Source organism: Columba livia, chromosome 1, assembly GCF_036013475.1.
Source record: "Columba livia isolate bColLiv1 breed racing homer chromosome 1, bColLiv1.pat.W.v2, whole genome shotgun sequence".
In the NCBI taxonomy this organism is placed as follows: Eukaryota; Metazoa; Chordata; class Aves; order Columbiformes; family Columbidae; genus Columba; species Columba livia.
In genome coordinates this window covers 52,478,348-52,550,436 of record NC_088602.1, presented here as the reverse complement: position 1 = coordinate 52,550,436, position 72,089 = coordinate 52,478,348, and positions in this window count along the sequence as shown.

Here is a 72,089-nt window from a genome sequence, read left to right as displayed (position 1 = left end):
CTGGAAATTTATTTTGTTAATCTGCAATTACAGAACAGATAAAGTGCCCTGAGAAGAGGTAAAGAAGAACAAGACACTCAGTAAGAGCATCAGAAGTAAATGAGCCTGAAGAAATTGTCCTCTCAAGAGGAAAAGTTGTATTAGACATTGAAGACTCCCTCTTGTGGAGGATGCTGTCACTCATCTACTGATAAGACTTATTGCTTGCTAGAGTGTCAGATCCAGGATATTTTGGAGAGACTATTAAGGCTTATCTAATTCTCTGACTTACACAACATGTTGCTAATCCAGTGGGCATCAATGATATTGCCAAAGATGACGTTAAATATATCAGGAGTGACTGCAGAGTTCTGGGAACAAGGATAAGGTTGCAAAGGCAAAGGGGATATTCTTTTCAGTCCTACCAGAGAGGGAGGAAGGCTCAGCTAGGTAAGAGTGGATGCACCTTGCAGGACAACACCTGGTTGTACAGGTGGTGTCACAGGGCTTGTCTCTTCTAAGGAATGGAAACGGTTGCATGATGGCTGTATTGGGTTTACATGAGAAGGTTTTGGTAGTGGGGAGTTACAGGAGTGTCTTCTGTAAAAAGATGCTAGAAGCTTCTCCCATGTCCAATAGAGTCAATTCCAGATGGTTCTAAGATAGACACATCACTGGACAAGGCTAAGCCAGTCAGCAATGGTGGCAGGGCCTCTGTGATAGCATATAAGCATGGGAATGATGCTGGAGAAGGTAATGGAGAAGTTGATCTTGAGTAATGTCATATGGCACATACAAGAGAACAGTATGATCGGGCCCAGTCAACATGGGTTTGTGGAAGGCAGGTCCTGTCTGGCCAACCTGATCTCTTTCTATGACAAAGTGACCCACCTAGTAGATGAGGGAAAGGCTGTGGATGTTGTATACTTAAACTTCAGTAAGGCCTTTGACACCATATCCCACAGCATTCTCCTGGAGAATCTGGCACCTCATGGCCTGCATGGTTGTACTTTGTGATGGATAAAAAACTGGCTAGATGGATGCGCCCAAAGAGTTGTGGTGAATAATGCCAAATCCAGGCGGCAGCCGGTCACAAGTAGTGTTCCCCTGGGCTTAGTATTGTAGCCAGTTCTGTTTAATCTCTTTCTGAAGGATCTAGATGAAGAGATTGAGTGCATCCTTAGTAAGTTTGCAGATAACACCAAATTGGGTGGGAGTGTTGACCTGCTGGAGGGTAGGAAGGCCATACAGAGTGATCTGGACCAGCTGTATCATTGGGCTGAGGCCAATTTTATGAGGTTCAACAAGGCCAAGTGCTGGGTCCTGCACTTGGGTCATAACCCCAGGCAATGCTACAGGCTTGGGGAAGAGTGGTTGGAAAGTTACCTGGTTGAAAGGGATCTGGGGGGTGTTGATTGACAGCTGGCTGAATATGAACCAGCAGTGTGGCCAGGTGGCCAAAAAGGCCAACAGCATCCTGGCTTGTATCAGGAATAGTGTGGCCAGCAGGATTGTGCCACTGTAATTGGCACTGCTGAGGCTGCATTTTGAATCCAGTATTCAGTTTTGGGGCCCTCATCACAAGAAGGACATTGTGGTATTAAAAAGAGTGCAGAGGAGGGTGATGAAGCTGGTGAGGGGCCTGGAGCACAAGTCTTATGAGGAGTGGTGGAGGGAGCTGGGACTGTTTAGCCTGGAGAAAAGGAGGCTGAGAGGAGACCTTATTGCTGTCTACAGCTACCTAAAAGGAGGTTGTAGCATGGAGGGTGTTGTTCTCTTCTCCCAAGTATCAAGGTATAGGACAAGAGGAAATGGCCTCAAGTTGTGCCAGGGGAGGTTTAGATTGGATATTAGGAAAAATGCTTCACGGAAAGGGTTGTCAGGCATTGGAACAGGCTGCCCAGGGAAGTGGTGGAGTCACTGGAGTGACACTGGAGGTGTTTAAAAGGCATTTAGATGAGGTTCTTAGGAACATATTTAGTGCTGAAGTTTAGTTAGGTTACGGTTTAACTTGATTATCCTGAGGGTGTCTTCCAAATGAAATAATTCTATGATTCTATGATTCTATTCTATGATCCTCCTTCTGGCCCTTCTTGTAGATGGGCATCACATTTGCCAATTTCCAGTCAACTGGGCTCTCCTCAGTTAGCCAGAATTGCTGATAGATAATGGAAAGTGTCTTAGTGATCACCTCCACCAGCTTCCTCAGCACTCTTGGGTGTATCCCATCTGTCCCCATGGACTTGTAGGTGTCCGGGTGGTGTAGTAGGTCACTAACCATTTTCTCTTGGATTATTTGGGCTTCATTCTGTTCCCTATCCCTGTCTTCTGGCTCAGGAGGCTGGGTACCCCGAGCACAACTGGTCTGACTATTAAAAACTGAGGCGAAGAAGGTATTTAATACCTCAGCCTTTCCCTCATCTTCCATCACTGTGTTTCCCTCCGCATCCATCAGTGGATGGAGAGTCTCTTTAGGCCTCCTTTTGTTGCTGATATATTAATAGAAACATTTCTTGTTGCCTTTTACAGCAGTAGCTAGGCTCAGATCTAGTTGGGCTTAGGCCCTTCTAATTTTCTCCCAGATGAGTCAGGCTGTCCCATGCAGACCATGGAGGTTAACAGTGCAGCAGATATTCACTTGCAGCCCTTGGAGAACCCTACGCTAGAGCAGGTGGATATCCCAAACGAGGCTGTGACCCCATCAGAAGCCCATGGTGGAACAGGACCTGTGGCCCCATAGAATGAGGACCTCATGCTGAAGCAGGAGAAGAGTGTGAGGAGGAATGAGCAGCAGGTACAACATGGGATGAACTGACTGTAATCCCCATTTCGCCTCCCCTTGCACTACTCAAGGGGAGGAGATAGAGAATTCACAAATGAAGTTGAGCGCAAGAAGGGAGGGGTGGAGGGAATACATTTTAAGATTTTGTTTTATTTTTCATTACCCTACTCTGGTTTGATTGGTAACAAATTAAATTAATTTCCCCAAGTCAAGTCTCTTTTGCCCATGATAGTAATTTCTGAATGATCTTCCTGTCCTGATCCTGACTCACAAGCCATTCATTATATTTTCTCTCCCCTTCTCCTACTGATGATGAGGAGTGATAGAGCAGTTTGGTAGGCACCTGGCATACAGACAAGGTCAACTCACCATAGGAACAGAGTCTATATGAAAAAGTAGGAAAATATCATTTTTGCCAGCAGATGTGCTAATTCAGGGAGGAGGATTTTTAAATGACCTGAAGATATAGATACCAGTGGTAAAGAAGCTTAGTGAACAATGCGATGGGAAAGACTCTTGAAATTCTAACAGTTAACTGGAGCTGAAACTACTGAGAGGCATAAAAGGCAACCAGAACTGTATAGATATTGAGATAAAAAGGAAGCCTACACTGAAACTGTGGCCTGCTATTCAGTAGGTCAGGAAACCTAGTAACAAATAACAAGGAGTGGTCAACATACTTGATGACTTCTTTGCCTTTTTTATCAGTAAAATTTGTTCTCAGGACTCGTCTGACATTAATATCAGAGTCAAATAGAAGTGAAACATTTCCCACAGTGAAGGAAGATAGTGTTAGGGAGCACTTATAACTGGATGTACCTAAGTTGTACCAAGGATGTTACTCTCACTTTTCTTGAAAAAAAGTTATGTGATATTAACAAACTGCCAGTTGTTATCAGGTGATATTTTTTACGGAGTAGTTACAACTGATTAACATATCCAAATGATTCTGTTATGGTTTATTAGGGTTCATAGTATCTTTATTTTTTTTTCTCCCTGTTTGTTCTGCTTTGGTTTTGTGACCAGATACCATTTTTATTTCAAAGCACTCATTAAAAAGGAGGTCAAATGTTAACCTTTCCCAATTTTAGGGGTAGTCATTCGACATAAATATGTGCACTTCTGTTTGGTACCTTTACAAGGAATCTTTGGTAGGATCAAGGCCACTTAACCAGAGTTCTTAACTTTTACCCAAGGTTTCTTTAAAGTAATTTCTTTAACATGAGGGAGTTAGTACCGGTGTGATAACTTATAAAACAGTACCAGTGTAGTAACTTATAAAATCTGCCCAAGGAAGCAAATGTTAATGCCTTTTTAACTTTAAAAACCATGAAAATAAAATTTAGCAAATTTAACTGGATATGTAAAAGTAGTTATCACTTATCTACTCTCTAGTAGGATCATATCATACCAATCTCATATCTCATATCTCATATCTATCGTATCTATCATATCATAGTACATCATATAATATAATTTTCTATTATCAAAGGTTGAAGAAATCTTATTAATGCTATAATTTTAATCCTTTTTTTGAAGGAAAATGGTTGAAAACTTTTTTTCACACAGCTTTAAGATAAAATGCTGACAGATCAAATACCTTTTTACTTTCTGCTATGCAATATCACAGTTATACAAGGAGCTGATAGCAAATGTCACTCCAATTTTCTACTTCTTAGTGTGATGTAAAACATCAGACACATTCCTATATTTCAACAGTTTGAAGCATAAAAGGTTATGCAGAAATAAATGTCAAATAATCTTCTAATCTTCTCCTCCTCCTTATCCCTGTCCTCAGAAAAAGTTAAACATGGCTGGTCAATGGAAAACCAAACCAAAACAAAACCAAAAAACCAGTAACAACCACAGCAAATACCCTACCAGGATGCTTCACATGAACTACAGACAAAAATTAAAAAGAAATACTAATTGTAAATATTCTACCTATTTAACAGGATTATAGATGTCACTATGATTTTTTTTTTTTTTTTTTGTAGAAGGCTCTTTTTTTTTTTTTTTTAATATATCTTCACATTTCCTAATGTAAAAATAACGCTTTGCTTCATTCTTAGAAATAGGGCTATAAACACATTTACAATAGTCTTAGTCTCCTTTTTTCTGCAGTCTTTTATCTGACAATATGACATCAGTAACTGTGAAACTTCATCCACAGAAAATACAATAGATGTAACTGTAATTATTGATATCATTTTTGATGGACAGGGAATGCTTTCTTCACTTATTTAATGAAGTATTTTTTTCTTGGAAAGCATAACATATTACTTTATGTGGTTTGATTATATTATTATAATTATTATGCTCATGATAGTTATGGCTATAACTTGAACAATTTAATATGAATTAAGCTGTAGGCTACATGTGGTACAAACTACACTGTGTGCTGTTGGGGGAACTGTTGTTTGGGTTTTTTTTTTAATTTTAAAGTTCAACTTTAGATTGCCAAACCATGAATACACAGGATTTCTCTATTCATAGTTCTCTTAGAATTCAACATTCTTTTCTGCTTTCTTTCTGAAGTCATTTTGTAAAAGATTTTAAAAGAGTTTAAACATCTTCCAGTATTAAAAGTTCTAAAGAACTGTATGCTACTACTGCTTTAGATCAGAGTGTACTATTTGATCTCAAACAACTGGGGGCTTAGGAAAACGAGACAGCTTTTAGCAATGACAGCTTGCATTCTGTTTTGAAGAAGTGCCAGAGGAGTGATTACTCACATTATTCTCAAAGATTTCCAAGTATTTACCTGTGCCTCAGGTTCTTCATCGATCAAAACATGATCTTAGTAAAGGTTCTGTAAGAAATACCAACACAGGGTTGTTTTTTTTTAGGAGTCTTCCTCTTCAGTGCTGTACTGGAAGTCACGCTGTGCCTAAACTTAAAAAAAACCCACACTTCTCTTTTTCTCTTTTTTTTTTTTTTTTCAACACACAGCTCTGAAGCTAACCTTAATCTCTTCAGTAGCAAGCAGCTAATCTCTGTAAGAACCAGAGTCCTCCTCTATTCATAAGTTATTGAGACATTAAAGTACTTTCCTGAGAGCTATGGAGTAGCCTTCATAAAAGAATTCTAGACCATGACAAAAGAACCTACTTGATAATGGCCCACAAAGATGTATTCTGGCTTTGATACTTGCTCAACAATTCCAGTAAAGCACAGAAACCCACCCACATAGTGTTTTTTTCTAATTTTTATTTCTTTCATTCTCTTTCATTATTTTAAGGTTGCAAATGTGAAACACAGAAGTTTAGAATAATATAATATTTTAACTGGCAGAATATTAAAACTAAATCTTTTTCTTTAAGATGTACTATTAGGTGTTTTCCAAGACACCAAAAAGGAAGAATTTTGCCATGCATTTTTTTTAGAAAACTCTCTTTTTAGTTGAATTATATTTAAAAAAGCAAGATTAGTGTTGCTATGTGAAGGTCTGATTGATTGAAGTTTCTTCTTACTGTGACAAATGAATTAAATGAGTTTTGTGCCCTTAAAACTTAAGATGTACAATCACTCCAGGGGAGAGAACTTTTAAAAAAAAGATGCAGGGTCATTTTAGCTGGTACAATAGTGTCCTCATCAGTCAAGACTTATCTGAGTGCATAATAAGGTACAAGTCTTAACAGCTGGTGATTTGAAGTTTAATCATTTAGTGTAATCTGATTGCTGCTGCTGTCTCGCTGGAGTTCCACCAGCTTCTGTAGCACTCATGTGAAGAATAATGGACTCCAAGCCACGTCTTACTATCTTTTTATGGTGTCTGTCTTATACTGCTTTAAAATTCATGGTTGTATCGTGCTCTAGAAGGCTATAGCTGGGAAAAGGAAAAGGCCAAAGACATGCTCTGCTCAAACAGAACACATAACAGTCATGGAGCATCCATAACATGTAAAGGTAGTAGTTTTAGATGTAAACATTAAAATAAATGGTAGAGAATTGGTAAAATAACTGGGAAAGAAAAGAATAAGAGAGGAACTTGAAAAAAAGATGAAGGCAGTTCTTAAAAAATGAACTTCATAGTTCTGTCTCAGACTGTAATGAATTGTGTTCTAAGAGAAAAAAGGTAACGTTAAGATTTGGTTCATTTTCATAATAATGAAAAAAAAAAAAGTAAGCACATAAAAGAAGATAATCAAGTAAAGGAGAAACCCTGAGTCATCAGAGAATTTGAATTATAAAGCAGAAATCATGGAAAGGCCAGTGAAAACAGAGAGCTCTATCACATATGAGTAACTGAGCAGAGAATTGCTTTTTGCCCTTGGGGAATACTGGCATTACTTTGCTCTCACTGCCTACTTGACAAGTGGAAAATGAAAAGGAGAAAGATGCAGGGAGCTGGGATGCCAAGTGTTTCATGTCCTATTCTTGCTTGTATTATGGAAATAATGGTTTTTGCCTCCTGTCAAAATATGTGTGCTGCTGTCCCAGCTCTTGCAATAGATACTTGTATTTAAATGCTGTCCCTACTCCGACATAAAAATGATATCACATCTTCAACATCTGTGACTGGAACAAGGAGAAATGCAGGATCAGTTCCATGGTTTCAAACCAATCCTACCCATTCAATCTGCAAGCCAAATGAAAAAAAACTGATACTGTATTACAGTAGAAAAAAACCTGCTAAGTTTGTTTACAGGGTTTAACAGCATCCTTTTTTTTTTTTTTTTCTATTATAATACTTCTACATGAACAGCCTTTTTCAAGATACACTTTCCATGGTCAAAACTTAAATAAAAATTGGATACCACAGAGTAGTTTTCTTTGCATCTGTCCAACGGCTTTTATTTACAAAAGGTGACTTTTTAATTAATCTTTTAACTGAAAATATTTACCTCAATGTATTATGAATGATTGTGATGATTTCTGTGGCATTTTAATGCAGTTCTTCACGCTATGTCATTTTAATCCCTGAAGTATACCTTACCTATGACACAGTTGGCAGCTGATATTTTATTTGTAACACTATACCTGCTAGAAACATTGATGGCATTCTTATGGACTTTAAAGAAAATATACTGTTACCTGAGAATTCTACTTACCCCACGAATCCAAGGATTTTTTGATATGGTGAGGTGAGTTGTGAAAGACATACAAAGAATTCATTATCTAGCCATCGATATATTTTTTAGTGGAAAAAATATCTCTTCCTTTTAGCATTTTATAAGAGAGAAATCCCAGTATATCAGTAAATTGAGGACACAGCAGGAAAATCTCATACTCCAGGAGGCAGAGCAGTATTCAATCTTAAACTACAACTCTGTGAGACATTAATTATCTTACTGATGAGCAGTGAAATGTTTTCCTTTGGAAACTGACACACATAATACAATTTAATTCTAAGTAAGCTATAAAAAAAATATTGATATCTTAAATTTAAAAAGACTAAGCGGATGCTGAAGTTTTTGCTTGAAAGGCCAGTTACAAATTGCTAAATGTGAAGAAGAATGATAGTGTATCTCTTCTTCATTTTCCAACCAGTTTTTCAGCCTTGCTAGATGTTGCTGACCTACTGAAAGTACCCAGAGTAGGGGAGCACAAACAGAGGGATTTCAGGAAGAATGTTTCTGAAAGTTATAACTACTGCAAAAGGAAATTTTTTGTTCTGGATTCATAAGTGATGGTTGGACAACTGATGTCAAAGGCAATGGAAACATTCACCAGATGACTGGATCATGAATAACCAAAACTGTTCCCAGACTCACACCTAACATCTGTGAACCTTATTCTTATTAACTTAGTAAGTGCCTAAAATCTATGACCCTTATTGTTATTATTAATTTATTTTATTACCAATTTGTGATTTTAGGTATCACACTCAAGAGGGAAATGGTGTGTAAGATTAGTTCAGTAAAATTTGAAGGAAGAGGAGGAAGACATCTAATATGGTAGATATAAATATAGTTTCATAAAAATGCCTTATGATATACTTAATTTATTTTTTCTTGAAAAAAGAATATGTCTATAGTAGTCTGAAGTTAAACTAGAAAAATGTGCCTATACTGTCATGTGGAATGCTGATGTCATTAAGGATATTGTTATGAAACTACCATTCCTAAATTGTCATTTCATAAAGGTCGGAGTAGCTAAACAGAGTCTACAGACACAGAAGTGATTTTTTTAAAAAAAGCTATTTGAATTACCTCTTCAAGTGGTAGCTGAGCTTTCTGACCTTCTCTTATTACTTTTTTCCTAAATTTCCAGGGAATGAGAAAAGATGTAATGAGTTGTGACCACAGGCTGACATTATCCTAAAGATATCAAAATGTTAAAACACTGAGTACTCGCCTCCTGAATGCTTTTCTACTATTCTTGTTACATTACTCTTTTTAAAGAAGAAGACTGAGGCATACAGTTTCCTAAATTGTGCAGCATAGTATTCAAAACAAAGACATACTATTTTAAAACATAAAAATTTTCACTTCCCTGCCTTGCTTCTTATTCTATAATAAATACATATTTTTAATCCAGGTCATGGAACAGATATAAAAAGTACCATGTAGCATTCTGGGGTATTTCAGATTTCAATATTACCAAAGGACTCCTCAAACTGTTTTTGACCTCAGCCTTTCTGGGCTTATTCAAAACCATGTTGTTATTAATATCAGATTGTAGAGGAATTGCCTGAACTTGGTTTTAATGTGTTATGGAATAATAATAGAATAATTTGTTTTGTTTCATAAATGTAACAATCATCACATGGCTTTTGTAACAACATTTATCACACTGGTATATACCTTCTAAAAACTAATTGAAAGTTTGTATATACTCACAATTTTTTTCCGAGTCTCCCAAAGCATAGGGAAATAGTACCCTCACAGCTGTTTTTTCATGAATTATCTTCTAAGTCACTGATCACCTACTAAAAGCAAATCAATAAACAACTTAAGTCTGCACAGAAAGTAGATACCTAATACTCTTGTCTATGGGTGAATGCTCACCTGGAGCAGTATTGACTATGTAATTCATTTTGATGTTTCTGCATGAGGTATCACTAAAAGCACTGACTCAGTGACACATCTGTCATAATATCAGTAGCTGAAACAGAAGAATTAAGCCACTTTCCTGACACTGCTAAAATAAAGAAGCATAAAGGAATATCTATTAAGAAATAATATGATAGTAACCATCAATGTATTCTTCAGAACCAAACTTTTGCTCATTTGGCATTGTAGAATTCTGCATTACAAAGCTTGCATATGACACGTTTGGATTTAGGGTTCAGAAAACATACTCTTGATGTAATTTTTACTGTCCAACATCTTATAGGTTTCTAATCTCTCTTTTCTTTGAAGTTTCCTGATCTGAGACTTGACAGTCAAAGTATTACATCATGTGGTTTTATTTGACAGGTGGGCTTTTATAATTTAAGATATATTTTGACAGAAAGAACATAAGATTTAGGAGATTTTTTGTTTGCTAACCTAAAACAACAAAATAGCAGTGAGGATTGGAGAAGCACGCAGTTTTTGCCTTATGCAATAGTCCGTTTCTTTATTGTCTTGTTTGTGTTGAGCTTCTCTTCTGTACTATAAAGAACTGATTTTCTAATTTTTTCTTTGATTGCTAATCTTAACAATTCCCAGCTGGCTTTCCAGTGTTCCCTGGGTAAATTATCTATCATCTCCTGGACTAGCTGCCAGCACAGTCCAACTATTTCTGAACAGAACAACATTGTCTTCTGCAACTACAGACCCACAAACAAAACAATTTCCTGCACTCACTATAACTCATTTTAGAGACAGAAAACTACATTCTCACAACAACATAAATATGGTGAATTTCTGATACTTTCTGGTCATCCTTGATAATTAAATTCCTTTAATGGGCCCATTCAATCAAATATGATGTCCCCAAAGACAGAAAGAAAATCAGCAAAGGTCTCTGAAGATGGAGGTCAGACAGACTGGACTTCAAATTCCTAGACTTTGGTTTAGTTTAGCTTAATTTATATGCCCACAATTGTATACAGGGAGTTTTCATGACTCAAAATATTTACGTTGGAAGTTGAAAGTATTCCAGTGAAACAGAAAATTATTTCCCAATGTGTTTAAAACAGAAACAAACAAACAAAAAAACAAACAAAAAAAAAACACAAAACCAAAACAAACCAAAACAAAAACAAAAAGAAAAAGCAAACAAAACAAAACAAAACAAAAAAGTCAGGAAATATCAAGCATTGTCATAATTTTTCCAGTTAAGAAGTTCCCTTTTAAATTTTTAAAGGGAACTATGCTCAAAATTATTTATTGCTCCTTTTTATGTAAAATGATGGTATGGAATCTAGAACTGAAATAGAACATCTCATTTATGTGAAAGTCTAGGAGCAATTTAATGCAATAATTTTTAAAGCATTTAGGATGGTTAATTTGGAGTTTGAATCTAAAGAAAAATAATAAACACACTTTAAGGAAAAAAAATGTTTTTGACATTAGCAGTATTTAAATGGATACACAGAAAATCACAATTGCAACATTCAGGGGGTAGTACAGATCAACAATAATGTGAAATGCATACAAAATAATTTCTTCTTTTTCCATGTAGGGCATTAAATTAGTGTGGAAAAATAATCTATTATTCTCAGGAATGCAGAAATCACTTGCTTGTTGGTACCCCCATGATTTTAATACAATTTGTGACACCAGTATAATGCTTTTCACTAAAAATTAAACAGGAACTATTCATTTCAAGTATCCCAGTGGACAGAAAAAAACTTCATAAATGTTACATTCATTTCAGAATATAAAGATACATATCACTGAGGAAACAGAAACAGTTGCTGTGGCTGAGAGTATCAGAAGAGTACAAAAAAGCACAGCTCAAGGATGATACATCAGTGTCAGGAAAAGATAAGTGTGAGGCACTGAGATAATTAAAGCCGATAGGATGATTGTTAGACCCCATCACAGTCATTGTTTTATTTGAGGAGATAATAATTCTTACTCTTTAATTAAAAGTGCACTAAATGTGTAGAGAGAGTTTCTACAAGACACAGATAATTTTCTCCTTCATATACTTAAATTGTCTGTTACTCTTCTCCAGAGTTTGCATCAACAAGTTTTGAAATATTTCCTCAGCATGTAACTTACCATCAGAATATTGTAGGTTATGAGGATCTGAGAGTGACATATATTCATTGAATGGTTAAAGACGATGATATAAGGAAGAATGATTTGGTTTGATTTAATTTTATTTGATTTGATTCCTCAATATTTAACCATCCACCAGAAAAAAGCAAAACAAAACAAAACAAAACATGGCATCCAGAAGTATCCTATCTCAAATCACTCTACTTTGATAACAAATTAAGACTTTTGTGTGCCTAACAGTAGATGTACTTTATGCTTCCTCAAACAAACAATGGACCTGTTTTGATCTTATTTGCTCTTTAAGGAATTTTATGAACAAATGCATGCTTTTCTACACCATTAATTTTGCTTATCCACCATGGTAACTTACTTAATATGTTTGGATATTTAAGGTTGTTTATGACAAAAACTTGTTATTTGAAATGTTATGATATAAACAGCAGGTAAAAATTAATAAGGTTTATCCTAGAAACATGCATCCTGATGATCCAAAATTCACAGTGTGTTGCACTTATCTTGATCATACTTTTTGACTGCTCTTTAAATAACTTAAAGTGGGCAATAGCTGTACCTGAAGCAAGTTACATACACTATGAACATTCCTTGAGTTTTTCTGAGAGAAACAGGTTAACAGTTTTTCACCTTATACCTACCACATTCAGGGGTGTTTGAATGCTGTCATGCCTGGTCTGTCTAAAGCCAGAAAAAAAAAAAAAAAAACCCTCTGCGTATAACATCTGTTTAATATTTTTGCATATTTTAATGAACAGCCTGAAGTAAAAAGTGAAGTTCAGTGAATGGTGCATTCCTCACTGAAGAACATCCAATAAGCAGAGAGGAAAGAATTTCATAGCTCCCTGAAGCAAAACACAGTTAATCAGATATCAGCCGGGCAAATCTATAGCTGCTTTCAGCATAACAATTTAGACCTTTGCACAGGAATGGAAATATTATTTTTATTGAGAAGATATATTTTTTTTCCCTACTTGAAAAGGAAAAAGTAGGAGCATGGTAGCATGGGAAAAATTAAATGAGCTAAACCTTGATATTGTCTATAAAAGCTGAGAGTTCCAACCAAAGACAAGTAGAAAAAAGTTCTGCAGTTTCATATGGAAAATTAGTCAATTTTTTATTAGCCTTACTATAATCGATGTTGCATCTGTGTGGGATTAGTGAAATAATGGTCCATAGAGGTCAGCAGAGACAGATATTTTTGCCAATGACTGTCAGTTGGACTTCATACTCCCAAGCATGCAATAAAGTACAAGAGTATAGATTTAAACTTCAAGGGCCACAGAGATGTTTTGCTTCCAATCAGATCACAGTGGGCTTGACCTATGTAAAGGACTAAAAAAGCCCCAAGAAATGCTAAGATGTTATTCCTCACCTTGTGTAGCCCAATGGTTAGAGTAATTAGTTAGGCAGCTAATTGTCATCCTTACTTTGTTTTACTGTAGGGAAACACAGGAGTGTTCAAGAGTTTAGGTTTCAAAACATTCTGAGAAAGTTTTGTTTGGGCGGCATTTGTTGAATCTGGGACTAGAGAATTAAGATGAAGGAAGACTGTTGTGTTCAGCTTTTAAAATAAAAATAATAATTATTATGGATTAATAAGTAAGTTCTATTATACTAATTCTATGTTTAGGTAATCACTAATATGATGTAATATTTAACCAAGCATCTGCTGTTTTCTGAAATAAAGTCCTCTGAACTTCTCTGCTCTAGTTTCATACTGCTTCAGACATTAAAAAATTATTGAATCTTTTCTGTGGGTAGGATTTTTCAGAAAGATGTTAATACTAGAATTTAGATTTACTCAAAAATCTTCATTTTTAAAGGTAATGAATTCGTTTATTACTTTAATCAGGAAAGGAAGTAGTGAATACTTTCAACAAATGACAATATCAATACCATCTATTGTATATTTTTTTTAGTAAAGTTTACTTTACAAACTTGTTTTAAAATAATATTAAAAAGCCAAAAACTGGATACTGAATGTTTTTTTTTTTATTTTTTTTTTTTTTCTTTTTCTTGTAGTCAACTGAGAATAAAACTGTCCTGGTACACTACCAGTGACATCTGTCTTGTTAATGAAACAAACTATGGAAACCTTTCCAGTTTGAAAAACAAAGGAGAACAATGAATGCTCCAAAAAACATTGAGCTGCTGTAGTTGGGGTGGGGGGGGGAGGGTTGTGTGGGTTTTGTGTTTTGTTTTTTGTTTGGTTGTTTTTTTTTTGTTTTGTTTTTTTCTTTGTGTGTGTCTATTGGTTTTTGTTTGTTTTGTTTGTTTGTTTTCTGTTTAAAGCTTCCATCATATGAACATAATGTTATAGGATGAATTGTTATGACACTGCATTTCAAATTAATTCTGTTCTATGGAAAATGTAATTACATGTTTTTGCACTAAGAACATATTGAGAAACCCCATAGCATTAAGGCCTATGATACTTCATGCTTCCCAAGCAGTGAGGACTTAGTAAGGGGAAATCCTGATTCACAATTCATTCAAGACAATAAGAATGTTCCCTCTGAGTTAATTTTTCTTGGATCAGAATTTTTTAGATATCTACCACATTTCTTTACGTATAAATACTGAGCATTTAAATAAAGTTGCCATTACACTTGCTGCAAATTTAGTTAAATAGAAAGGCATTTGCTGTCTTTCAAAGTTAACTTCATATTTAGCATCACCCACATTTGGGACTCCAGTGTTCTATAAACTGGCAGATAAATTAAGTACTGGGTTGTCATTACTGCATCAGGTAACTGAGCATACAGCCTACTAAGTATGAGTAAAAAGCTCTGTATATGAGCTCAGCATTTAGTGGTCGTAGAGTAGACCTTTTTTTTCCAGGAAGAAGAGAAAATCATTTGTGTAAAGTGATTGTCATGAAAAAAATCATACTAATTTCTTGTTCTAAACTAAACTCTACATAGACTACATTTGCATTTTTGCTTTTTTGGGGGTGTTCTAGTACTAGATCCTTTATTGTGGCACAAATCACTCCAGAATACACACTTTGCAAATTTTTACATGAAGAGAACATAAAAAGAATCTTAAGTATTGGAAATCTGATATTGATACCATTAAAATTTTACAGAAAACATTTAAATATAAAGAACTGTACTGCCAAATAACTCAGTGCTATAAACCAAATTATGGTGAACTACATAAATTTCCTTTTGTTTTTCATTGTTCTAGCATCTGTAATGAAGGCATGCCTCATGAATTGAAAGGGTTAAAATAGATTGCCACTGTTTTACGCATTCTCTCTTTCTTTGCAGTTCTCAATATATTCTTGAAAACTATTTCTAGGGAACAATTCAGATAACAGAAGGTTGAGCAGATGGCTGTTTCCAACTTTATAGTTCCAGAAAAAGCGAGGGCTCTCATTGTTGCTGACATCTGAAGTTGATGCAGGAAGATGCCTACCACAACAAACAAAAAATGTAACAGTTAGTCAGTCCCATGATCAAGCAGCTTGACACTTGGTGACAGCTCTTCATCCATGCATTGACATCAGAAAAAAAATTAAACCGAAACCATATGACTGCTTAGAAATCTGTTCATTCACTTTCCTTTTTCTGTTATTATTGTTTTGCTTTCAGAAATTAATAAAACCACCACAAGTTTGTATCTGTTTGACAAAGAGAGAAATGTACTATCATCAAAATTTTTATATCATGACCCATATTAATAGATTTGAAATTGCAATAAAAGAGTTGTACAAAAAACATTTCCTTAATATTACAAGTAAAGTTCGGTAAATTGCTTACCTTCAAACACAACTGTGTGTAAAAGCATACTATATTATCAAGAATGTTTTAAATAATGCCTTAATTATTTAGTATTTAAGAGGCAGTACTGCACTTCTCCCTTTGAAAGGTGAGGATTGTGTTTTATTTTGGAACAAGGGATCCCACGATCCTAAGCAACTACATATTGACACAACAACACATGAACAATCCTGGAACAACATTATTTCCTCTCTTTCTCACCAAAACATAATCAAGGTTTTACTATTACCACAATGAATACATGATAAGCAGAATGTCACCTTATCTACATTCTCACTAACTACTTTATAATTTATGATCAGGAACTGTTACGGAGGTCATAGTTTCCCTCAAAGATTTAGTGTCAATTAGATCATCATGGACAAACCAGCAAAATACAGAGGACTACAGAGGTGGCAGCAGCTATTCACATTTGTATAGATTTCACACAGAATCACAGAATCACAAAATGTTAGGGATTAGAAGGGACCTCAAAAGATCATCTAGTCCCCCTGCTGGAGCCAGAACACCTAGATGAGTTTACATAGGAAGGTGTCCAGATTTCTAACCAAAGTTTTCTGGACTCTATCCAGCCTGACAGAAATTGACTCATACCTCCTAATTCTAAGAAACTGCCTTTATCAACAGACCACAGGTAACGACAAGAGAACACTTGTTCTGTTACTCTTGAAACAAACAGAACTAGAAAGATCATAATGGGAAAGGACGGAAGCTGCTCAGGGATTTGATTTAATAGATTATTTATGCCCCCAAAATGCATAGCTAGCCAAAGAAACTGAACCTGAAACATCCATTCTTTTCCCTCGGAAAACTTTAGGTACATCCGGAAGAAAAAAAACTAAACTATGAGTCTGTTCCTCTTCTCAGTTTGCTATATGAGTTATTCTGAAGGGGAAAAGTCAGGAGATAATCATATTCCAAGAACATACTCTAAACTATGTTTTATAAATTGTAACTGAAACACTGAGGGGTTCTAACATTATATTTATTTGTCCATTTCTCATCTTTGTGCTAGCTCAAGCTAACAAGCAAAAATGTTCATTTTTCTATTGACACACGGATAATTGTCCTTTTTTTTAATAGAAAACCCTGGACACATGATGGTTATACAATTCTCAAAGGTACTATAGGAAACATATTTGAAACCGGAGCATCACCCATATAAACACAGGACTCAGAGAGAGTCCCAGTCCTCCACTGTATCGTGTTAATTTAACTATCCCTTTCATAGGTTTACTGAAGTCCAGTATTCACCACCACCCCATTTAAAGGTTATGCTAGAATCACACTGCAGAAATTGCTAGAAACAGTTTTCTTGTTCCTATATGAGATTTATTCATCCAGTTTTCATCTTTGTACCTTAAAACATGCTACAGGGCTTTTATTATGACAATGGGAGTCCTCTTCCTCTTCAAAATGCAATGTAGCATTAAGTAATACAATAAAGCAGTTCATTAATTGTTCTGCTCTTTTATCTTGTCTGAACCATAGATAACAAAATGTTTATTAATTCCCTTGTGTAAATATTTTATATTGTTAAATTGATGTAAAACATGCACATATTATTTTTAAAGTTTTAGCATGCTAATACAAGAACCCTGAGTTGCATTTGCTTTCCTAAATGTTATATAATGCACAAATTGTATTGGTATTTGCTAATTAAAATGCACAAATTAATGTAATTTCAACTAAGACTTTAGTGTGAGTTTTAACTAATGTAATTGCCTGTTTTTTAGCGAGTCCTTAAGTAGAAGTAGATAAGAACAATAATCACTTTGAAGAGTTGTAACACTTATGAATTGCTGTTGTTATGATTATTTAATATGATTTTTAGTACAGTAAGGTAGGATAAGTTTTTCTAGAAGAAGTATTTTTGTTTTTACATGCAATGCCACTAAACACATGGACAAAATTTTAGCAAAGACGGATAAATCAGCATACACAGAATCTATGTGACACGGTTATAGACTCTGAAGAAATCAGTAGCATATGGGAATAAAGCTGACGAAAATACTTCTAGCCATATGCTTCAGTAAGCAAACTCAGTGGGCCAAATTCAAAATATCTGTTAATGGTGCAACTAACAGACTTTGTCTTATAAGTATATATTGCTGATATACTGAAGGGTAACTTACTGCTTTGCTACTGAGGGTGAGTAGACTGGGTTGTTTTTTTTGTTTGTTTGTTTTTGTTGTTTTTTTTGTTTGTTTGTTTGTTTTTTGTTTGTTTTGGCTTTTTTTCCTATACTTGCCTCCTGTGTAAAACTAAACAAGTTATTTTGAGGAGTTTTTCGGGAAATGTTGAAGTCCTAATGTTGCAAGTAGTTTTGAGGACCACATACTGAGCACTGATCACTTAATATATTTGTCTACCTAGCAGAATATTTTAGAACTTTTTTCTGACCTTTTGCTGGTCTAGATGACATAAAGAGAAAAACAAAACAAAACAAAACAAAAACAAAAACAAAAACAAAGACTTTGTTTGACTCTTTCCTTTTGGGGAATTATAGTTATTTTTTTATTAGAAGATAGTTTTCATCAACCTGAATTCTTAACTCAAAAAAGATGTAATCAATTCATGGTACTCCGTAATTCATTAATCAAATTATGCTATTTCATGAAATGCTGATAAATTTGTTCAGTTTACCCTCTACTTACGAGACAAATTAAGAAAATTAGGGAAGTTCCTTACAAATACGAGAGTTATGGTCACCATGTTTTCACCTTGGGAAGAAATAGGTTTCAGACTTGGGATTTTCTAAATTCACCTTGATACGCATCCTTTAATATCTCTCAAAAACTTGACTTCATTTTGATCAAGCTGGGAGCCAATGATTTTTTCTGTGTTAGTTCTACCTAGATGCATCTTGTTGTTCAAAGCCAGACAGCCTTAATGAGAAAGTAAAAAGGGTAACTTAACCAGAGAGAAGGTCAACAATTACCTAACAGTGGGAAACAAAAGATTACAAGTGAAATAATTATAAATGCTGTCCTAATATATGCTTAGCATTAGAAATCAGTCCTGGCATTTCAATGTCTTTCACTTTCAACTTTATAATGTTCTAATACAGCTTATAGACCTACCAGGAGCTTTTTTATTTAAAAGTGATTTCCCATTTCAGCATTGCACTGATTAATGTATGAACTCCTATGTTATTAATGCTAAGCTGTTTTGTTTTCTGTTTCTTAGATACTTGCAAATTTCATCTTGGACATGTACATTTTGTTTAAGGTCATTAGTGTTGACACAATAGCAGCTATGCAATAGAGATTATTCTTTAAAAGGTGATCAACTCAACCACTAACAGCATTGTCTACACTATGAGAGTTGTTTCTCAATGAGTAGCTTTTGCTGTGATTCCTGGATCACACAGAGTCCCTGTGACTATCAAGACATGAATGTAACCAGCAAAGTTCCTGAAGAGATGGAGATCTGTGGAAAAAATAATTAAAAAATGATGTGTTCCTGAAGAAAATAAGGAGTCATATAATTCAGTTTTGTTGTTAATTGTCTTATAAATCAGGAGATTCCTTTCAATGCCTGGAATGTATTTTACTTTTTTTTTTTTTTTTTTTTTTTTTTTTATCTTTATGGCATCTTTTGGGCATTATGCAATTTCTTAATCTAACACAAACATACTCTGAAGTGCAAGTTATCCAAATGCAGCGTGTCTGTTTTAATTTAAATGTTGGACTAAACTAGTATATAATTGGATTTATGAACAAAACAATGTTGATAGCACAACAGTAGTTTTGCTACTGCTGAACAGTGCTTGCACAGTATGGAGAAGTTCTCTTTTTTCCTGTGTGTCCCCCCCTGGAAAGTAGGCTAGGGGTGTACAAGAGGTTGGGAGGGGACACAGCCAGGACAGCTGACCCAAGCCGACCAAAGGGATATTCCACACCATATAATGGTAATAAAAACTCAGAGAAAGAGGGAGGGAGGGATATGTTTGTGGTTATGTCATTTGTCTTCCCAAGTAACCATTATGTGTGCTGAAACATTGCTTTCCTGTAATTAGCTAAACACCTACCTGTCAATGGGAAGCAGTGAATGAATTCCTCTTTTTGCTTTCCTTGCACATACACCTTTGCTTCACTCAATATACTCATTTTACGTCAACTGATAAGCTTTCAGCTTTTGTTTCACCTGTTTGCTCCATCATCCTGCAGAGGGGGGTGAGCAAGGAGCTGGATGGGAACTTGGCTTCTGGCTGGGGTCAAACCACCCCAGCCAGTTAGAAGAGATTAATCTGAATACAAAATGTTCATGTCTTTAGTAAAATTGATGAGTAATAACTAATGATTATGTAGATTCTGCAATTTTGGTTGGCAGACAACATCACTCAGTATTTCAAGATTTCAATATTCCAGGTTTTCTTAAGTAATCAAACTGAAAATATTATATATGCATACCAATTCTAAACAACATAATGTAAACCAACTATAAGATAAGTCTGAGTAATTTTATAGGGGTTAAAATAATATTTTAAAATAATCATAAAATCGAAGATGTGAGGCATTTTAGAATTGACTAAATAACAGCTCTTCTGTAATTTACTTAGGCATCTATAGATTTTTCTAACAGAAAGTTGTCCTCCTCTATATTCCAAAGAAGAGATGAAATATCTAGAGAAATAACATAATTTTCCATGATTGTCAGAGACTTCAGAAAATTGAGTAACTGAAATAGTACATAATTACAGGTCAAAACCTATATAATATCCAAGGATTCTAACTGGTTCAGACAATTCCATTTCATTTTCAGGTATGCTTCTGTGTGTGTGCTTTTACAAGAACATGGCTATCCAATATAGTTATATTTTTCTTGGGTGGTATTTAAAACATGTCATCATTCTATAACATGACAGAAGAAGTAGCATCAAAGATTATATGTCAACTTTCTCTCAATTGTTCCACAAAATATTTTTACAATCTTACTCCAGTTTCATCTAAATCAATCATTATTAGGCTGTGTATCAGCAGATTCAATCTTTGGCATAAAACCCAAAAATGTTGCTTTCTACTTTTCCATCTTTGTGTTAAGAAAGCTTTTACTCAGATTTTACTCATGTTACCACCCATGCCTTAAAATATTCTGAACTCTTGATTTAGAGAGTTGATTTGCAGCACCCTTTATGTCTGTTACTGAAAGTGAGTTACCATGGAACCAGAAATGGAGGATTCATATATCCAGATGCACAGACAAAGGTCTGGAGTCAGTTTAAATCACCACAAAAGAAATTGGCTGCTATATTCATATTGCTAAATCCAAGGCCATCAGTGGTCAGGACAACATATGTGTCTAAAGCCTCTTGAAAGAAGACAAGAGCTTTTTATCTTGAAAATGGTACATCTGGGAGTGCTTGGACTTCTGAAGTATAGTGCTTGTAAGACCTGGAGGTCAAACTGGAAGTACCTAGCAATGTAACTGACTTTAATTGTAGGCAAGGCTTGAATTGCTGTTTGAGATTCAGATTGATTTTGTTTTCATTAGTAACAATTTCAGCAGGCAAGATTTGTGTCATTTTTATCAATTCACTTTCTAATCCAAGACATTAGCACACTAATTTGGCCTACGAGGCCATCCGCTCAGCACTGGTGAGGTCACACCTGGAGTCACAAAGATGATTAAAGGAAGGCTGAGAGTGTTGGTACGGTTTAACCTAGAGAAGACTTGGAGGAGGGTTATCTCATCAATATATATAAATATCTGAATAATCTTTATTAAAGATCTGTATGATGAGTCTCAGCAAGTTTGAAGATGACCCTAAATGGAGACAAGTGGCTGAAAGTGACTTCTGAAAAAGTCATATGAATCAAAAAGTCATGGTATATTCACTTTCATATATCTTAGTGATCTAACTCAACTCTGTTCCAGGGCTACCATCATCACATAACTATTAGTTTTCTTCCAGACTCTCACGGGAAGAACCAGCAAAGTTCCTCCAGAACAAAACAGAACAATGTGGTTCTGGGGAACATTTCCAAAGAGAGAAAAACAGTGCAGGTGAGAGTGAATCAAACCTGGTTTCATCCACTCTGCATGGTTTTTCAATGCTATCTTAGCAGGGTTTATATCCTAAGATACTACACATTTCCTCACCATATAGCTTGAGCTGTACAACACATATCCTTATTTTCATGCACAAGATCTTCAGGCTAGTGCAGTCTGGACTGGGTGGGTCATGATTCACTTTGTGCACTGTACTTGTCCCACCAAAGATGACTGGTGAGCCTTTGCAAAATCCTCCTCCTTTCAGACCTTGGGGCCCAACATTAGATGGTTGAGCATAATGTCAAAAACATTGTTAAAGTCAGGAGCAACAGCACCTGCTGCTCACTGTGTCATCCACTGAGCTAGTAATTTCATCAAAGCTATCAAGTTGACCAAGCATGGGCTTGTGCATGTCCACTATTTTTTAAACATTGATGAACTTGATGCTCATTGCTCCAGAGTGGAGGTGATAATTGTTGAGAGATATGAATGATTCATGTTGTCTGAAAGCCTGAAGTTTTAAGATTACACTGGGAGTATAAGAAGTCCCTGGGTTCTGGTTTCCTTTTGAAATGTCTGTGGTGCTGAAAATGTGAATAACAGATTGACTAGCCTACAGAGAAAAAGGCAAGGAACAACACAGAGAATAGAAAGAGGCATCACTAGGTATATAATCCGTTCGCTTAATGTCCTATTTCTACTATCAAGTTCTTTATATCAAATTTATATCAAATATTATGTCTTTACTTATATCAAATAAGAGTTATTGTACACTTTTTAGTTAAATTATGAACACAAATATAATATTTCTAATTTCTGTAATCTTAAATGTAATTTATTTTTTTGGGAAATGAAATTTCTTTAAGCATGCAAATACTAAACACAATATTTCATTGAAGGCTGCTGAAAGAAAAGGCAAGCCAAAATAGCATAAAAAATCTAACAAAATAATTTGATATAACAAATTAAAGCTAAATAAGCCCAAGGGGAAAAATACACAAACACTAACTAATATTATGTGATACACCAAATAAAGAACAACTAAATGAATATCCAAGACAGCTTAAAAAGGTGATTAAACAAAAACCCAGCAAGTTTATAAAATTACTTGAAAAAGCCTGAAAGAGAGATTGAAAAGATAGGAAGTATTTCTAAAATGGGAAAAATAAAATATTCTCAGTTTGGGGGTTTGTTTTGTTTTGTTTTGACTTGGTTTGGTTTGTTTTAATAATGGTATGCATAATTATAATTCATATGAGCCCTTCTCTATCTCTTTTCTAATTCAGTTGTTGAATTTAGAACCAAACATCAGAACTCAGGAAAAAAAAAAAATATGGGACCACCATATCATCCCAGATCACCTGATTCTCAGAGTCCTTCAGTGAGACTTGAAATGTTCAGGTGACAGGAAAAAAATGAAAAAAATAAAAATAAAAAGAAAAAGAAAATCAGCTTATTTAAAAAAAAAAAATCTATGATTTTATTTTTCTCAGATTTGTTACTGACCTAGCATCCTTTGCAGAAACCTGAAATTGTTTGAAATTTAGGAGGCAGTTTTGGTTCCCACCAGACATCTATAAGAATCTATTTATTTTTTTTCCTTCCTCCAACCATTGTTTCATTTAAAAATGTGCTGAGTATTTTCATAAATACTTTCATAAATTCTGAAATCTTCACAATCAGAAGGTTACTGCAGTAAGGGTTTTCTGATGGATGAGTAATTTATAATGATTCTGATTAGTTCATCTCACAAAGGAAGATTATCAGTTTTTAAATGCTGTTTTCTAAATGGAGAGAGGTGAGCTACTCTTAAAAGTAAATATATGAGCTTTACTTAGGTAAGACATCTTTCCCAAGGAAATTCCTTATCTACCCTTGTGAAAGTTCAAAAGGACAAGCACAGAGAAAAAATAATTTAAAAAATCTTAGTCATAAAAATTTGTAACTGGATTTTTACTTGCATGTCTATTGAAAATGTATGGGATTGGAAGGATGAGACTAAGATTGATTGATGTTGTCTCATTGCAGTGTTTACATAAAATGACATTCTCAATATATTATTATGTGCAGTTTTAAAAGTGAAAAACTTCAGGCTGCAGAATAGAGAGTATTCCTTCTTGATGTGTCACCAAGTAGATCTTCAATTATTTGTCTAAGCAATTTGTCAGCAAGAGGCAGAGATCCCAAGGATCAGTTTCACAGTCTTAAAATACTAAAATATTACAATTGTCTCAGTTCTTACAGATTATGTGGTTGTAATGCCACACAATGTGTTTATGAATATTGTTATGTATCCATTTGCACCCATGTACCAATGTATAACATACAGACAGTCATCATTCACTGAACAAATGAATAGATTTACTAAGTTTCTAGTTTGCAATGACACTTTCACAGATATGAGAAAATGTGTTAGCTATTTACAATGAGAAATTTGACAAACACACATTTCTTGAAACTATCATGAAATAGGATATATCTATATGGGGAGGATGTAAGTTAATTTTCCATTTTAAGTGTTTGGGTCATTACAGGTTCCCCAATATTTTTCCATAGCTGTAGGAAACTAGTAGACTATTCTCATCAGGAAAACAAACAAACAAACAAAAAAAAAACCAACTAGGAACTGGACATTTGTCTTTGCCTCTCAGATCTTTGCAAAGTAACTGAAAACTAAACTTCGTTTCGAAAAAGCAAGAAGTTACAAAGAAGAGTTTTTCAATTTTTTATGATGACTAAAACCTACCTTTTTCAAAATGAATATAATGATAACCTAATTTCTGAGAGTAGAAAACCACAAGAGGTTCAATTTTTTTCTTTTTTGAAGTTCTTCTACTTTCATAACCAGGTAGGATTCCTGAACTGAAAAGTATTCCAACCACTACTTCTTGTAACAGGATACCATGTTTTCTTCATCACAAAAATCTTAGTCAGATTAATGGATGAAATAGTATGGGTATAATCCAAAATATTCCTTTACTTGTTGGAAAGTTACAAAGTCCATCAAACTATTAATGAAAGTACTTTATTTTATTTTTTTTTATATTATTATTTTTTTATTTTTTTTCTCTGAACAAATGACATAGTATGCATTTTTCTCATGGAAGCACTCAAAAAATCAATTTAGAATAGACTTTGTCCTAACCAGAACTATTTAATGGAGAAACAACTAGAAATGTGGTTTAACTAAAATTATTAAACACTCTAACATTTTAAAACACAGATTTGGATACCGTTTAGGAGTTCAGGAGTTCATGTACAACACAGACAATTCAGACTCAAGAAATCCCAAAACTATGGAATGATGATTCCAAATGCACACCTTCCAAAGTAAGGATTTTCAAGAGTATCTAGAAGATTGTTTACCAATAAAACAAATTGTCTCAGTCCTTGAGGTGTCCCAGTCTAAGGAGGAGAATCTTCGACATCAGACTTATTGCTCCAACTCAAAAGAGTTGTCGGTCAGGCTCCATTTATACCTCAGTTGAATCTGAGCTGTGGCTATCTATGGCAGTGCTCCAGAAACTTTTCACAAAGGAGTTGTCTCATTGGTCAACAGACAGGGCTCATGTGATGTACGTGACCATAGGTCTAGCTATTACTGGTGCTATTGAGGTGGAGGGGAATGGAATAGGGAGGGTGGAAGTACAGCTGGCACAATGATATTTACTTTTTCTTTTTTTTTTTTTATCTTACATATTTGTTTTTTTGTGATCCTACTGTCAATAATGAGAGAAGAAGGGAAATATAATGTTTATAAGCTGAGCAAGTTTTCTTAATGAAAACTTACACCACACCATAAATAACCAAAGCATTAATAGTAATTATTAATGAGTCAGACTTTGTCTTCATCTAGGTGTCTAAGTCTGAGAAAGTAGTACACAGAGAAATATATGCAATATGTTTGTTTAAAATCACCACTCTCTGCAATAAATATTGTAGAGATTTTGTTCTAGATAATTTAAACATCCCACCTGAACAGAAGTTTGTCTCTAGTTTTCTTGAAGACAGGGAAACAAAACAAAACAAAGCAATAGACATGTCACAAGTCCCCATTTTATCACTTTCCTTTTATTGCTTATTCTTATATGTCATACATCTGTCACTGCACTTCCCAGCTTTTCTCACAGCTGAAAGAAATGGACTGGCTGAAAATGCAATTATCTTCAGAAAAATTATTGGACTGCCGTAGCTACACTATGGGTATGCTCTTCATATGTGTTTAGTTTGCAGTGAGAATCACTATACACTGATGTCTTGTACTCCAAGAGGTTGCTTAATTTTTTCCCAGAAGAATTACATTATCAGTTTGTTCATGCATAAATGTAGTACATTCATCACTTTATAACATTGCTAAGCCCTTGACATGGAGAAATCAAAAGATTCCATTTTACATTCTTATCTAATGATGAAGAACAGAAACTGAGTGAATTAGAATTTGCAGTCATATTCAATATCTAGGTAAAAGAGAAGTTAATCAGTGCATAAAGGCTATGATTTTCATCCATCTTCAAAAAATTCAATTCAGCTACAGCAGAGTTTATCATTTCCAGAAAATCCAATGTTGTACACCTTCATAAGAGAAAACTCAACAAAAGCCACATTTCCCTTGCAAAAGATTATCTTTAAAACTTCAGTAGAAATGAAAATTGAAGAACAAAAGTGGCAAACACGCCTTTGAAGATGATTTCTTGTAGCCACTTGACCCAGTCTTTGTGTTAATGGGTTTTTTGTGATTTGGAGTTTCTGCATCGGCACCAAAAAAGACATGCATGATTAACATCTACAACATTAAGAAAGTCATCCCACAACATAAAGACATAAGAAAACAAGCATTATAGTCTACAAAGTGCAGAGAGAAAAGGAAATACTGTAATCTATTTTAAATTTTATTTCTTATTTAAGTCTAATGTATGTCTACTTGATATTAAAAATACTGTTTCTCCTTTAAGATTCTATAATAAATCTGTGTTTGTGAGGTGAAGTTATTTATTAACATAACTGGGGCATGCTTTTAATGCTTTTAGAAATAAGTGATTGATGTTACCATGATTTTTTTTAACTCAATAAGAAATTAATTTTCAGCATGGCAATTAAACACTAATATTTGGCTAATTGTAAGAAAAGAGGAAAAATAAAGAGAGAATAACCTCACAGTCCACTGTAACACTTCATTAGGCATTACTATCACCCCTTTTTTTCTCTAATTTCTTGTATTTCAGCCCAGATAATATGCCAGTATCACTAACAGAAAACCATTTCCAAAGAATCCAACAGGGCATATCAAAGTATGTGATACTGCATTAAGTTTCCATGGCAAGGTTTTTTTAACAGGAGGGTTGCATAGGTGGCTCCTGTAATAAAACACCAGAGAGCTGCTGTGATGTCAGACACAGTCAGTTCCTGAAGACTCCCAGACAGACCCACTGCTGGCCGAGGCTGAGACAGTCAGTGATGGTGGCAGCAACTCTCTGATAACTTATATAAGAAGAGGGAAATCTGGTGCACAACAACTGGGAGAGAGGAATGAGAATATGTCAGAGAAACAGCTCTGCAGACACCAAGGTCAGTGAAGAAGAAGGGGGAAGAGGTGGTCCAGATACCAGAGCAGAGATTCCCCTGCAGCCTATGGTGAAGACCAGGATGACACAAGTTGTTCTCCTGCATTCCATGAAAGTCCACAGTGGAGCAGATATCCAACCTGCAATCCATGCAAAGCCTGAGCTGGAGTAGACTCCTCACAGGACTGTCGACCCCATGAAGAGGAGTTCATGCTGGAGAAGGTTTTCTGGCAGGGTCTGTAACACCATGGGTGACACATGCTGGAGCAGTCTGTTTCTGAATGACTGGACCCTGTGGAAAGGATCTATGTTGGAGCAGTTTGTGAAGAACTACGGCCTGTGGGAAGGACCCATGATAGAGAAGTTCACGAAGGACTGTCTTCCACGGCAGGGACTCTACTTTGAAGCAGGAAACAGCATAAGGAGAAAGGAGCAGCAGGAATGAAGATTTATGTACTGGCTGTATCCCCCATTCCCCATCCCTCTGAGATGTGTTGGGGGAGGAAGAAGAAGAGCTTTAAGGGAGGGGCACGGGAGGAAGGAGATTTTAGCTTCTCAGTTCTCATTTCTCATTATCCTACTCTGTTTGATTGATGATATATTAATTTCTCCAAGCTGAGTCTGTTTTTTCTGTGATGGTAATAAGTAATGTCCCTGTCTTTATTGCAATTCATAAGCTTTTTGTTGAATTTTTCCCTTGTGCTATTGATGAAGAGGGACTTACACTGCTGCTGGGTGGACACCTGGCATCCAGCCAAGTTTAACCCACTGTAGATACTTAGCCATGTGATACCAAGCTTCAAGAGCAAAAGCAGCTAAATCCCTGATTTAAAGACAATGAAAGACCTCATAATATCTTGATACCAAAAAATGAGGTCAACTTTGATTAATATCACAATCTACTTCAATCTTATGATGTAAAGTTTTCAACATTTTATTTTCTGAAAGTTTTTGTCTGCTAGACAATTACAAAAAAAAAAAAAAAGAGAGAAGCTGCAGTGTCACACCTATTGTAATCTCGTATTCAGGTAAATTAATTAGCTCAGCTCTCAAGAAACAAGAAATTGTTTTCTAGAAGTGTTAAGACTAGCTGTTGGATAATAGTGTAGAATGTTTGCAATAACACAGAATATCTTCTTATGTTGAAAAACAAACAACTGTGAAACTGTAAATTTAACTAAAAAGTAGCTCTTGTCAAGAACGTGCTTCTTACTGTTGTTCTACTTTTCCATTGTTATTGAGAAAAAATAATTCTGAAATCTGCAGCTGCATTGAAGTTCAACACCTGACTCAAAAGATGCCTGACAAACACTGACTTGAAATATTATAATAATTTTCCTGTTAATTTTTGCCTGTAAATTAGATCGAGTTCTCTTAAACTTGCAACTGTTCTCCTACTCACCATATAATGATTTTGAATATTTTATAATGCACAAGTGAGTGTTACCATTTCTTGTGCTTGTATTCCTGGTCTAGAACATTGAAAAAGATTTACTGTTGCAGCAGGAAGGTATCTTTGCCTTTGTTATCTTGAAGGAATTATTTTAAACAGACACAATTTCCTGCATGCTAGTGTTGGTCAGAACTTTGCTAATTTTCTCTACATGGATAGTGGGAACTGAACAATATCTGGCCTATTCTTTGAAAGCCATTTAATTTCAAGAAAGCCAGGATGCAAGTTTAAGCTGCTTACTTTAACAAAGAGTATTTTTCATAGTACAATGACCTTCATGTGGATCATTGTTTTCTTTAAATGACTCCAGCAGATAATAGTAAGAATGAATGCCACCACCAATACCTTCATGTGGAAAAAGTTGCTAAGCGTTTTTTGTTTCTAACTGTGCTGTTTCAGTTTCACGGCACACATCCTACTCTTTTATCTCAGTTAAATGCCTAATTCACGATTAATAAGACCAGGAAAAGACTGCTTTTTAAGTAAATTCCCACTGCAAATGAGTATTGAACATTGAAATATTCTCTTGCTCTTAAGTAATTTAACCATTCTGTTCACATGCAACAGTGACTTTACTATTTGTGACAAAAAGGCCATTTTAAAATAAAGTTATTTAGAATATTTTCAGAAAAAAACTGTGAGCCACAGAGCTTAACATTATCAAGGGATACCAGTTTCAGTTACTGTCTTCATCCCAGGCTCAAATGTTTGTTGATTTTGTTTTTTTAACCAACAAATGAAATATAATTATGAGTAATTTTCAAAATTAATAAAACCTGTCTTTCAGATATTACAAGGTTGTCAGAATACACAAGAGAATGGGAAAATATTAATTCCTAAGTTAATGTCGCAGGTATAAAAAGAAAAATAAATTATTGCAGGGAATCTTTACTCAGTCTTGTTTTAGCCAAAACTCAAAGCTCTATAGTGGTCAGATGGCAAGGTTATTTTATGAGAAGTTATTGATCCACATGATGGCTAATCCATGTGTAAGTCTTGATATCATGGGAACTGTGTGACCACTATTTCATAGAGGTGAATCTGATCATTAGCGTAATTAATCAATGTATAGTCACTGCTTATGTAGTAAATTGTATTTGTTCTTAAATACATATACAGTGTATTTTCTTGCTCAGTTGAAATATCATATGTATCTGTTTAGCAACTGTAGCTTTATTAATTAGATAAAAATATTAGATTGCATTGTACAAGGGAGTCCTCAAAGCTGTGTCCTCATTCCAGGCTTGTTTGCTGTCAGTGGATCATAAATCTGAGCTGTGTGCAAGAATCTATAAGAACAACAGTGAACTTAGAAGTGGTGAACGGATACCATTCTGTTTGAAAAGGTACTGAAATTGCTGCATATAAAGTCAAGAGAAAAAGGAAATATTTGTTAACTAGTATATTTGCTTTAGTAGCTTAGAGCAGACAATGTGTAGAAAGCAAAATAAAAAGTGGGGCAGAATGATTCTCATAGTAAGATGTGAAAAGTTGGAGATTTAGTTGAGCATTGAGGCAGAAAATATGAGGGGAGATATTCTACGTGTTAATTGTTCAGACTGCCTGAGACTGAATGCCAATAAGGCACAAGTTAATATTGAAATCTCCTAACAGTAACTAGCCTGACGAATAATTTCTTAATGAAACAGTGAAAAATGCTACACAGCTTGCAAAATTTGAAAGATTTGATTTGCAAGTTAGACAAAAGATTGAACAATGTGGTTGATACTTCAGGATTTTAGGCAATATTTTCCATAGATTTTGGTTAACTATGACTCCAACTATTACTCTAAGAAGGACAAGGGAAGTGTTATGGGAAAAAAAATACTTGGAGTTTGCAACTAGGTTAGCAAATTTTATCTACTTTTAAAGGTGACCCGGTTAATGGACATGGGAAAGGCTGTGGATGTGATTTTTCTGGACTTTAGTAAAGCCTTTCACACTGTTCCCCACAGCATTCTCCTCAAGAAACAGGCAGCTCATGGCCTGGATGGGCATAGTCTTCACTGGATAAAAAACTAGCTGGATGGCCAGGCCCAAAGACTTGTGGTGAATGCAGTTAAATTCAGTTGAGATCATGGCATAATAGGAATGTACACATTAACGGAAACTAAAATCTCTAAGAGAACCTGAAAGGCTGAGTTGTGAGGTATGAATAAGAGCTGGATACCAACCTACCCAAACAGAAAACAGATGAAGTAGGAAAACAGGTTATAAATTTGTTAAGTTGGAGCACTCAGTATTTAAACCTATATAAAAGTGAATTTGTAACCTGACTATTTGTTTTAGGACATGTCACTTTTTGGATACCCAAAGCAGAACATCAAGTCTTAAGTTTTACAAAATGAGTATTGTTGGCAGTCTGGGAAATAGGCCTTGTGGTGGTGTCTCAATAGTAACAGTAATAAAAGGCAATAAGTAATTCGACAATCGAGGTCATAAGGTCACAGAACATTCTTAAGTGTTTTTAAAGTAACACATAGCTTGTTATTCTGATTATGATGTTTACAATGTAGGGCTTATTTTCTTCTTTTTTTTTTTTTTTTTTTTTTTTAAATGTGATTGCACATTCTTTCCCAGATTGAAAATATTACAGTATTCCATATGAAATAAGACATATTCTTCCGTAACTAGAACATATTCACAAAACATATATTTTGGTTATAAATCACGTCTGTTACATTTAAAATTCAAATGGTGGAAAAAAGGTTTAAAAAAATTGTGAACATATTTTCTGTAGATATCATGATATTTAAATAATACAAATTACATTTGTAGTGACTTTCACCTTGATCTATATAAAAGATTTAAAAATGTCAAGGGATGCTCATAGTAATCAGAGCTAAATGCATACTGTATTTTCAGTTATATATTTTGATATATAAAAAATATTACAGATTGTATATCTCACACCTATAAATACATGTGATCAAAGTAGCAGCATTTATTTTACTCAAACTACTAAAATCCTTCATCTTAGAGCAAATATTGAAGTTCATCAAGAAAAAAATGTCTGCTTCCAAGAATAGACAAGTATCTAGAAGTTTAGAACTGAAAATAGAGCTGGTTTTGTTATTAATCACTGCTGATGTGAAAAATATTCTATTAAGTAAACTGGAAAGAACAGTGTGATTTTAATGGAAAAGAAGCTGGGAAAAAAGCATGATAGCCAAACGAAAAAATGTCAAGGTGACTGAAAAACATCAAAAAATAATGTTTTTTAACAAAGGACTCCTGGTTAATAGTTTGGACTTTTAAAAAGTAAGGATATCCAAGCGTAAAATGAATTAAATAGGAAGGTTTCACCATGCTCATAATTAGAGATCTTTAAAATTAGTTTTGATTAACTTGTGAGATGTAAGAAAGAGCTTATTATTTGCTTCCAAGTCTGTTTTCTGTGGTTCTAACATAGAAATTACTCATATCCTTAATAAACATTTTTTTAGCAAAGAATACTGTAATTATTTTAAAGCAGGTTCTAAGAACAAAAGACTGCATCACTGAAGACAAAGAATTCCAGCTAATACAATGTAATAACCCATTTACTTCTCACAGCAGTCCTCCTGTAGAAAATTCAAGGACAAGTTCAGACTGGTAACACAAATACTTGTGCAATTCTAGTAAAATTGGAAATGTGTGAAATATATACACAATGTTTTGGAGAACCATGCAGGTGAGAAAAAAAAAAAAAATAATAAGCAGGTTGAGGCATTAATTTGATTCACTTTGCCTGACTATATTTATGCCCATAGATGCCTCAAAGAAAAGAAGTGTAATAACACATCAAAAGTAAAGAACTAAAAGGTAATTTCCTCTTCAAAGAAGCTGTGGAGAATATACATTCATAACAGAGACAGTGCTGGCTTTGGGGAGGAGAAAAAATAAATTACATGAAGTGAGAATGATAAATAAAATTAAATAATTCCATAGCTGTTCTTCAAATAAACAGTAAGACCTATCATAATGGGTTTTATCAAATGAAAGCCAGCTTATAGCAAGGTCTGGTATGTTTACTTCAACTGGTCTTAATGTGAGAGAGAAAGGACCTATAAATACCCTGAACCAAAGGGATGCCAAAGGTTATAACTTGTCCAGTGCTTAATCTGGGAGTCAGGAAATCTGCAACCTATTCCCACTTCTAACAAATAGAGAATGTAATTATGTGGGCTTGAAGCTGATTGCTTATGGATTTAGTGTAAGGTGAGGCTGCCACAAAGGGTTTGGAGAGCATTTTGGAACACTGGGTTGTCATAGAGCTGCTGGGTGGCAGCCATCTGTCTTCCGTAACAGTGAGGCAGATCAAGCCACAGGGGATTTGGGTACTGGGGTTTATTTAAGAACCACTGAGATTAGAGCTTTTACCCTACTTGATTGTTTCACATACTCGCTCACTCACCTACCGTGCTTGCCAAAAAGAGGTGCTTTAGAAGAGCTGAGTGCCACTGAAAGAAATCTAAATTATTCAGTCCTTGAGTGAGAAGTCGTGTAACGTATATTTTTCAAAAGACAGCCCAAATAATGAAAGAAAACAGAAAGAGATGAATTTTAAATCCTGACTTGATGGTACAGATGAGCTCCATAATGTAGGCATCTAAGTACAGGAGCCTACAAGTGTGTGTTTAATGAGAGCAAGTTGTTCAAATTTACCTTCACAACTTCATTTTAGTTAGTCGAAATTTAGAGCTCTATGCATCTATTTAAACATAGGCAGATGTCCCAGAGTATCTGAGACAAGCGCACTAGGCTATGAGAATAACACAGAATTTACAAGAGAGACATTGCCATCTTTGCTACTGCTTGAGGCCAGAAGAGATATCTTACAGAAATTGAAATTACATTAGACATCTGTCGTTATGCAAATACCACTCTAAGAGTAAAATTCAGTTGTCTCTATTTAAGTATCTGATGTAATTTGAGATGCTTTCGGCTATTGAAAACATGGTACTGGAAACCAAAATATTTCTGGAATGACAGCTGGGGTTTTTACTTACATGGAAGAGGTAAGCTTACTTTTATTCATAGATGAGTACACAAGCGTCTTTATTAGATGTATGACTCACAGTTTCAAGCCTCTTTCATCTCCAAACAGGTTCTCCAAACATACATCTTTCACTAATCCATAAATTATTTTAGATAATAGCACAGCACACATGTTGACTCACTGCAAAATAATTTAAGAGCTATTTGGCCCATAAAAAAAAAATATTATCGTAAAATCATAGAGTCATAGAACCCCTGAGTTGGAAGGGACCTCCAAGGATCTCTCCCCCAAGGAGAGCTGAAAAATAACAAGTCTGCAGAAAGGAGAAACATAACAACATAGACTCATAGAATCACAGAACCATGGAATGTCCTGAGTTGGAAGGGACCTATAAGGTTCATCAAGTCCAACTCCTGTCCCTGCATATGACATCCACACAGTTCAGAGAATTTGTCTGAGGGCATTGTTCGGTCTCTTCTTGAACACTGTCTGGCTTGGAGCTGTGACTGTCCCTGGAGAGCCTGTTCCAATGCTCCACTACCCTCTAGGTGAAGAACCTTTTCCTAATATCTAACCTAAACCTCCCCTGGAACATCTTTCTGCCATTCCCTCGGGTTCTGTCATTGGTGACTAAACAGAAGAGTTCGGCACCTGCCCTTCCTCCTCCCCTTGTGAGGAAGCTGTAGACCACGATGAGGTCTCCTGTTGATCTCCTCTTCTCCAGGCTGAACAAATCAAGTGACTTTAGCCGCTCTTCATACGGCTTCCTTTTCAAAGCCTTCACCATTCACCAGCTTTGTAACCCTCTTCTGGACACTATCCGGTAGCTTTATGTCCTTTTTATCCTGTGGCGCCTTGAACTGAACACAATGCTCCAGGTGAGGCCACACCAGTGCAGAGCAGAGCGGTACAATCACCTGCCTCACCCAGCTGGCAATGCTGTGCTTGACACATCCCAGGACATGGTTGGCTCTCTTGGCTGCCAGGGCACACTGTTGGCTCATGTTCAACTTGCCATCAACCAGAGCCCTCAGATCCTTCTCAGCGGAGCTGCTCTCCAGCGTCTCTTTCCCCAGTCTGTATGTACAGCCAGAGTTGCTGTGTCCCAGGTGCAAAATCCGGCACTTGCTCTTGTTGAACTTCATGCTGTTGTTGATTGCCCAGTTCTCCAATTTGTCCAGAGTCCTCTGCAGGGCCTCTCTGCCCTTGAGAGTGTTGACAAGTCCCACCAATTTGTGTAATTGGCAAACGTACTCAGCAATCCCTCTAGTCTTGAGTCTATGTCATTTATAAAGACACTGAAGAGAGCTGGCCCTAAGACAGATCCCTACAGAATGGTATATAATCTGTGGTATAGCTTGCCAATTAAATTACTTATAAAGGACAATTTTTTTTCTGAAATGTGGTTTCACACTCTAAGAGGTTAATTTGTACTTCTTTAAGACCAAATTACCTTAAGAGTGTAGACAGTGTGGCTATTTGTAAAATATGACCCTACTGAAAAAATTATGATTAAAATCTAACTCAGACGGGTTCTATTCCAGCTTTCACTGGATATCATCCTTAATGGCAATAACAGAAATCAAGAAATAGGGGAAAAACTACCATTGCTGCAACTACATGCCTTTTCAAATTTATTATCACTTTCACTTGATTTTTAGGTAAGCATAAGAAGAACAAACTTGAAGAGAAGACTATAATCGCCAGTGTTATTGAAAATATACTATTCTTTCTTTATCCCATATAAAATAAAAAATAATAGATTAGTACAATTAAAGGATAAAAAATTGTCTTTCTGAATGTTAAAGTATAGCCTATGAAAATTGGCACTTGTATTATTTCATGGTTGTAGTCTGAATTTTTTGGTGACTGTAAGAGTAACACTTTTTCAGATATTACAACATAAGTCATATTGTGTAACTAAACAATTTATCTTTAGCTCATCAATAGCATCAGTCAGCATTATCAAAGGATAGGTCTTAAATATTTATATAAGTAGGAATTATGGTGAGGTTTTGGTGGAAATTTCCATGACATCCACATTAATAGCTCTGAATGAATTAGTAATGATCATTATTAACACAGTAAATATCAAATGTGTTGATAGCGATGGGACACTTAAAATGAAATAGAGACATAATAAAATAAATTCTGATATTATAAATTCATGTGGTGTTAATCCTAATGATAATGATCATAGTTAAGTAATTTGGTATTTCCACAGGTAGAATATACCCATTTCTGATGGATATGCAATATAAGTATTAATAACATCATTAGTATGAATGTCCTACATTGTTTACATCAAACAAAGAACAGTAAGTATTTTAAAAACTGATTATTGCAATAAATCAACTGGTTTCTTGGTAAATAAAATAGAATGATGCATGCCTTTAACCACAAAAGCAAACTAAACAAAATGAAACAAAATAACAACAAAAAAAGAATTGCTATTTGCCCTAGTATAAAGCTATTGTTTCCTGGTCTCTGCTAGCTGACTCCTGATCTTCACAACATGGAACAGTATAATGCATGGGAGAAGTTACTGGAAAATTTAACATAATTTATCACCAGGAGCGCTGCCAACAAAGCACACAAACAAGGCATGGCATGACAGCCAGAGCGTGGCATGACAGGTTGTGCTGCAGTTTGCGGGGAATGGCACGTGGGAAAGGTATCATCCACTGCCTCACAAAGGTAAGATCAGTTGGTAGCCATCACTTTATCAGAAGAAGGTTAGTTGTGGTATTCACGAGGCAGAAAGCTGTGTCCTCTGCACTCATCCAAATGGTTGTCACAATCCAGACAGAGGTCCCAAGAAAACATGGCAGCATCCAGGGCTCAGGCTGCAGGGAGTGCCAGAGCCTTTCATTAATACTTAATGACAGTAGGAAGAACAACTATGTGAGGTATGAACAAGTTGACAATCTGCTTAACCTGGTCACAGAGCTAAGAGAGGAAGTAGAGAGGTTAAAGAGCACCAAGAAGTCAGAAGGAGCCATATAGGCCAGTAGAACCATTCTCTGCCTTCCCTTAGACAGAAACAGGAACAGTCACCAAAAAAACCCCATGATCAAGGGGATCCTGGATCCTCCCTCTGCCAGCCTAAGGCAGTATCTTAAAGGAAAGGGATGAATGGAGGCAAGTCCATACTCAGGGCAGCATGTGAACCCCCTCCTTGCCTACCTTGTCTTCCTGGGTGCCTCTGTACAACAGCCATGAGGCTCTAGATGTGGAAGGCCAGTTGATGGGTGATGCAGATGATGGTTCATCTACACCAGAGGTATTACCATAGTCAGAAAAACCTGCCTCCTGTATCACAACCACTTTCACTGAGAAGAAAAAGTGGGTTGTAGTTGTAAATGACTCCTTTCTGAGGGGAACAGAGGGTCCAATATTCCAGAAAGACCTCCACCTGGAGTACTGCATCCAGCTCTAGACCTCTCAGTACAGGAAAGACATAGACCTGCTGAAGAGGGTCGAAAGGAGGTCGAAAAAATGGTTAAAGGAGTTTAACACCTCCCCTATGAAGAAAGGCTGAGAGAATCAGGGGTGTTCGGTCTGCAAGAGAGAAAGTTCCATGAACACCTTGTTCCAGCCTTTCAATATTTAAAGGGGGCTTATAAGTAAGGGACAGACATTTAGCAAGGCCTGCTGTGACAGAACAAGGGGTAATGGTTTTAAACTAAAAAATGGGAGATTCAGATTCAACATGAGTAATAAATTTTTTATTATGAGTGTGGTGAAACACTAGAATAGGTTGCCCACAATGTTGGCAGATACTCCATCCCTGTAAACACTCAAGGCCAGGCCAGACAGGGCTTTGAACAACCTGATCTAGTTGAAAATGCTCATTGAAGGGAATTTGGACTAGATGACTTTTAAAGGTCCTTTCCAATCCAAACTATTCTATGATTATATGATTTATCACACGTGAATCTACACTACCTACTTTTTTTTTTTTTTTAATGCAACAAATGGTATCTTATTCACTGTAAGAACTTTTTTTTCGTTCCTAAACTGGTATGAAACCAGTAGGTCAGAAAAATCCCCAAGGAATCTTTCCTTTTAGTATATCAACATCTACCCAATAAACTATGAAAATCTTTATTAGATATTCACAACACATAAGATTTTTTTAATTGGAACATCCTGATGGAAACAGTAATGAGCCAGTTAAATTATAGTCCTGATGTTCAGAATTTATTCATGTAGACATTGCCTGCACACACTTTTATTTCAATAATGGCAGTAAAAGTAATGTGTCAGACATTTATTATCCAGTTTCAAATAAAGTATGTTTTAAAAATCCTTTAGTTACTTATGATTATTTAAATTTTTAAACTTTTTATTTTTTATTTAATTATTTTCTACAGCATGTTCTCTTCAATGAGCCTCATGGCTGCCAGACCTGTATGTCTAGCTTCCATTCACTAACATGGCAAAGATCCTGACATCCCAAGAGAGGGCCTGTGTATCTTCATGTTTATTTTAAAGTAGAGTTAGCATTAGCAAGGCTTTTACTACTTTATTTTTATACTCACTTGCTACACAGAGTTGTTTCATTGCTAGGGAAAGCTTGCCCAGTTATTTTTTTTTTTACTTATGTGTTAGGGCGGCTGAGATGAGGCTAATTTCATTGTATATGCTTTCAAAATTTATTTCAAGTAATTTCTCCCTTAATTTCTTTTAAAGAACTTGCTCTTCAAAGTGTAACACATATAAAATACCTTAGGGAAAATAACGGGAACTAGATTGTAGAATAAAATACAAAAACAGAGCATTTTTTCTGGAAAGCTGCAGTTTTACTGTGAGTAGCTTTACAAATAACACCAGTTTACCATTCAAACAGACAAGTTGAGCCATTTAGCCTTTGCTAAAAGTAATTGTATCTCATGTTCTGATTCTGTTTTGTAATGATTATTCCAGTGAAAGAAATTTAACTGCATGTCAATTAAAGGTCAAATCTTGTTCCCAGTGAATTCAATGTAAGTTTAACTCTGGATATCATCAGGACTAGCATTTCATAACAGTATACATATGATAAATCTGATAATATATTGCCACAAGGTAAACATAGCATGCTTCTAAAATGCAGAACTGCAAATCTTTCTCTAGATGGTCTTATTTGAAGTTAACTCAACACTATGAAAAGTATTTGAAGGTAGTTTTATATCTACGTATTTGCTTTTTAATTTTTTAATAATATTTTAGTTCAGAATTATTATTATTCAGAAGATTCATATAAACATTTCTTTGCATGTGTTTTGCTTTCTTAAAACAAAAAGGAAGGTTTCTGGAAGAAAAAAAAAAGAGAGAGGACAAAACAGATATAAAATCAAGTGTGTTTTAACTCATGTTTCTCCCCCTAGATTTTCTACAGAAAAAAGATTAATAAAAAGTTATGATTAGTTATGATTGTATGTTTTTCCACACAATTGTGTCTAAAAGCAGCACTGCAGTCATCCTTATGGTGCCTGAATTGCTGTTGTTTGTGTGAGCATATGGGGGCATCTTAAGAAGTCAGACAGATCTATGTACAGGATATTGAGTGACCCTGCATTTCAAGTATGCTATCCTAGTATTACAAGACATTCACAGAGCATGGGATTTGGAATATTCTGCAGATGTGCAAACAGCTGTGCATCTCAGATGACTCTGACAGAGACAGCATCTGGCCAACTACACATTGGCTGCTGGCTAGCAGAGCCCCTTTTCAAAACCACAATCCAGAATTTTGAGATCCATAGCTACATTTGCGGTGCTAAACGTAACCATCCTATAATGTGTCTCCTGTGTCCAAGACAAAGTGGTACCCCAAGATTATTCAGTGACAGCCTCTCTATTGGAGACTGATTATGTCTGGATCATCTAACACATAAGGATGGTGGAGCACTGGAACAGGCTTCCCAGAAAGGCAGTTATGCATTAAGCCTGGCAATATTCAAGAAGCATTTGGAAAACACCCTCAGACACGTGGTGTGCATTTTGAGGTTGTCTTATGCAGGGACAGGAGTTGGACTTGATGATCCCTTCCAGCTCAGGACATTTTATGATTAAGTGATTCTATTATTTTGAATAACTTCTGGGGCCATTGTGTTGCCCTCATGGTATTAAGACATGACAGTTATTAGGAAATAACAGATGTGCTTTTTCTTTCTTCCCTTATTACAAAGTGTGTGAACAGTATCAGAACTGCATGACAATCACCTGTGTGATGCCACCTGTGTTTCTTGTACTTGGAATATGGAGGTTATGTAGAATTGTTTGATCTGCTAAGTCTAATTGGGAGAGTGTTAGAGAACTGTGTAAGGCAGAAGGAGCCAAGAGTGAAACAATACTGCCAACATTGATTTTTAGGAAAGAGTTAATCTTAACATCTGAACAATGACTGGACACTGTGGCAGAAAATGTTAGGTTGCACAAAACTACACCAGTAAATACATTAAAATAAAATAAAATAAAATAAAATAAAATAAAATAAAATAAAATAAAATAAAATAAAATAAAATAAAATAAAATAAAATAAAAAACAACTATAAATGATCAGTGGATCAGTGTTTGTGCTTGTTTCCCGATAATCCTTTATTTAGCAGCATAAATAAAGACCTTTTTTTTCTACTTTCTTTTCCTACCTGTCTCTGCTTACATAAAAATGGAATAGCAAGTCTAGTTAAATACATAAAATTATTCTTGAATTACAAGGTTTTTCTCATGCTAGTATCATTGCTTTGAAGGTCACATCTTCATCACTTACAACTTGTATGCAGTATGAATGAACAAGAATATTCTTCACTGAATGAAGATCCTTTGCTAGATATATTTTGAAGATTTTCACTTTGCAGATCATTATTCAAATACAAATTATGCAAATGCAAAGAAAATTAATAATAAAAAGTAAGAAAATAAAGTCAGTCCAATTTTGGCCCAAAATCAGTTCACAGGGAAGGGAGAACAGTGAAATGAAACAATAGGTGACAGGTAAGTTCTGCCTTTTATAAGGTGGATCATGTGCTTATAGTTAACAGTTTCTAGTTGTACAGAAGATAACAATAGATCAATATATCAATAAGGATAATCTTTTCTACTTACAGGTAGCATGGTTGGCAACACAGCAACTCTTTTTATGCAAGTTTGATAATTACTATTGAACTTGAATTTAGGTCATTACAAAATCTTTATTTAAAAAAATGGAATTCTGCAGAAGTACTGTAGTATTCATTAATAAAAAATACATTTTAAAAACCTACCATTGTTATTATTATTATATAGTAATTATATAATTATATAATTATATAGCAATAATAGTAATATTAAAATTATTATATTATTATATAATAATATAATAATATATAATATAATAATATTTATTATTACTATATAATATTATATAGCAATAATAATAATAATAATAATAATAATAATAATAATAATAATAATTTGCATTTATTTAGTCTTGATTCTGTTAGCAGCATATGCCAATACTGGAAAAAAGAGAAAACCAAACCAAATCAAACCAAACAACCAACCAAAACCAAAACCAACAAAAAACCCAAAACAACAACAAAAAAATAATACAAACAAACCCAAAACACCTAAACCAAAAAACAAAACAAAACACCAACCAGGATGGCACTGGAGCCTAGCTAAAAGGTTAATTCTTGTCTCACTGTTTTTAGGGCCAAATTCTGACAGACATATGGAAGAAGGTCTAATGCTAACTCCTTCAAAATAGCAGCATAGATGTGTTACCAAAATATAATTTTTATCCTGGGTGTCTTATTTTCAGACATTAAATGTACATAAAATCTGCAGACAGATGATGTTGCTGTATGAAGGACCAGACACATAAGTGTGAGGTCAGGAATAACCCTAGGCCAGTTATCTGTGCAGTTTTACATGGTATGTTCCAGAAATTGTAATTTTCACACCAGGTGATCTAAAACTCCAGTGAAGGGAGGAATAGGCCATTACTGTGTCTGCTCTGGAAGACCACGGCTTAAGCAGAAAGACAAACCCCAATCAATCAAGCAAAACTCTTTTAAAATTAATTTTTCCTCATGCACACACATGCACACATGAAGACTACAACTGTAGAACAGAGACGTGGCAAGATTTGCAGTATTAGCACTAGAGTGTGTAAAAAACCAGCCAGTTTAGTATGGTGTTAACATGATATTCCACTAAAAACATAAATTCCTGCACTACTTGGCAGGTAGCTTAAGTAAAAACCAAGCTAGAAAAACTAATGTTCCGTGAAAAACAATACACAGAGAGAAAGAGAATGTATAACTAATTACTACACTACTTTGTGTTTCTCTTTGAGTTTCGGAGAGGTGTCTGCAAGTCTTTCTATCATGATCTTTTTTGTAATCTTATATACAATTTTTTTAAAGAATTGACAAGTACACTCTAGATGTCTCGTCTTCTTTCTAGAACAGAGGAACAAACCATTCATATAAGTCATGTTTACCTTCTGTCTTCTAGAGAAGTTTTATTCTTTCTGAAGAATTTATTTCTTTAGTTATTTCACAGTAACTACCACCTGGAGTTTACAGATACGTAATAATGTTTTTTATTTACTCTTTATTAGTTGCAGAGTATATTTTTACAGTATACATGCATTTTCTTGGATCTATAAGAATTCAAGAACTATGCTGGCTCATCACTTGGCAGTCAGCTAATTTTGAAGCTTACACATCCCAAAATATCTCTCTTCACTACTGAAAGGTGTTTTGATGAATGTCTTTCTAAGAAGTTGTTTGTATCAACTTCATAGAAGTATGTTTTAATACTCCAATAGATGTTGAGACATAGTAAAAATTATCTGCATCTTCTATTCTAATGTACCCATTATTTTTTTTTGTTATGATTGTGTCTCTATCTGCAAGAGAAGTTGTGGAAGTAAGGTAATTTTTTACTGAAAAAAAAAATATATTGTTTAAGCTTTTCTTCTTCATGACCTGTTTGAGCCAAAATATCTATCTTTACTATCTGTGGTAAGCAAGTAATTGCACTAGCTGGTGCTTAAAGTAGGATATTTAGATGAAGAAAAATGAATTATAACAAGTGCATTTCAGAAACAATTCTAAAGACTTCAGGCTATTATGGAAACAATAAGAGCTACATAAAATACTGGTTTTCAGAAAGGACTAGAATAGGATAAAGGTAGGACAGAGAAGCTTTGGCACCTGTGTGCTGTGAGCTCTGCATCATTTGGCAGTCTGGTCTTGAACACCCTTCACCATAAAAATGTACTGCTTCTGCTCTGTCAAGCACATAGATAGTAATAGAAAATACCCAAAAATCTAATTTTGATGAAGCACACCATTTTTATTTTTAAGAATTTTAAGGACTAAACGATTACACATATTACAGAAAACCTGAGAATGCAAACAGGGATTTGTGTCTTATATTCCTAGTCTTCAAAGCAAAAAGATATTTTCTTTATTTTTGGCAGAGCTGTACTATTGTGCATTAACTACAGTGTTTAAAACAGTGACTAAAAAAAAGTTTCAATTTTAAATAGATTAATTACTGGCAATTTTCTAATTTGAATTTATGTACTAGAGAATGTAACTCAGAGAAATGTAGGCAATCAATTATTGATCCTTAAAAGCACACCAATACCTGACAACTTGGTTTTACTTTTGCACTGATTTTGTTTTTGTTTTTGTTTAATTTGCTGTCATGTCTTCTATCCAGATAGTGGTTTTATATTTCTAATATCTTGCATTAATATATCTTTAATCATTCAGTTAATGTCATTGATTATCTTACAGTTGTAATTTAATCAGAATAAATTAACAATTATGCTTTTGTACCTATGAGAACTATATAATAAGGTCAACTTGCAATTTTTTTTAAAAAATATTTTTTTCCTTGTAAAACTTCTATGTGACCTTAACATTCTTCTCTTCTCTTCTCTTTCTTCACTAGTTACACCTTTAGTGCATTGTACTGGGATTTGATTTTTCCAAACATAAAACTAATTAAATGTAACCAACACCATCACCTTTGTAATCAGAAAAGGACCAATTGGAAATTGTTTGGTTAAATCAGTCTAAATAATAATTAATATAGTGGCTATATTTTAAAAATATATTCTACCTTTATCATCTGAAAGAGAAAAAAATGGAAGAGGACTGCAGACCAGTTAGGAAATAGAGATTATAAGATATTGTACGCTGTATATATCAGTTTAAAAACAAACAAACAAACAACAACTTTGTATCCATTTAAAAGTATATATACTTTTTTTATATTAATTTGCTATTAAGATTGACATTCTAGCAATTACAAAAGCCAAACTCCAATCAAATGATGTTTTAAAGCCATGTACAGCCTTACATGGAGACATATAGAAACCTTAATCTATTGGTTAACAATTTTACTGTCTGAAGGTGCTGCCATTTTAAGATGACTTTTGTATTGTGGGACTGAGCATTAATTTGTTTTATGAGTATATCGGAATCATTGAGGCTAACCAATTAAGATCATTGAGGCTAACCATTAACCTAGTGCTGCCAAGTCCACCACTAAACCATTGCCCTAAGAAGGTCATCTATGTGTCGTTAAAATACCTCCAGGGATGGTGAGTCTACCACTTCCCGAGGCAGCCTGTTCCAGGGTTTGACAATGCTTTCTGTGAAGAATATTTTCCTAATATCCAACTGTATAAGCTTCAGTATGTTTATCAGCACAGTGAAGTTAACAAACAGACTCAGTCTGATAGACAAGATGTTGCAATAATACGTTCTATTTTACTTTACCCATGTTTACATGGTAATTTGCAAACAGACACAAACAAGCTCCTGCAGTGTTACAGACCTGCTAGCCAGATGCTTGTCAGCTCCAACCAGGAAGCCTTGAAGGCAAGTTATCATGGTGCTACAGCTGAGCTTCTGCCTCTACACACAGCTTGTTATTCTGGGCTTACTGTTGCTCTATTTTTGACTCAACAGCTGTTTGAACTAAAAATAACTTTGGAAGAAAGCTGAATCCTGAGGAAAAACAAGGCTACAAGTGAAGAACTACCTGGATGCTCGTTAGATCACTAATGCTAGCACAGCTGGAAAATTGGGGATAGCTGTCTAGGGTCTTCATGCAAAAGTAGCTCACATTGACAGAGATGAATGGAGGCGAATCTGTTACTGGATGGCTGAGCCTAACACAAGCAGATGCTTTTCATTTAAGAGAGGAATTTAGAAGTGGTATTACATTGTTAATTCTAAATTAGATCAGCTAACTTCTTTCATGTTTGTGTCCTGAAGTCTCTTATTTTAATCTGATCTCAACACTACAAAAATGTATATGATTTCAGCAGGAGAAGCCAGCATATTAAGCACATTATGGAATCAGGGTCAGAAGCTAAGTATTATTTATGTGGTTATAATAACCACATGACAATAAAGAATTATTAATCCTCTAACCTGCATTAAGTAATGCTTCTTAAGGTTACACACTAATATTTTAAAAACTCAGAGTCAATTAAGAAAAGCTTTTAACACAGTAAATCTGCCAGATAACTAATTTCCTGTTCTTAGCTAGTTTAATAATAGTTGGTGAATCTGATTATCCTAATCAATTCCAAAACTGCAAGGTGTCCAGTGAATGTATTTCAAAGACAGAAGTTTGAATAAATGTCATGAAAGTACATTATGATATTGTGATAGGTGTAGAGTTATTTATGGTAAAAATTGATCTGAGTCTTCTATTTTAATTACAGAATAGAATCACAGAATAACTTAGGTGGAAGGGACTTCTTGATCTCTCTTATCAAACTGCCTTTCTCAGAATAGGTTCAATAAATTCAGATACCTCAGGATCATTTTCAATCAATTCTTGAACATCTGCAAGGTTGAAAATCCCACCAGCCTTCTGGGCAACCACCTCATGATGAAAAAAACAAAAAAGCAAAAAACAAACAAACAAACAAAAAAAACCCAAACAAACAACAACAACAACAAAAAACACAAAAAAACAAACAAACAAACAAAAAACACACAAAAAAACCCAAAACCAAAACAAAAAAAAAAAAAAAACAGAAAATAAAAAAATAATTTTTCTTTACATCTAATCAGGATTTCAGGTGTTCTAAACTGTGTCCAGTGTCTCTCACCCTTAATCAACCTTTTGCTTTTGCTATGACTGTGTCTACCTGTGACAAAATTTATAAAAGCAATGAACTCTTTTGTGTGAAGAGAGTATGTTTAAGCCTTTCTTACATATGCCCTGCGTGGGAGAAATACATTTATTTAGAGTACAACCTAGACCATAGCCTGGAATGAAGATGCTGATTTTTGCTTGAGATACAAACTAGTAGAGATTATCAACAAAGTAATTTCTTCAAGGAGATAAGGAGCAACTGTTAAGAAATACTACAGAAACTCTTCCTTTGCTTTGTTTTAAAGATACTTTATAGTTTATTTATTTTATTTTTTTTTTTAAGAAGGAAATATATGTCACACTTCTCCCACTTCTTTTAAATTTATTTTCTTACTTCTGTGTGTTTTCTTCATCAAAACTGCAATTTTTTTGATGAGCTAATTTTCAGTCCCTTCTTTGAGCAGTGATAATAGCCTTTGAACTCAATTCGTAAAGACCAGAGATTGTAATTAGGGCTATAAACCACGCAAAAGAAGGAAGAAACTTGTTTTGAGAGTGTAATGAGTTGACCCTGGTCAGCAACTAAGCACCCATACAGTGTCTTGTTCATTCCCCTCACTATCAGAAGGATAGGGGAGAGAACAGGAAGAGAAAAAAACAAAACAAAACAAAAGAAAACAAAAAACAAACCCTCAAAGAAACAAACAAAATAACCCAACAAGAAAACTCATGGGTCAAGGGAAAGACAGTTTAATAAGTAAAGGAAAGAGAAAAAAAAAAAAATAAATAAAACAAGTGATGCAAAGCCAATCACTCAGCACCTTGCACAAGTAAACTGATGCCCAGGTTGTCTCTAAAAAATGTCCACCCTGGAAGAGAAATGCCTTTCTTCCTTTACCTCCAGTTTTTATTGCTAAGTTATCTCAAGGAATGGAATATCACTTTGGCCAATTTGGGTCAGCTGTTCCAGCTATGTCCTCTCCCAAATTCTTGCCCACCCCCAGCCCATTCACTGGGGTGACAAAGCAGGGAAAACAAAAAAGAAAACTTTGACACTGTAAGATAACTCATTAGCAATAACCAAAATATTGATGTTTTGTCAACATTGGTTTAGCCACAGACCCAAAACACAATACCATATGTTCTGCTATAAGGAAAGTTAACTCCATCTTGGTCAGACCAGTACAAAAGATAATCTAAAAATTCCACTTTTCTCCTGAAAAATACCAAAAAAATTTTAGCATCTCAAATACCTCATCTTCATGTACTTGAAAATAATCTTCATGTAGTCTGCACAGAAAACCAAAGAGGAAGAAGGAGGGAGTTGGACTGATGATCAAAGAAACTGAAGGCTGTGGTACAAATTTTATCTGTTTTATTCACATATTCATTTGAGTTATGGTGCAAATTTTGCACTGTGATACCTGCAAACAATTTACAAGTTTTGTATATGAAGACTTGCTACAAAATATTTCTAAGTTCTTCTCAATTTTATATTAATTTATATCATTTAGTCATATCTCCAAGAGATTTTTGTGTTCTTACTTGTCAACTACAGATTATAATCTCAGAGTGTACTTGTCTCAGCCTCAGTTTGCTATTATAACAAGCCTGAGGAGGCTAGAAAAGTAGGAAGAAGCCAAATGTCCTACACCTGTTATAAAATCAGTTATCTCCATGGGGTTTACTGCAACTATACTACTTATGCTTTCTTCATGTATAAGTATTTACTCTCACTATAGATCTCTAAGAGAAGATTTCAGAGTCCAAGGCAGTTTCTTCAGGTTTTCTCCATGGACAATGGACATAGATGGGTGCTTCCAAAGAACTAATGTAATTATATGAAAAGTAAAATCTTCTGGAAGTTCCTGTGTCAAATCAGCTTGGTGATAACTTAGAATTTAAGTCATATCTTTTACATGGCTGAAGTTAGATCAGATAAAGTTCACTCCTACTGTCTATATGTGTAATCAAAGAAGTACGTTTTATTCTCTCTTACACCACGTTCTCTATTCTGATACAACTGCTGTCCATAATCTTCTGGAAGAAAATAAAAAACAGGATTTAGGGTTATTTTTTTTGTCAATAAATTATTTCCTGACCCTTTCCAAAGTGAGCTTTCATCATTCCTGGCACTTAGAGGTTGGATTCAGGAATTCTGATGCAGTGTGAAGAAAGATATATTATAAGCAGGGTAGTACACACAGAAGAGAATGACTTAATATGTAACAAAAATGTTCTTCTGAAAATAAGTATAAACTATCATAACAAAATGAAACAGAAACCCAAAGAGGAGAGTACCTGGAAACTTGAATCTATAACTTTTATGTATATAAAGAATCTTCTTGTTTTAATAAAACTTCAACTATCAAATTTATGGTGGTTGCAAATGCCTATAAACTGTGTCTTGTTATGCTTATAAATGTGCTCAAGAATGTACATCACGCTTTTCAGAGGTTCAGGACAAGCACAATTCATTTTCATAAGAGCAGGATCTTGAAATTCTCAGACACTTATGTTCAGAAATATATCAAGGATTTACGTGTTGTAAGCCACCCTTCACTGAAAAGCTTTGGCCTCTGTCTTTTTCTCTAACAGGCAAACACAAATGAAATTTGAGGGATCTGAAAAATAAAAGAAGACCTACACTAGGGTTTTCATACATGTACTAAAGCAAGACAGTTTGCTTGAATAAACTATTAGTATAAACAGCAAGACCGAATGACTTCAACTGTGATAAGGGAGGTACAAAGCTTCCTTCCAGAAACTACATAAACATAGAAAAATGAGAATGAGGATACTCTAAAGAAAAGATGCAGATAAACACCGCAGTTTCTGCCCTACTCATTGAATGTACTTTTGCTTATTTTTATAGATGGATCTCCTAGGAACAATCACGTTGACAGACAGCAAAGTGAAGTTAGAACGGAAGAAAATAGCTATTGTTAGAGCAGTAAGACAAAGAGCTGGCAGGAAAAAACTTGATTTTACACAGTTCTTTTCCAGGTCAGACTTACTGAAGTTAAAGTATTCAAGTATGAATTTTAATAATATGTTCTATAGAACATAAATACAACAAAAATTGTAAGGGAATATGACCATATGAAAGAGCGCCGTAATCACAAACCAAGAAAGTGGATAAGTTTTTCATCACAGACTCTTGAGATTTGTGACTGAAATCTGAATAAAACACCTACAAAGCCCCCAAACAACTGCACCTTTGCTGCTTTGTCTTTAATGATCAGACACAGAGAGGACAAGCCATAAGATATTGATGTAGATGTTATGAAGCTTCTTTTCTCAGTGCTGGTTGTCAACAAAGAAATATAAAGAGCATCCATTGAGCATGGATGCAATACACAGGCATTTCACCTACAGCCATTTGAAGTAATTTGTGACTTTCAGCCATCCAGGTTAAAAGGAAGAAAAGTAGTGGAAGAAGCCATGAGGATACTTAAAAAGTGCTGTTCCATTACAATAATTTATTTTGTTTGTTTACTTTAGTAAAAGATGGGAAGCTATGGAAAACTAACAAATACAATGCAACTGGTAGGCTATTTGTCTCAAGGTTGGATGTTTCATTTACACCATTCCTACTTTCAATGTGGCTTCATGTGATATAGTAGGAAGGTCCAAACATTCATAGACAGACAAAACTGCAGCTCATTTCCTCTTCAAATCAGTCTAATCATGCACTGTTATCACAGTTCATCTGAATAATTTGCTAATGGAAGGGAAAACAATGAGATAATGTGAATATTATAAATGTCACCATTATAATTCTTAAACTGAACAGGAGATAAGGTATTTTTAAGTCAGGTTAAATGCAATTAATTACTCTCGATTAATTAACGCTGCTTTGGTCTTCATTGTCTAGCAGCTGACATTGCATAAATTGTTGTTTGTTTTTAGAGATGTTCATATGATAACAATCAATGAATTGTTTCCCACTATTTCATGGCTTTTATTGAGCTGAACTGTTACAAGTGGTAATGGTTCACTGACAAAATCAAAGAAACCTTAGAGAAGCAGTATAGTCTCCTGCTAAGGTGGAATATCAGCTACTGCAACTTACGCATTTGAATGCTACACTCAAGCTATTGCATAATCAAAAGCAAAATACTGTTTTCCCTGAATTCTGTTGTCATAGTTCAGCCATAGCCCCTCCCCCGACTCCCAGCTAGCAGCTAAAACCAAATGCCACTCACTCACCCCTCCTCTGCCTCCAGCGGGGTGAAGAGGAAAATCAGAAATCAGATTTTGCTGTGGCTGATAGTATAATAAAGAAACAATCCTTCACTATTAGCTGTTTTCAACAAGGCAAAGCTAACAAAAATGTTTTATATGAGATGTTACAATTATCAAAGCTAAGATGAAATTTACTCCTAATTCTTATTTGACCTTAAAGAAACCAAGTGTTCATTTCTCCAGAAAGAGAATAAAAAACATGGAAATAAATCTAGGAAAGAGCTCTGGAGATAAATTAAAACAGTAATATGTCAGCTGGAAAATGAGGAGCCAGAGAAAGAAGGGGTGCTATTTTATCATGAAACTGAAGGAGAAAATAACAAATAGAACTACAGGCATATAAGATATATTCTACTGCATTAGACAACAAGTATGTCTGGTAAAAAATTCAAATTTAATTGACTGAGAGATCTGGATCATTTTCTGACGAAAAAAAGAGAAACATGAGTTTTATTATCTGGTGATACTGTTGTTATTAAATTGCACTTTGAATAAGATTTACAGATAACAAAAAGAAAGCTAACTCATTTCTATTTTCTATTTTGTTGGTTTGCTTCTTTTATAATGAAGGAACAAAGTGTTCCAGTAGCTCCATCTGATCGAATTTCTGTAGTTCAAGCAGTCCAATCATTGAAGTTATTGCCTTGTAAAAATTCACAACAAGATACATGTTCATAAATTTGAAAACTTTGTATAGTGTCTGAAGTTGGAACTTTGCTCAAACCAGGCCAGGTTTGGAACTGGCTGCCCAGGGAAGTGGTGGAGTCACCATCCCTGGAGGTGAAATTACTTCTAGTTTTCCTCTTTGGTGATGTGGAAGCAAATAGAGAACTATTAAGTTAATTTAAATGCAGACTTAGGAGTCTAAATACTTAGTGTTTCCTAGGCCTTCAGGTAACTGTCTAGAATTTTGAGAAATTCTTCCTTAAATGCCTATGCTTAGAAGTGCTTTGGTATAAGATTACTTTAACTTTTTTCCTCACGTAAGGTCTGTTATATTCTAGAATTTGTGGGAAACTTGTTCTCCTCTGCATGATACCTTTATTTTTTTTCAGACTGCATTTTGGCGGCAGTGATGCTTATCTTTTATACATAGAAGATCAATAGTTAGAATGTTGTCCTGGGATCAAGATGACTTTTATACATTTTAAAGATGCATGTCCCAAAACTCAGGAAAATAAAATTTCATTAAAAAGTAATCATTTCAGGTAAACGTATGTACTGATCAAACCCAGCCCCTGAGGAATCAGGAGTGCAGAGGTAGCTGAGACCAGAAATAAATCAGGAAAGAGGGACCTTTCTACTTCAGTGTAATGACTTTTTAAAGATTTAATACATTTAAACTAAAACCAAAGTTTAGTGTATCCTTATAAATTACTCACAAAGTTCTAGCTAAGGCACTCACATGAAAAAGGGCTTCTCTTTTTGGGTCTGTTTTGTTTATAATGGTCTAATACATTATAAATGTTCAAGATGCACTTATTTGCCATTTTGTTTCCCAAAAGGAAACCCAGACCTTTCATGTAAGTGTTTTCCTGTAGCTTTTCAGGTCCAAATTAGAATTTCCAATTAAATTAAAAGGAATTTCTGAAACTAATTGCATAAGACACTGTCTGCCTACAGAAATGTCCCACACATTGCATAGCATAGACTGACCTGCACGTGCATGGAATCATATCTTTCCAGGAGAGTGAAGAAAGTGATGACAAACCTAAAGAACAAGTGTTTTGAATCAGACACTGGCACATGTGGGTTCTGGAGTAGTAGCAGATGACCTCCCTTCTCCACATGGTTCTCTCATACTGCTACAACGTGCTTCAAAACTCTGTCATGCCGTGCTGAGGTCATGATACACTTACCCTCAGTTTTGTGTTATAAAATCATTACTCTGGCCAGCTTTATATCTTTCTCCCATTTTCAAGCGACTTCAGGTCTCAAATAACAGAGGGCTATAGAGCTAACTCAATTGCTGGATGTCCTTTTGTTCTCAGTGCTCAGTCGATAGCTCACTCTCTCATGCTTTTATGGATCACTCTAGGGAACCTTATCAAGACAAAACAGGTAGAAAGAAGGTTTAGTTCAAGCAATTTTGAAGCAAATAATTCAGCAGTCCCAGCTATCTCAGTTTATCCTAATGTGAAAGATGCTCCAGTCCCTTAATAACCTTTGTAGCCCTGTGGTGCACTCACTCCATTATGTCCATGCCTCTTTTTGTACTATGGATCCCAGAAATGGACACGGTACTCCAGATGTGGCCACATTAGTGCTGCAGAGATGGGAAAAACTACTTCCCTTGACCTGCTGGCAGTGATCTTCCTAATACAGCCCAGGATTGTTGACTTTCTTTGTCACAAGGATGAATTGGTGGCTCGTTTTCTACTTGCTGTCCACCAGGAGCCCAAGGTCCTCAGCAGAGCTGCTTTCCAGCCAGTCAGCCCCAAGTATGTATTGGTGCCTGCGGTTATTTCACCCCAGGTGCAGGATTTTGCACTTGCCTGTCTGCTCATGTATCCATCCTGTTGAGTTCCCTCTGAATGGCAACACAACCCACACTTGTATCAATTATTTCTCACAGTTTTATATCTGCAGACTTGCTGACGGTGCACTTGGTCCCATCATCCAGAGCACTGATGTTAAACAGTATTGTATCCAATACTGATTACACTTTATCTCAGAATTAAAAGTTTTCAGGATGCCTAGAGTATTCTGTCTTACTCCAGAATATCATTAATATTATGTGGACAGAAAACTTGCAGAAAGGAAGCCTAGGGGTAGAGATTTAACAGGTAGGAAGAATTGCCACATCTGTATAGCATATAATGAAATCGGGGCTTGTCTCCCATGACTACTGTGCAGTTACCCATGACTCAAGATAATCTAACCCACTCTGAGCTTTCTTCAAACTTCACCATTATTCCAGGTGGAAATTGCACTGCCTATTTCTAAAATCTTATTCAGGTACAGACTTGCAGCTTCAGTTGCATGCCAAATGGGATGAGTGATGACATACTTAAAGGTCTAGTTGCACCAGATGTCTCCATTCTACGCAAAAAGATACATACTTGTGATTAAAATTGTGAGCTCTCAAACCAACATGCAGACCTCCAAGCTGCCAGTTTAGATTTGTTTTGTTGAGTACACATTATATTTCAGACCACATCAAAGGGGCTGGTTAAAAGCATTTTTTATTGTTTGATCATGAAGTGCAGAATTTATGTATTTGTATGTGTTCATACACATACAAATGGACATAAGAGTTTTCTTTATTATCTGTCTCAATGCTGCTATAAGTATGGTTAGTCTTCTTAAATGAAAAGGTATAAGCATTTTTTCCTATATTCCTGCTTTACTAAGACTCAAAAGCTACTGATGTTTTCTCTCTTCAGAGAAAATAAGGTATTATCAGGATCTTTTGTTTGTTCATTTATTGATATTTCACTTACTTATCACATTGTCTTATTTGGACAAGAGCTGACAGTATGTGGTCTTGTCCCTTTTTTCTTGCTGGCATTAGAAGTTGTCCTTGTAACATATTTAGCTGTCATCGTCTGTTGTTATTTCATCAGATTTCTTTTCCCTTCCAGCCCTCCACAAAAAAAAAAAAAAAAATCCAACACAAATCCAGACTAAACTGCAGAAAGAAAAACAAGCAAATCTCACAAATCTTGTCCTGTTGCCCCAAATCATAAGACTCTGAAAACTTCTTTTCTCATTTTTTTTGTTTTATTTTCTTTTTTACTGTAGCACTCTAGCCAAAATGTCACTGAGTCATATTTTCCCTTTAGTAAGTCTTGCTTCTTGTTCTGTCATATCTTTTTTCCATCTTGCTGCCTCTCCTCTTAAACTCGGTCTTGATTTTCCTTCATTCTGTAACTGCTAAAGCCCTGTTTGGAGCAGCTGAAACTGAGCCCTCACTTTCAGCAAGAGATTCATGATCCATGACACATTTATCAAGATAAATTAATATTGTGATTTTTTTTATTTTTTTCTGATTTTCTAAAAAAAGCAGCAGAGATAAGAAGATAAAGATCTGATTTTCCTTGGTGCCACTGCAGAGTCTGAGGGAAATATAATACTTTCTGGGAAATGAGAACGAGGACAAACAAACAAACCAGCCTCATGCAGCTCAGGCTGCTTGACCATCTTGACTCTTCTGAATAATGGAATGTCTAACATGCTTCAGTAATTTCAAATAGGTTATCCCTGTTTTCAAAATTACCACTGTAATACATATTTCACTACGACTTTCCACTGTCGAAGCTTTGTGTGGGAGAGTGGGAGGATTCCAATACTGGAATCCAAACAAAACAGTCTTAGTCTGGTTGTGAAGGCAACCATGTGTCAAAGTATGTCTCAAGTTTTATTTCCTCTTTCCCCTACATCGTTTCTCAACACAGCCAGTACAGCAGAGCCTAGAAAACTATGAACATCAAAAACATGCCTATTAAAAAACACATCAAAATGAATACATCTTGGATGGAGCAGCACATTCTAATGAGAAATATTTGTCAAAGATGTTTTGACTAGCTCTGGTCACTACACTTAAAATGATACTTATTGCTTCCCTGTGGTGAAAGCAGCATCCTGAGTTGTCACCATATATTTTGAGGCATACAACCAAGAATAATTTCAGTAGTACAGCATGTTTGGACACCACATTTTTTTTAGATTTTAGATAACAATTTCTAAAACACTTTTTTTAGAAATACTACTCAGTCTACAGTTATTATTCAAACAATTAGTACATAATATGCAAAGTGAATAAGAGCAGGGGTAGGCTATAAAAATTTTGAAGTTTCCTGAAGAAGGTAAAAATTCAGAAGTATCTGTTACATTTTTCTAATTTTCTTTTAATTATTGTTCATTTTATAAAACCAGCATCCATGTGTCTGTATTCAAATAAGGTCAAAATATTCAGCATAACTTTTTTTTTCTATTTCAATGATTTGTTTCGCAAAGTAAAATTTAAAATGTAATGCAAATTAGAACTTCATCCTTAAACAAGATGACATCATTAACCCTGTTTTATCAAAGGGCTTATTATTTTGTCATCAGGAATGTGTGTCTCACTCATTGGTTATTGTTATCAATATAGCATTTTGAAATCTGTTTAAGCCATGAATTAATGTCTTAAGATTTTGAAATGACACCACTATAAATCTTAAGTTATTGCTATAATTGATTTTAATGTCAACAGTTCTTGGTTTAACTTAGCATATTAAGTCTTGTAATAGACAAAATGCTAGGAAAACCATTAGTATGTGAAGAAAAAAAGAACAACCTATTAAATAGTGGAGCTACCAACATGCCAAAAATAGTTTGGCTTGGATCACAGTATTCTACTTTAAAGCTAGAATGAAAGAGCCAGCTTATAGCATTGGAAGTGCTAAACATAAACAGTTTACTGCTTAAAGAGGCTTTATTTTGCAATTAGTGTCCTAATTCATTTAGTGGTCTATTATTGTACAGTCATTATGAGCCAATTGATTTCTAATTGCCTATTTGCCCAAACAAAGTGGTTTTGATTTTATTTTTGTTTAGTTGGTTTGTTGTTGTTGTTGTTGTTTTTTAATGTGTGTGTTTTGTTTTGGGTTTTTTTGACAAATAAAGTAGCAATAGGGTTGTGGTGTTTTGATTTATTTGTTTGTTTTATTTGTCATCAGTCGTTGAGGCAGAAAGTGGGCAAGTAGCTTATATGCCAAGGAAGTGAAAATTTTATGAGTATGCTGCAAGGTTGCTATAGTAATACATTTAATGAGATACAGGAATTGCTTCAGTTTCTGATGAAGACTTTGGGACCAGTTATCCAGCTAGAATAAATCAATAGCTTCCATGAAGGAAAAGAATTCTGCTGTCTCTTTTTCACTATAGGTGGAAAGCAATTTTATTTCTCATACTTTCAAATGAAGGTAATGACTCGCAGCACACAGATTGACTTTCCCCCCCTCCCCCACTTTGCCTAGGATTCTTGAGGACTGATTCTCAATAATAGAATAAATAATAATATAATGTTATCTAATAATAATAGAATAAATCCTTTCAATATTAGTGAAGCTACTACTCATCTGTGTGAGAGACATACAGTGAAAACTGAATTCAAGAAGGCTGAAGCTGTTTTGGAGTTAAGAAAATAATGGAAATTATGAACAAAATCAAAGAGTGAGAAGGGAGATGAAAGCCTGAGAATTCAGAAAAGTGGAATAATTGAGCTTAGTCTTTTCAGATAGTGATAACTTTATTGTGCTCAAAGACAAAGGAAAAGACTGCATTGCCAAAGAGATACAGCAATTGTCTTTAATTCTGAAACAAAAATTTTGGGTTTAGATGCGTTTTCACAAGGAACTCTGACTTGGTTCTGTACCTTTTTGTAAAAAGTTTTATCTAAAGTCCTTCATGCATGCTTTTCAGTCAAAATTTATTTAACAAATCTTATGACTATATTTAAACATGTTATTATCTTTTTTTATTATCTAATATTGATAAAGATTTTCAGTTCACACTTTATTTTGGATTAAACATGATAGCATAAAGTAATAAACAAAAATGTGAATAAAATACTTTTAATATAACAAAATAGAAAAACAATCTCTAAATCATTCTACAAATTTTGAACATGTGAAATGCTTCAAAGACTGACATTTCTAATATCTACAGGAGTCCCATTTTTAAGGACAACATTTGTAATATATTGCAAGATTTTTTTTATTTTTCAAAGTTTTCTTAAAAATATGCTATTGACAGAAAAAAATAATTATATATTTTTCTGCTCTCACATAGTTATAAAATGCTTTTCATTGATAGAAGAAATAAGAATCTGACTTATGATATTTAGAGATTGAACTAATCATGAAATATCAAAGATTTTTTTTTTTTTAAGGAGTTTTTTGTAGGTTATTTGAACTAACTACATAATCACTGGCAAACAGTTACCAGGCATGCTTGTGATAGTGAATTGAAGATTCTGGGCACAATATTAACAAGTTCTAAAAACTATTTCTTATTCACACACAAGTAATTTTAATCATCAGAATATCCTTGACTCCTGTAGACATGAACTAGAATTGTTATACTAGTGAATTTTTAATTTATCGTGGAAAGATCAAAATATTTATCATGAATTTATATTTAAAAGTAAAATGATAGCCAGAGACAGGTAAATTCACAGACTTCATTGGATCATTAATATTAATTATGCATACACTGTTAAAATAAGTGTCATCATTGCACATGACAGAAGAACTTCTTACTTCATCTTAGTCCATTATGAAAGCTATTTTCATATCCCAATGGCCTTCCAAACTAAGGGAAGGTGAGGCTCAGAACCCTTAAGTGCTACAATTATATTTTAAAAATGTATTTCTAAATCTGTACAAAAAGATAATTGTTATTTATTTATTGTAACTTTGGACACCAAAATGTGGTTCATGTAGAAGGGCAAAAGTTGACCCTTGTTAGGAAACTTTCACAAAGTTCATTAATGTTTTGCAGTTAATTCTAATCAGAAAGAAACTGGAAAGTAAGATTTGCTCTGGATATCAAAGTGTAAAGAAGTGTGTTAAGCTTTGCTTTACAGATAAAGAAAATATATGTGAAAGAGGAAGTTTTCTAACAAGATTTTCTTTTTGTTGTTGTTGACTAACACTAATCTTATCCTATCTTCTGTGACGCTTTTTACTCATACTTTTTTATTTTGTTCTGTTTGTCTCAATAAGTTTCATTGCTTTTGTTAGGGCTTGGGATTAGCTATGTATTATACAGAAAAAAAAAAAACACTGGGTCAATATTTCCTGTTAATATATTGCTGGGAATTTTGTAATATGAATTTTGATGGAAAAATATAAAAAATAATTAATTCATTTAGATAAATATTCTAATTAAAGAGGTTTCAAAATTAACAAAAAAAAAAAGAAAAACATTGTTTTGATTGAAAATGTTGCTTCTTACAATGCTTTGAAATTATTTTAAAGCTAAAATGTAAAAAAACACAATGTTTCTAGATTAAATCTTTTCATTGTCCTAAATTTTGTTAGAGATATCCTTTCAATAAAAAACAAAACCAAAACAAAACACCCTTTTGGAACTGGACATTCTTTTAAAAATTTCTTAAAACTGGGAGGTTATGAAAAGCTTTTCCATGCTGTTCCAGTTAAAAATACTTAGCATTTTTATACCTAAACCTAGATCAACCCTGCCTAAAAAAATACATTCTTAAAATATTCTAAATAAAGTAGAACTTTAATACAGCTTAAAATTAAAAAATGTTACCTGCTGCATTGTAATTCCTTGCTTTGCTAAAAGTACTAAAAGAAGTCTATTAATATATTAATAACACTCTCTCTTTGACTAGTCTAATATCTACTAAACATGTCAAAGAAGAAAAAAACAGAAGAAATTTATTTTAAAATTTTGCTTCTTCAGGAAGACAGCAAAGACCTTTTGCAAAAGGCCTTTCCCAGAAAGCAGGAAAGCAGGCTACTCTGCCCAGTTTAAAGAAGTGTATAGATATAAACTAGGCTTATTTTTCAACCCCCAGCTTCATAGAGTATTTGCACTGTGAAGAATTACTTCTGAAACTGAATAGAAGTTCTATGTACATGGATCAGTGAGTGTTCTGGGGATGTTCTGGGATGCAGGGAGAAAAAATGCTGAATGAAGATTCAACTTCTGTCTTTCACAGTTAAAATTTTGGGCTCAAATTTTGTAAAACCTAAAATCCTGTTGCAGAATCTGAAGCTCCTGGTGAACCTACCTGTGGTGTCCCTACAAACAAGCCTGAAAGTGCACAATGCAAGTAGTCTGTGCCCTGAGGCACATGTCTCACAAAATTATTGCCTGAGGAGTGACTGTGTTTCAACATTCCACTCCTTTAATGTATTTACTTACTCATGATCATTAGCTTTCTATTATATAAATCCATTATCAGCTAAATAACTTTCCATAGGAAAGAACAACTGGCCCAGATATTTCCACCTGAAATATCACTGATTATGAATGTCATAGCTAAGAAAATCAAGATAATTTTTTAATGAATACTGTTTAAGGCTTTTTGGATTAACAGGCTGAAACAGAAACAAACAAACAAACAAACAAACAGAAATATTGAAAAGCAGAGAAAAACTACACTGTAAAGAGTCGTTAACTGTTCTTGCTATTTCATTTAAAAGATGATAACTAGATAAATGTCAAGGAAAGATTTCGGTATCATCTTTTAGTCAGGCTGTGGAGCCTCACAGTGCGTTTGCATTCCAGAGGTCTCTTTGGAACCTGGGTCTAGGTATAAAGAATCCCTATGGAGAGACGCTGTAAAAACTATCCATGCTACATACTTTAGGCAGTCAGACACTTGTAACAGGATGAACTGAGAAAACATTTTTCCCCTCCACTGGCTGTAGAAGGAAGCTAGATAACTTGCTGGCACTGGGGGACATGATTCCTATGCCCTGTACTACTGTCTCTTTCTTTTCAGAGTAAATGGGAAACAAAAATCAGGGGACAAGTAAATATAACTTCCTTACCTTGGTTATAATGCACAAGCTGATTAAACCATATAGAGACTGATAATGGTAATGTTAACATCAAATGCCACCAGTCCTGAAGACTATCAAACTATGGCTTCCTTTAGAAAGAAAAGATATTTTGCTTGCGTAGCTCAGACAGCACTTCCTATCTGTCAAAATTAGAAATGTGAAAGCTCTCCTTTCATTTTCAGGACTTTCTCCATTAGCCATATTGATTTAAGTTTCCTTCTGAAGAATCAATACTTCGAGTGACATCCAGCCAGACTTCAAGCACCATTTTCTTCAGCAGATATGTTGTGGTCTGTACCACGCATTCACTAAACTGGTTTCAATCTTTGCTTCTCACACCCTTTTCTACCCACCACACAGTAAACATTTTTATTACACAAACTGTCTGTAGCCACTTGAACACCTGTTGAAGATATTAGGCAGATATCTGGGGAGATCCTCTGTAACTGTTGAATTGATCACCGTGTGTTTCAGGTATCAAGCTTCAAAAAGTAATGCTTAAACAGGCAAAGACATATGTCTCAACATTAGTTATGCCAATAAAACCCCCCTATGTGCTTCGTTTAACGGAAAAATATTGCTTGTGTGTCATATATGGAGACTGAACATGCTCTTAATATTCAGACCTATATAAGATCGTATGATATAAATTGAGCCTGAAAGTTCTCAAAACTAGGAAGCCAGTCTTCTTTCCCTCATTTGAGACTGTTGGCTCCTGGTCCAATTCCATGCTTCTTTCCACTTCAGAATTCTGAACTCTTAAGAATGTTAATGGATGAATTCAACATACTATCCATACAAAGATCCTTTCCCTTCCCTTCCCTTCCCTTCCCTTCCCTTCCCTTCCCTTCCCTTCCCTTCCCTTCCCTTCCCTTCCCTTCCCTTCCCTTCCCTTCCCTTCCCTTCCCTTCCCTTCCCTTCCCTTCCCTTCCCTTCCCTTCCCTTCCCTTCCCTTCCCTTCCCTTCCCTTCCCTTCCCTTCCCTTCCCTCCTCTCTCCTCCTATGTTTCTACAGGGGAAAGATAAATCAGAGACACTTCAAAGTCTGTGTGGGGAAGAAAGTTAGTATTTCAGTGAAATGATTAATCTCCTTAAAATTAAAACAAAGTTTACACTCCCTTTCCCTGGGACAATCACTTGCTATCTGTCCTAGGTCTACTACTGTTTCTTACCTCTATGTGTCCCAACTTTTAAGGATGCCACTGGTAGCTTATCAACACCCTTCCTCCCTTTTGTGTTGTTGCTTGTAGCAGTGTCCCCATAAAGCCACATTTTGTTAGTCAGAAATCACACAACCATGTATAGGTAGAAAAATTTTGAGCTCTACTGTTCCTCTGCCAAGCCAGAGAAACTTTATGTTATTATTTGTTAATTAATTTATTTGCCTGTTTATACGTTTCTTTCAGAGCATAAAAAATTACAATCTTCACTTTACAAGAAATATATATCCACTTGAAATTTCTTTCATCAGAAATTATTTGTGTCAATTAAAACTATCAATTACTGTTTGATATGTTAATTATTATAAGAATAATAACTGTGTAAATTCCTTCAAATAAGGGGAAGATCACCAGCTCAGTTCTGTGATGGTTCAGGGTGCAGAGTAAGAAAAAGGTCTACTTAAGTGGACACTTAGCAGTTCATAAATCCTAAGCAGGTGTGATATTCTTTGGAGGGAAGACCTTGAGAGAAAGGCTAAACAAAAAGTAACAGCCTGAATAACAGGATTACCCACAACACACTCAAATTGTAGGCACATCTGTTGTAGGCAGCTGATTTGTTATGATAATTTATGCTCTTAATCTTTTTGTAAATAGACCTAGAAGCAATGCAATGAATACATAGTAACATACTTCAAAATAAATGGATTCATCTGTGTAGGTGTGAAAATAGAAATTCAGTCTCTTTTCAGTTCTTTGGGCAACCAGCCATTACTACTTTCTGTAGCACTTCTGTAGCACTGGCATTTTTGGATGTACATGAATGAGGGATGAGCTCTACATATGCAATATATAAATTACCATTCTGGGATTCCAGTTCATCTGCATTTTTTTTTTTTCATTGTTCATAGCATCTCTGTAATATGTAATTGCATGTATGTGTGTATCTGTGTATATGTATCTCTTTCTTTCCAAAATAAAATAAAAAATAATAGTTGGTGATACAACATTATTATTCTGTAATGGATGAAGTGCTTATCAATGCATATTTTATAATCCTGCACATTAATTCCATTATTCAGAAATGTTGAGGTTATATTCCACATAAAATGTAATTCTTCCTATTTCGCACACTAATGAAGGACAAATTTGAATTCACCTTGCAAAGTGCATTAACATTCTGACTTGGAGCTACAGGTCAAATGTAAATTACCTGGCAATTATGAGTGAAAGTCCAGAAACTGCCAGCTTAAAGTGCCTGGAGACTATTTTTTGTTGCCCTCATTAGGAATATTTTAAATGGATGTTTTTTTTTTAAACGAATGCTTTTTATTTTAAGCTTTTAATTAGTAAGTAATGTTGATAAAGTCTTGGTCAGAAACACTGAAAAATAAGTATTGTCTTTTTTAATAAAATAATAATATGAGAAAATAAAAGTGACAAATATTTTCTATATAACCTCCAGTGATAAAGCATAATTAGTTGCTAATATTATGCAGTGGTCACAAGTGGATATGTAAAAGCACAAGTCTCTTTCCAAAGCTAGCAAGAGGAGGGTCATACAGATACAGGCTTATTCTATATAGATATGGCATTTTAATTTTATACATATAAATATATATATATATATATACTGTGAGACAGGTGGAGTTCGGGATCTCATGTGGCAGGAACAGAATACCAAGCAGAATTGCTACCCTGGACTTCAGTAGGGCCGACTTTGGCCTTTTCAAGCAATTGCTAGGGGAAATCACTTGGGACAGGCTACTTGAACGTAAAGGGGCCCAAGATGGTTAGTGTTCAGGGACTGCTTCTTCCAAGCTCAAGGTCAGAGCACCCCAACACATAGGAAGTCAAAGAAGGGAGCCAGGAGACCTGTGTGGTTAAACAGGGAACTGCTGGGCAAACTCAAGTGGAAGAGGAGATTCTACAGATCATGGAAGGAGGGGCTGGCCACTTGGGAAGAATATAAGGCTGTTGTCAGAGGGTGTAGGGAGGCAACTAGGAAAGCTAAGGCCTCCTTATAATTAAACTTTGAAATGTGGCTATACATCTGATCATTGTCTTCTTTTAATCAAATGTTAAACATTTAATGAAAGCTACTTTTTAAGGGTGCCATATATTTCTATCGTGGTGAAATTCTGACGGGAAAGCAACACAGCAAAAATTATTTATTAATTTTAAATGTTATTTACTTCCATGTACACACAACGTTCATAAACAAATCTATGGAAGCAACCCAATAAGACATGAACTCAGAAAATTGTGATCATATCACACAACTTGGTTAAGATCATGCCTTATTTTGATGATGTATTTGCTGTTAAAGGATATGACTGAGGGAAGAATCCAATAAACTGTGCTTTTTATGCAATGGTTACTGTTCCTTCACATTTCTAATGTTTTTTTATAATACTTGGTGTTTACTGTTCTCCAAACACAACTTGTCAAATATGTCTTGGTAGAATGCTATGATCAATTGTCAAACAATCTAAAAAGTCTGGGAAGTTAAATTCTACTTACTAAGCATTTCTTAGACTAAGTATTGTTCTTGGCTGGAAATGCTAGATGCAGAGAATCTGCCTTTAAAATGATATAATATAGTCCTTTGTGTATTTCCTCAGTCTAATATTTCTTCTTGGTGTCATCTAAAAACTAGGGTTATCACAGCAAATGAAGTATAACACCCACAGCATGATGTTAGAGACATCTCACAGGATGGGGCGATCCCAGCAGGCTTTCTGCATCAATTTCATCAGCAACATAAATCAAGCATTCTTTCTGCTGTGTACTATTTGCCATATTCCCTTTATGCTCTTTGAGTATCAGGCTTCTTCAGTAATGAAATGTCTTTTAATGTATTTTACATAGTACAAACAAGAATTATATAAATAGCTGTTGTTTTTCAGCAGCTTCTGGTGTAAAACAAATATGGTAATACCTATCAGGCTGCTTTCATAGGATGACTAAATCAAGATGAAGATTAATTCATTCTTGATTAGATCTAACTGACACACAAATGCACGACTAGCAAGAAGAAGGTAAACTGCTTCTGAGGTTGTCTGTAACTTCATGTCTTATGCTGGAGAATGTAAAAAACAGTGTAGCACACGCGGAAAACTTGCACTGATTTTAAAGACAACATGGGAGACACTGGTTTAGGAAACAGTCTAGTAGGTACTTATCTCCTTGGACGGATGGTAGCTTTTTAGTTGCAGCCACAGGCATAAGCTTTCCTGACATCAGAGGCTGTGTGGCCCACCAGGAATTCTGGAGATCTATCTCCCTCTGAAGTCACAGAATTGTGACATATACTGTAGACAGGAGAAGGAAATTCTGTCTTTGAAATACTGGAATTAAAATTTCTGAAAAAAAATCTGTTGTAATGACTATTATTGTCTCAAGCCAGTTTCCATAAACAATGAAAATTTTTATTTCTTTGTCCACAACTTATAAAAAGGAGCTTAGACTCTTCATATACAGTTTGTGAGAATGTGTTTAACTACTTTAATGTGTTAAACAATATAGGAAAAATAAAAAATGAGATAATCCATATAGTAGACATAGGAAAGGCAAAGCATAAAATTTTCTGTGAATCTTTTTATGTTCTTACATAAAATATAAGGACTTTTTTTTTTTCCTAATCCCTTAGCACTAATTATAAAATTTACCCACAATTTTGTTGCTTCTAAGCAGCCACAAGTTCACACCAGTAAATACATCAGAGTATTTTAATCAGTGTATTAGAGAATAGTTTCATTATTAATTGCTATCACTTGCCTTTAAATGTTTTAATGAAATTTAAAAATATATATATATAAAAGAAAAAACAAACAAACAAACAAACACTACACAATTTGTGTCCTGAACGTCAAGTTAAGAGATAGATGAGCCTTTGTCAAAATGTTCCAGGTTAATGAGACCTTTAAATAAAACAAAATGGGAATCAATTAATTCCTTTAGAGTGTAAATATAGAGCAGTTAACACTATGGACAAGTATACGTGTCATTTGCCTCCTAGTTTTATCACACAGTGATGGCTTTGTTACAGTGAAATCATGCTGCTTAGAAGAGTTAAGAACAGCCTTTGGATGCCAGTGAGAATCCCAGATACAGTTTGCCAGAATGGGTTTAAAGGACCAAGAGAGTTACCATTTTAGATTACAGAGAATTTGAACAAAATATTGTTCAGTTTTTAAGGAAAAGAAATAGAAAACTCCAAGGCAAACCTTTTTATTTCTTAGTCACAGAATGGTTGAGGTTGGAAGGGACCTCTCGAGGTCATCTTTTCCAATCACCCACTCAGGCAGAGTTGTCTAGAGCAGATTGCCCAGGAACATGTACAGACAGCTCTTAAATGTCATACTAGGATGGAGGGTTCCCACCTCCTCTCTGAGAAATCTATGCCAGTACTCTATCACTCCCACAGGAGAAAAATGTTTCCTGATGCTCTTAAGGTAGACAAATTCCATTACTTACAGTATTTATTTTATTTTATTTTATTTTATTTTATTTTATTTTATTTTATTTTATTTTATTTTATTTTATTTTATTTTATTTTATTTATTTTATTTTATTTATTTCAAAATCCCTGACACAATTTAGTTCATATCCAAAATAATCAGAAGTTTTTCGTATTTGTCCTTGGTAGGATAGGTAAGCAATTACCTCTTTAGGAAAGTAAATTCGAAAACAACATTGAAAAAGAGGTTTGGTTTTTAGCATAGGTTAGCATAGGCTAACAGTCAGAATTGCAACAAACAATAGATGTAGACCAGAGTAGGTGAAGAGCTTTCTAGGCTGACAGTTTTAACTTGAGATGGGTAGCTCAGGAGGATTCAACATTAAGCTCTGCATGTCTTTATGCCTTAGGCATCTTTTCTCATGTTAACTGAGGGTCTCCCTCACATGTTTACTTTCAGGATGTTCTTAAGTCTTCATGAGATTAAGTGTGATTCTCACTGCTTTGCAAATTCTAATTACCTAGTCAGAATTAGTACTAGATTGTGAAATAGTTTCCATAAAGATTTTTTTTTACCTCTGATGAGGGACATAGTGCACAGTCTCCTTAGTGCAATGCTGACTGTCAAGTCTTACACATGTTACAAACACCTCATTTTTCTGTACACTCTCTCAACAGCTATGCTTAAACTTTAAATTTGAGTCTATATCATATTTCTATAATGAAGCATTAGAATAACCTCCTGTTGCCCAGATTAACTTTAAATTACCAAAATTATCGAAATTATCAAAGGCTTCATCATTAGCATTTTTAGAAACAAAGATATTTTAAGTATCTTCCCATTAGGTATCACAATTTAGTTTGCTTTGAAGTTGTCTGTTTGTGTTTTTATGGTCTTTCTTTGTTTGTGGGTTTTATTATTTTTTGTTTGTTTTTGTTTTGTTTTTCTCCAGAGAACTTCAGATATTGTGGCACTCTCTTTGTTTTTACTCTGGGTAGTTGTGTTGCTTCCTTTGTACCAGATATAGCTGAGATGATAATTAGTTTACACCACAGAGGCCAATGAAAATCTGTTTGATTCAGTAGTACTCAAAATGAAATACTGCAGTTAACACTTTTTTTTTTTTTTTCATTTCTGCTTCCTAAGGACAGGTTGGCATGTTCAAGATTGTCATTTTCTCAGACAGAGAACACCTAACAACAAAGAAAAATCTCACTATTTTAAAAAAACAGAGAGCAATTATAAGCATTCCAGTGCCATACATTTTAAGACAAGTACCTATCTAAAACTAAAATTTCAATGTAAATGAAACTTCATAAATTACCGGTCTGAAATATGAAGACAAAACAACCCTTTAGATACTTCCTCCTCCTTCTTTTTTTTTTTTTTTTTTTTTTTTTTGATTTACATATTGCTAGCAGTAGCTCAAAGTTAATGGCACAGCTATTCAGAATTCTGTTCTTCTTTGCATGCACAAACACTTTAGGAATTGACTTCAGTAATTTCTCAGGAGGAATATAGTAGCAATATCCAGTAAGGTAAATAAACTTCTCTTGGCTGACAAGGCAGTTTATGCATATAATAAGAGCAAAACAAAGCAGCCAAAATGACACTTTGAAATAAAAACTGTCCAAACTGCTCAGAGTTAACAGGAGACATCTGAAAAGCGTTCAGATATACTAGCAAGTTACCCACACAGGAAGATAACCTCTACATTCAGAATAAGATTATTGACTATGTTTTTAAAATTAGTTCACTTTAAATGTCATGTTGCTGCTGTGATTTTACTATTGATATTCTGTTAGTTACCTAAATTACTTAAGTATCTTTATTGTCGTTTCGATTTCCTAAAGAGGTTCATATTTATGGAAAATTTAGGAAAACTCATGGTAATCAGTGTACTGAATTATGCATGACATACTGTGATGGTTAGTCAAATTATTCAACTAGAAGTACTCATAGAAAGGGTGTTAAATTAGCGAGTATTCCAAAATAAAACCTAGCAAAATCATTCAAGGAAAGGGCAGGTGATCTGCTACGTGCCAGAGACTGACACAGGCACCAGCACAGCCAGGAACACAAAGCAGAAATTCTGTCTTCTAGACAGCTGAGTTTCAAACAGATGTAAAAATTCACCATGCTAAGACATTTTAATGGCAGCGAATCCTGCCAACATAAGTACTAAATGACAAAAATAAAGAAGGAAGGGGCAAAAGCAGTACAGAATGTTGGATCAAAACAATGAGATAAATCCTTCTTGCAGAAAACTTTTGACTAGTTGAAATATAAAAGAACAATTCCTCAAAACCTTTAATATTGTAAAAAGAGCAACAGTTACTTGATTTATACTAAACACACAAAGCCTATTTAGATCAAAATAATAAATTTGGAATACAAAACTTATTGTTTCCCCAGAAAAGTGACTGAAACCAAAAACAACAGAAAAATACCACAGAAGTTTAGAATAAAGTAAAAATAGTCATAGTAACATATTATCCTTTGGATTACTTCTATAAATGCATTTCAGGTGAGAAATTAAACCTGTATGTCATCTTCAGATAAAACAGGAAATGCATTTGTCTTTATTACTTATCTTCACCAAATAAATGGCACAAAAAATCTTACAAAGAAAAACTGAAGAAGGGACACTTAGGACAGATTCTATGTGCTTCATGTGTGTGTGCGCATATTTTTGTGCAGATAGGGATTATTTAGATCTACTGAAAAGAAACAAGAGTTTTAGTACTTAAAAATTACTGATTGTATCAAACTCCTCCCAGCTATGCAATAAAATATACCTCCACCTTTACTTCAAAAATTCCTTCCGAAACTAAACAAAATATCTTCTAAGACTACTATTATTTTAAATATCAAATCACATTTGGCATAAATACTCTTAGAATACTTTACATATGCAGACCTATATTACTAGTCATTAAAAATGAAATAAACAATACTGCAATAGTTAATTGTAAAAATAAAATTCTTCATTTCATGTAAAAATTTATTGGACTGATAGTTTTTATGGTCACCACAAGATGTCATTGTAATTGTGAAGAGACATGTATTCCTGATTTTGGAATATTGGTATTATTAGTGTGTTAGCACTTGTATTCAAAAATATTGCCAGATTATATATTTCAGTGGTTTTCAATGGCTAAAAAATGTATTTTCCAGGATTTACTGTGACTTGTTTCTAGATAGATCGTGGCTAAACATGTTTCCCTCAAACTTACCTGATTTCAACTGAAAAGATACGTATTTCAGAGATATTTCATAACACAGTTAATGTACTCTATTAAGATGTATTCCATCAGAATTTTAAGTAGAAATAGCTTATAATAACAATGCTATAAAAGTTTTTTTTTTAAATTTGTATTTTAATTTATGTTGTTACCAAGGTGAGTTCTTTTAAGGATAACTACCTTATTTCTATAACAATTTTTGCAAGACCTAATAGGAATATAAAAATATTTTGTATAAAAGCAGTCTGTGTTCAAGATACCAAAATAAAATCATATATTCATGTCAGTTCATTTATCTATCCATCCTTTGCCTGAAGGCTTTTATTATTCCTCATTCTCTGATTGATCTTAATTTCATCATTTTGCTTATGATCTTTGTAGCATAGGAAACCTGCTTCTATCAAAGTGAATAATGGTTGAGTCCACCATATTCTTTCAAGTCAAAGGAGTAATCTAAAAATCTTACCATGAAACTTCATTAAAAAGTGCAGTTTCTAGTGTTTCACATGACATGCCAAGTTTCACAAAACCACAGCCTTCTATGGAACAGAGTGTACTATAAGCAAGTTTGCTGGTGACACCAAACTGGGAGGAGTGGCTGACACGCCAGAAGGCTGTGCTGCCATCCAGTGAGACCTGGACAGGCTGGAGAGTTGGGTGGGGAAAAATGTAATGAAATATAACAAGGGCAAGTGTAGAGTATTGCACCTGGGCAGGGACAACCCCAGGTTCCACTATAAGTTGAGGAACGAAGTGTTAGAAAGCAGTGTAGGGACCTGGGTATCCTGGTGGACAGCAGGATGATCATGAGCCAGCACTGTGCCATTGTGGCCAGGAAGGCCAATGGCATCCTGGGAGTAGGTAGAGAGAGGTTCTCCTCCCCCTCTACTCTGCCCAGGTGAGACCGCATCTGGAGTATTGTGTCCAGTTCTGGGCCCCTCAGTTCAAGAAGGACAGGGAACTACTTGAGAGAGTCTAGCGCAGGGCCATGGAGATGATTAAGGGAGTGGAGCATCTCCCGTATGAGGAAAGGCTGAGGGAGTTGGGTCTCTTTAGCTTGGAGGAGACTGAGGGGTTACCTCATGTATGTTTAAGAATATGTAAAGGGCTAGTGTCACGAGGATGGAGCCAGGCTCTTCTTGGTGACAACCAATGGTAGGACAAGGGGCAATGGATACAAACTGAAACACAGGAGGTTCCACTTAAATATGAGAAGAAACTTCTTTACAGTGAGGGTGACAGAACACTGGAACAGGCTGCCCAGGGAGGTTGTGGAGTATCCTACTCTGAAGACATTCAAAACCCACCTGGACACATTCCTGTGTAACCTCATCTAGGTGTTCCTGCTCCGGCAGGGGGATTGGATTAGATGATCTTTCAAGGTCCCTTCCAATCCCTAACATTCTGTGATTCTGTGATAATAAGACAATGGTATGAGTTATCAAGTCTTGCAAAACATAAAAGATAAAAATATGCTTTCACTGAATTATAGAATGGTTTGGGTTTGAAAGAACCTTTAAAGATCATGTAGTCTAATCCCATGTAATGGGCTTGGACATCTTGCACCAGATCAGGTTGACCAAAACCCCTCTCAGTCTGACCTTCAACCCTTGTAGTGATGGAGTATCCACAACTTTTCTTGGCAACCTGTTCCAGTTTATCCTGACTAACATTCCTTTCAACTAAAAGTTAACAGTCTGTGATTGTTTCCAACTCCTCACTTCTGAACTAAGATAATAATGGATGTGCCATTCACATAGACTTTTTTAACATTGAAATTATTGTTTTTCCTCACTCTTTTTTTTTTTTTTTTTTCCCTGAATTATTATATATGTTTGATGTCTGCAATAACTTAGGAGAAAATGAGTACAGATTAAAATGTTCCCCAGATGTTCTCTCACTATGATCAGCATTAATAAAACTTATGTCTGACCTGTCCAAAATTGTGCTTGTGTTATTAGGCACTTGGAGTCTCCAGATCTCTGAAATGTACCTTCAGATGAGTCATTGTTTTTCAGTACAGCACTTTAGCCCTGATGGAGATTTGATCCTTCTGTATATCTCAATGATGGATTTCACCCTTTTTTATTATTATTTTTATAGATTTTTTTCTTTTTTTTTAAACTAAGGAGTTTACAAATGTAAATGTAAAATTGCAGCTGTTCTATAGGTTCAAGTGTGGAAGTAATCTTTGAAAAAAAGCAGTTTTCAAAATATCAATGAAATGAGAAGAAAAATGGTAACCTAAAAAATAAATGAACAAAACCCTGTCTCATGACTTTTAAATACATAAGACAGAATTTATTATAATTCTAGGAATACATGCATTTGCTCCATCTACTTCTCCTAATGTTACATATATAAAAAATGTCTCTCCTACTATCTTTGTACTAATACCATGTCTTATATTTATTTGTAAAAAATATATTTTTCATTGTATAGATTAATCTATTTAATGGCTATAAAATATGGACTAGTGAGGTATGCTTTAAACATACCTATTAACTAGAAACTTTTGAGAAAAAATAGCTTTATTCTTTTTTTTTCTTTTACAAAAATGACTTTTGAGATCTTCATTTTCTATCTGTCATTTTCTATCTTTCTTTCTATCTTTCTTTCTATCTTTCTATCATTTTCTTCAAATAACAGCTGAAGGTTTCAAAATAAATGACTTCTCCCTTTTTATAGTTATAGTAATTACTAATATATAGAGGACTTACGAGCAACTGTTTTCCCCCAAACCACTTCAATTCTTTTACCACTACTCTGTGTTTGTGTTTATCAGGTTATTCTCAAAGAATTATTATGTGTGACCTAATTCTCCAACAAGCATGAGACTTCAGTCTTCTTATCTATTATCCCTCCAAGTAATATCATCCTTTGATGTTGTCTGGAGAATGGCTAAGTTTATAAAGTATTTAGTGTTCCACTGCTAAAATATGAAGTGCAAAAATGCTGCCTATCCACAGGCATACTGGATATCTTAATTCTGTAACATTTGGAGCCACCTTATGTGAATCAATTAAGAAATGAAAGTATGAGATCTGAGAAAGAGGTTTAATTATTTCAAATGGTTTCAGATAAATGGTTGAAGTAAATTTTACTGCTATACAGAGTTTGAAGGTTTGAGGTTTTCTAAATGTATGAGGGAAAAAAAATAAATTACTTCAAGCTTTCAAGAGTTTTATTCTTGCAGTTACTGAATGGAAGGCTCAAACTTTTTATTTTTTATTTAAAAAATACATATATACACCACTAATACGGATACTGAAAGAGTGTTCTGCTGTGAATAATGCTAATAATATACTAAGAGATAGTAAAGGCAGTATGAAAGCGTAGAACTTTATTTCTCTTGTTGCAAGTTTGCATACTGTTCTCCGCAACATGTCTTTTTGCTCTTGTACACCTTCTAGTGTTAGAATCATGAAAAATCTGTTCATCTTCTGAACAAACTCTATACAGAAATTCTCAGATAGGAAATGTGGTAGCCTTCAGCTACCCACATAAAGAGTGGAACTAGATACATGTCTTCAGACAATGACCTACTGAAGATCTAATTTCTGTCTGCAAAACACTGCCTTCCCCCTTGCTGACCATAGTGGGAATGTCCCAACTACCTCTCTGTTCACTTGGTGTATAACTTTCCCTTGATCTCCAGGTATAGATGTAGGTATTGGAGTAGAAT